General features: G+C 42.2%; 2 protein-coding genes across 2 annotated transcripts; both read left to right on the top strand.

Moving 5' to 3' along the window:
* Positions 1 to 1,077: 1,077 nt before the first annotated feature.
* Positions 1,078 to 19,749, top strand: LOC306981526 (organic cation/carnitine transporter 2-like; the record flags this gene model as incomplete). The annotated part of the gene is made up of 11 exons (XM_079581134.1): positions 1,078 to 1,287; positions 2,406 to 2,591; positions 4,404 to 4,507; positions 5,583 to 5,737; positions 8,208 to 8,379; positions 11,291 to 11,417; positions 13,088 to 13,194; positions 13,391 to 13,605; positions 15,057 to 15,239; positions 16,965 to 17,100; positions 19,644 to 19,749. 11 exons carry the CDS (start codon positions 1,078 to 1,080, stop codon positions 19,747 to 19,749), a joined length of 1,701 nt encoding a protein of 566 aa, XP_079437260.1.
* Positions 19,750 to 24,131: 4,382 nt separating this feature from the next.
* LOC306981360 (ras-related protein Rab-3A) lies at positions 24,132 to 60,631 on the top strand. Its single transcript, XM_079580958.1, has 5 exons — positions 24,132 to 24,233; positions 41,833 to 42,057; positions 56,084 to 56,202; positions 57,439 to 57,563; positions 60,254 to 60,631. Exons 2-5 carry the CDS (start codon positions 41,833 to 41,835, stop codon positions 60,442 to 60,444), a joined length of 660 nt encoding a protein of 219 aa, XP_079437084.1. The 5' UTR covers positions 24,132 to 24,233; the 3' UTR covers positions 60,445 to 60,631.
* Positions 60,632 to 60,995: the final 364 nt, after the last annotated feature.

Below are 60,995 nucleotides of genomic sequence, written 5' to 3' on the forward strand. Positions count from 1 at the left end.
GCAATTGGGAAACAGCCAAAGTGTTAGGAAAAACTGCTTAGCAAGTCCCCCTGTGTATGGCAACACGACAGGGACAAACCTTCTTCCTGGTCAGGAGTACAGGCTTTTAAAATGAACCAAACATATGGACGAATAAATGTAGGAGAGTAGAAGTATATTTATCTTTCAAATGTAGTGGAGTAAAAAGTAAAAATTCAATGTAACCTTTGAAATGTGCATCATATAAATAGCAGAATTAGGCGGCCACTGTAATTATTCCTGAAAAAACCTTTCTCTTTTTTGCAGAAGCTGTGATATATAGTTACATGTCAAATCTATGTGTGTAGATCTTTTTAAAAAGGCTCATGGTCTGTCCGCAATTCGGGCGTTCTGCTCTCCCAAAATTTCATCCGATGGGCGGGGGAGCGACTGAATTTTGCGGTGCATGGAAAGCAATAGTCTTCAAGTTCCGATTCTGCATTAGCGTTTTCGTTCACTCTGCTTGCTTCATCTTCTGCTAAGAGAGGAATACTCTCTTAGACCCTTAGCATCTCTTACCTGTCTGAAGAAGACGCTGTGAAGTAAAGTGCCAAGCCAAAATAAAGGTTCGGACAAGGGTTAAAAATTAACGCAGTCAGTTGAAATTTTCATTGCATTGACGACCAATCTGTGAATCCACACTGTAAACACTTCAACACAAGGGAAATCGAACTTTTACGTTTTTACTTTACCCATTACCCGAACCCATTTGTTTCTTGCTTTCCAACTCCTGGCCCTAACCATCACCTGTTACATATTGTCCACGTCAAACACATGTGCCGGGACCGTCCCACAGCAGCGTAGACACTTTGTTCTTTGAATGTTGTTTGGCAGCAATGCACCGCGAGGCCGAAGGTTTGCATTTTGCTGATTGTCACACCCCTCCTCTGATGTGAGCGGTCGTTCGAAAGTCTCAAGACAAAAAAAAAGCTGTTAGATAACACAGGAATCAGCCAACAAGAGAGGAACAGATGAAGGAGGGTGAAGGAAGGAGGGGTCAGCCTTAGAAATAAACCGGCTCTGCCCCTGCTCCAGCTCGTGTTGGGAAGCGGCCAGAAGATGAACTATGAGGAAAGAGTTGCGTTTTTGGGAAACTGGGGACCGTTTCAGAGGCGGCTTTTCTTTGTGCTGTGCGCGAGCGCCTTCCCCTCCGGGTTCGCCGTTTTGTCGGTCATCTTTCTGCTGGCCACGCCGGATCATTACTGCTCCATCCCGCCCAACACCAACCTCAGCCTGGAGTGGGTTCAAGCCATCGTCAACCCAAGCCAGGTGAGTGGACAATACACACTAGCAATATCCTCCAGCAGCTGAACCAACAACAATAACAGCTTTGATAATTCAAGTTTGGTTATGCTTTACCAATGTATAGGTGAGAAAAAGAAGCTTAAACCTGTCTCTTTCTTATCTTATTGCAATGAATGGTTCTTTACCCTCAGGCATTCAAAGCGCTTTACATCAAGGAACCACTCACCCATTCACACACTCTAGCTTTAGTCGACTTATATTTACAATATTCATTATAATCATATTTAAAGGGGGGGGGGTATTATGCAAAATTGACTTTTTCAAGCTTTACATCATGTTATTCTGTCATTCCCTCATTAAAAACATGCCTGAAGTGTTGCCTTGGCACATTCACGTATTTCTGAGCAATCTGTAAAAACTCTGATGGCGGCCATTTTAGGGATAGGTTTGCCTGAGTCCTCCTAGGAACGCCCCCACCTCCTGGAGACGCCTCCGAGCTTTCGTCACCAGCCGAGTAACCAACCACTGCTCCTCAGCAGAACCCCCTCCCCACTGATGCCACAGACAGCGTGTGGAGGGGGCGTGTCAGAAAGGGTCAGAGGTTCTTAAAGAGACAGAGGCCTATTTCAAGACATTCACTACAGCCATTTTGAGAGAGACATTTAATACAAGGCAGTTATTCTAATTTACTGCATTTACAGACCAACAGAAGGTTCGTCATCATTGTAGTGTGATATAGACTGGTGCTATGGGACTGAAAAAAGCATAATACCCCCTCTTTAAGTAAAAAAAAGTCTGGTCACCCTACATTAGCATTGCTATCGTAGCTAGCTCTGCTATGTTTTTCTAGTTTTACGACGGCCTAAAGAGGGCAATGGTCAGAGGCTATTCCACAAATAAGCAAAGCCTGATTATTTGATGGTGCTGTCCAGCTGGTGAAAATAAGGAACTTCAGACACATTTTATTATAGCCATCTGCTATAGTTAAGTTTTTTCATTTCTGGATTTCTACATGGATTTCTCCGCTTCAGTCTGATTTGGGCCTGTAGTTGTCTCAGCTCATCCTAAAGCGCCGCCTCTCGTCACTTTTTAACTCTCCTGTGTGACTGACTAACCGAGGCTCTGACCACACGTGTCTGCAGCAGGAGCAGAGCAGCTGCAGCCGCTACGCTCTGGACCTGGCCCTGAACGCTTCCCTGCACGGCCTCAGACCAGGCCGGGACAACGCCTCCGGGTCAGAGGTCGCCCTGGAAAAGCTGCCTCTGGAGGAGTGTCGAGACGGGCTGAGCTTCAGTCAGCAGTACTTCACCTCCACAGTGGTGACGGAGGTAAGTCCCAGAGCGACGAAACATCCCTTTAAAGCATAAACCCACGACACTTCACAACCAACCAGGAGCAGTCCCACTTTTTCAATACAGTTAGAGTTACACAGAGACAGGGGCGGACCGGGGCTGAAAACCGGCCCTGGACTCGGGTCAGCCTGGCCCAAATTAGCGTAAATGTGACACTTCCACAAATACATATGTTAACCTCTTACCCTCCGCCTTAACTGAGAGCATTTTCTCCAGTTCGGCTTTACCCAAATCAAAAGGCTTCTTGACTGGAGAGCAACACTGTAACGCCTCATTTGAAAGCTAAATACTAGAAAAGTGATGGTAACTTTTTGTCACGTTGTCGCTGCGTTTTGTCATGTTTTTGTTGCTTTTTCATGACTTTTTTGTGGCTTTTCGGCGTGTTTTTGTCACTTTTTTGTCACTTTTTTGTCACTTTTTTGTTGCTTTTTCTTTGTGTTTTCGTCTCTTGTTTTTCGGGTGTTTTTTTTCATGTTATTGTTTTTTCATCGCTTTTTTCATTGCTTTGTCGTCACGTTTTCGTCACATTTTGTTGTGTTTTCGTCACTTTTTTGTTGTGTTTTCGTCTCTTGTTTTTCGGGGTTATTTTTCATGTTGTTTTTTCATCACTTTTTTCATTGCTTTGTCGTCACGTTTTCGTCACTTTTTCATTGTGTTTTCGTGTCTTGTTTTTCTTTTTTTTTTTTCATGTTATTGTTGTTTTTTCATCGCTTTTTTCATTGCTTTGTCGTCACGTTTTCGTCACATTTTGTTGTGTTTTTGTCACCTTTTTGTCACTTTTTCTTTGTGTTTTCGTCTCTTGTTTTTCTGTTTTTTTTCATGTTTTTGTTGCTTTTTCATGACTTTTTTTGTGGCTTTTTGGCGTGTTTTCGTCACTTTTTTGTCACTTTTTTGTCACCTTTTTGTCACTTTTTCGTTGTGTTTTCGTCTCTTGTTTTTCGGGGGGTTTTTTCATGTTATTGTTGTTTTTTCATCACTTTTTTCATTGCTTTGTCGTCACGTTTTCATCACATTTTGTTGTGTCTTTGTCACTTTTTGTCACTTTTTCTTTGTGTTTTCGTCTCTTGTTTTTCTGGGTTTTTTTCATGGTATTGTTGTTTTTTCATCACTTTTTTCAGTGCTTTGTCGTCACGTTTTCGTCACATTTTGTTGTGTTTTTGTCACTTTTTTGTCACTTTTTTGTCACTTTTTCGTTGTTTTTCGTCTCTTGTTTTTCGGGGGTTTTTTTTTCATGTTATTGTTGTTTTTTCATCACTTTTTTCATCGCTTTGTCGTCACGTTTTCGTCACATTTTGTTGTGTTTTCGTCACTTTTTCTGTCACTTTTTCGTTGTGTTTTCGTCTCTTGTTTTTCAGGGTTTTTTTTCATGTTATTGTTTTTTCATCACTTCTTTCATTGCTTTGTTGTCACGTTTTCATCACATTTTGCTGTGTTTTTGTCACTTTTTTGTCACTTTTTTGTTGCTTTTCCAGCGCATTTTTGTTTTTGGATCTTTTTCTTTTCAGCTTTTAGATTTGGGTAAAGCTCGGTTATGCCCGGGGGTAACAGTAAGGTATAAAGTGAGAGGCCAGACCGGTGGCCCGAGAGCCAGTGGCCCTTCTGTGCTCTTCCAGAATGGACATGTGGCCAGTCCGCCCCTGCACGGAGAGAAATGATCCCTGGTTGTACATCACATCACCATTACACATGTGTCCAGCTCTCACAGCGTTCAGTCTGGAGCTGAAGATTTCAAGTCCAGTCCACAGCCTGCGTTGCCAAACCGTCTGCTAAGCGTCTCTTCTGTTCCAGTTCTCTCTGGTGTGTGATGACCAGTGGAAGCAGCCTCTGTCGTCGGTTGTCTGTTTCTTGGGCGGACTGTGCGGGTGCTTTGTGTGTGGCCAGCTCTCTGACCGGTAATGAACTACAGTCATAATTCAAGGCTCACCAGAGTTTCTTTTTGAACTGTGACTTTGTGCCAGTGTTAATTTTAACAACATATTTTATTGTATTTTTAGTCTTAGTCTTTTGACTAAAATGTAATTTGATTTTAGTTGAGATTTAGTCAAAAAAAAACATTTCAATTTTAGTCTAGTTTTAGTCGACCAAAATTGCATGTCAATTTAGTCGACTAAATTTAAGACTAATTTAGTCGACTGTGCATTTATAATATTCATTATAATCATATTTAGTCGTGGTTCTCGACTTCATGGAGCTGCTCCACATGAATAAAGCACAAACCTGTTCATTTGGCAGAGAATTTAAATGATCTGAGGCTCTTTCCCCAAGTGTTAATTTTGTCGACTAAAATATTTAGTCTTAATTTTAGTCAAAGTGATGTTTTTGACGACTAAAATTGGACTAAAACTAAATTAAAAGTTGTTCATGAGACTAAAACTATGACTAAAATGTCCAGATATTTTAGTCGACTAAAATAAGACTAAATAAAAATGAAAAGGAGAGACTAAAATCATCCAAACTTCTATTGACCGTCTGAAAGAGCCTCAGATCATGTAAATTCTCTGTTAAAGGATCAGCTCTGAGCTTTGTTCATGTGGAGCAGCTCCATGAAGCAGAAGAACAAGATTAAATATGATTAGAATGAATATTATCAATGCAAAGTCGACTAAATTCGTCTTAAATTTAGTCGACTAAATTGACTTACAATTTTTTGTCGACTAAAACTAGACTAAAATCGAATTACATTTCCGTCAAAAGACTAAGACTAAAACTAAATTAAAATATGTTGTCAAAACTAACACTCTTTCAGACTGACAACAGAAGTTTGGATGATTTTAGTCTCTCCTTTTTTCATTTTTATTTAGTCTTATTTTAGTCGACTAAAATATCAGGACATTTTAGTCACAGTTTTAGTCTCATGAGGAACGTTTAATTTAGTTTTAGTCCAATTTTAGTCGTCAAAAACATCCCTTTGACTAAAATTAAGACTAAATATTTTAGTCGACAAAATGAACACTGCTTTGTGTGCAGGTTCGGACGGAAGCCCGTGCTGTTTGGGTCACTGACGCTGCTGGGCGTGTTCAGCAGCGGCATGGCCTTCGCTCCAACATGGCCCGTTTTCGCCGTCTTCTTTTTCATGGTCGGCGTGGGACAGGTCACCGCGTACATCGTCGCCTTTGTCCTTGGTAAAACCTTTTTCAATTACTGTTTGTGATCAAGATTTGCATGAAACAATTGGGATTTTATTCAGAGTGTAATGAAAGTTTGACCACGTATTGTGATCAATTCATAGGTGGGCATTGCAATGTTGGTTAGTCAAACCATAAGAAAGTCAGAGCAAATCAAACTTAAGGCAATGTAGACAAGCAGAACACAAACATACAGGAAATGGCAACTGTAGACGTCTATAGCCACTCTGAAATGTGATGGCAATGACCCACAGCAAGAATGTTTTACAATATATAGAGACAAAAAATGACAAATATTTGAATGGAACAAAATCAAAAAGGATGTGGTTTTATTTCAACCCCAGGCCAGTACCATGGGGTTGGACACTGTGGATGTAATGACACATTGCCACTAGATGTCACTGTAGTCATCGTTCCGTAGCCTTGGCAGAAATCTCTCAGCTTCTTTGGTGTTGCACATAGATATAATATAATAAAGATGAATTGGTCTCATTCAGCCCCATTCTTTGTACAGGTTCCCGAGTTGTGTGAAACTTAATGGCCGCACTACAAAAAGTGAATATCAAGCATTGGCTTAAATGACTTGAATTGAGGAAATGTATCTTGTTTTGAGCGGTTTTCACTCATTTAGACACTTTTCCTGATCGGAGTTTACTTTGCTTGTTTGAGGACATTTCAGACCAGTTCTAGGGTAAATCTCGCTTGAAATAAGAAAGTAAAATTGCCAATGAGATAAGACCAATTTTCTTTCCCCATTGGCAAAGAAAATGACCTGAAATAAGGACGAAATGTATCGAAACGAGTCAGAAACATCTCAGAACAAGGGAAATAATCTAGGACAAATGCCCAAGAACTTCTTAACTAGTCAAAACAGCTAAAATTTGGATTATTGTGCTCAAATTAAGATGTTTATACTGATCTAGTTAAGTACTTTTTGCAGTGCGCTGTATCTCCTCCTACAAAGCCTGTTCCTTAAAGGGACTATACTGAGTTTAAAAAGGTTAAAATTAAGTATTTTCCTCCCCCTACATGTTTCAGCCCAGACCTGTTCACCACAACTGCCTCTAAAATCCTGCACTGTCACTCAAAACGTTGTTGCTTCGGGTGTGAAGTGCCGTCATGCACAAGCTTAATATAGAAGCTGCAGGTACATGTATGACCTGAGGTGGCAGTAGTGAGTATAAAATGACCAACTTGCATCTAGTCTCTTTAAAAGGGCAATCAATGCACTGAAAATGCTTCCAATTTCTGGGCTGATAAACAAAAACCAGTGTGGTTAAAAATATTTCATCTACCCCTGCGTTGTCACGTGGGTCATAGCGATTTTTAGAAAAAGAAAAACTGTTTGGAGCCAGGCTTTTAAGCCTTCCCAGGGAGGTCTTACATCCCATTAGAATCAATGCTCCCAAGTGTCTCTTGGAGTCATCCCTGGCCACCAGGGGGTAGTATTACAGCAATGTCAGCTCCCTGCCATGAGGACCATAGAGAAGCACGTTCCTCGCCCATTGGTGTTGCATAAAGCCCCGCTTTGCCCATACACATGAGTGAGTGAAAATACTGCTATTTTATCACTCATCTTTCAAACTTCTGCCTCGCCCACCGACTTACTTCCTCTTCCTTTACCGTTTCACATTTACGTTACGTTGACAGTATTCTTTTTGTTCATGTACAGTATGTGTGGTGTACATCAGCGGTTTACTTGAGTCCAAAGTCTCTAGCAGGGGTGGACTGGGACTGAAAAACAGCCCTGGACTCTGACCAGCCTGGCCCAAATTAGCGTATTTGTGACACTTCCACAAATACATATTTTAACCTTTTACCCCCCGCCTTAACATTAACGAGTGCATTTTCCCCAGTTCGGCTTTTTATTATTATTTTTTTGACTGGTATCATCAGCAAAAAGAACTGGAAAGGTGGTCGTATCAACAGAAGCAAAATCATTAATATAAATAATAAATAATAACGGTCCCAAAATGGAACCTTGTGGCACACCATGCTCCACGGAATTCCTTTTAGATTCATGTTTTTTTATACTGGGCTTTACCCAAATCTAAAAGCTTCTCGACTGGAGATCAACAATGTAACGCCTCATTTGAAAGCTAAGACCTACAAAAGTGATGGAAACTTTTTGTCACGTCGCCACATTTTTGTCATATTTTTGTTGTTTTTTTAAATTATTTTTTCAATCATTTTTTGGTTTATTTTTCTCACGTTTTTGTTGACTTTTCATCCCCTTTTTCTCGCTATTTTGATGCTTTTGAGGCGGGACCGGTGGCCCTAGAGCCAGTGGCCCTTCTGTGCTCTTCCAGACTGGACATATGGCCAGTCCGCCCCTGGTCTCTAGGACAAATGAGACAAAGGAATTCCCTCATTATTTATTGCTCTGTGTTTATGAGCTGATCTTAGGCTTTTGACGGGACTGTGTGTGCACTGATGCGTCTGCTGAACGTGGCTCTCGTCTTAACAGGGTCTGAGTTGTTGACCGGCGGGACGCGGGTGCTCTTCTCCTGTCTCGGTCTACCTTTCTGCTACGTCTTCGGCTCAATGTGTTTCCCATACGCCGCTTATCTGCTGCCGCACTGGAGACATCTGACCCTGACCATTGCAGTCTCCAGTGTGGCCTGCCTGCCGCTGTGGTGGTAAGTTTGGAATGTTTGTGTGATGATTTATTAACCTCTCGACCCCCGCCTTACCCCAGTGCATCTTCTCCCATTCAGTTTCACCCAAATCTAAAAGTTTCTCGATTGGAGCTTGCAACTTATAGACCAGATTAACGCCTCATTTGAAAGCTAAGACCTACAAAACTCATCAAGGAGGATGTTTTTCCTCGCGTTGTTGCCGTTGTCTACTGGTAGTGATGGGCGAGTGAAGCCTTGTAACGCTTTAAGACTTTCCTGCAAAAAAGTGTCGTGTGCTTTAAAGTCTCTGAGCTGTTTCATTCTGTTTGAACACTGACCTCTTGTGGACAAACTTTATTATTGTGACTTCTCATAAACGAGACTGAAGCACCAACACAATCATGTGGAAGAGAAGTTTCAAACAGACGGGTGGCAGTTTTACTATTACAGCCTGATGTCGGTGTTTGATCAAATCAATCACAGACTGATAAATCAGAGTCATTTTCTTTGTAACGTGGGTCTGTGCTTCACGGAGCTCCAGTGGGCGGGGCCTCAGTCACCTGTGGCTCTGCTGCTCAAAGGCAGGAAATAAATGCTCGATCTTTTTACTTCATTCCGTCAGAGCTTTTGGCACTATTTGCTGTAGATGGCGCTCTTTACGTTGTCCTACGCCTTACAAAAGCAGGCGTGGAGTGATCAGCTCCACGCCTGCTTTTGTGTCTGTTCAAAAGCAGGACTTTGTAAAGAATAAGAAAACTTATGCCGTAAATTCTCTAATACTGGCCTGTATTCCATTAGCGGCCGGGTCTCTAACAGAGGCCGGGTTCGCGGCTGGCGGAGGCAAATTAAAGCCGGTCTCTAAAACAGGCCGGGGCTTTTATTAGAAACTATAGCGGTAGAAATATTCCCCACGTTAGGAATTTGTCTCATACTTGGGTAAATGAAAACTCACGTTCAGGAAGTAAACAAACGGGAACCCGGGCCGATGGGGACGCTGCGGAGGAGCTGATCCGAGCGTAAATTTGACACAGATTTAGCCACTTTTCAAACCTCCTGTGACTATATTTGGAAACAGGGCAAATAAAAAATGTTGTGTGATCCTCCAGGGTTTTAATAAAGTCACCATCGTGTCTTCAAAGCACGTCCAGCTGCTCCGTGTGCAGGTCAGTCCCACGCCTCAAAATAACTCCTCCGATCAGCGCGAGCGTCTCGTCTTCTCTCGGGTCAGTCTCATGATCGATCACAAACACAAACGCTCCGTCTAAACTCGCCTTTACACAAGATAACAACAAATAATCCGGTCCGCGGTAAAAACGAAACAGAAACCTGCAGTGACATTGATGTCAATGCTCCGCTAACAGCAACGAAACACTTCCTGTTGTCCCGACAAAATAAAAGGCGTCAATGTTCCAGCCGCTGGGAGAGGGTTTGCAATGTTAATAAATGAACCTAATATTTTAGGTGCAAATGGACACAAATCTTGTTTTTCTTCGTTTTCCTGGTCGTCCGTTTTGCTCAAATAGAAATAAAGGCCTGTCTCTAATTGTGGCCTGGTTCCAATAAAGGCCTGGTCCTAGATGCCCTTGAGTAAATAAAGGCCCGGGCCTATATTAGAGCATTTACGGTATCATATAAAATGTATTCTGGTTGGTTCACAGCCACTTTCTCTACATGAACGCGGTTAAATGGGAAGTGGGTGAGCTGCTCTGAGCCGATGACCCGCTTTGAGACACAACGCACAGAATGAAGCAGTCACGTGACCAGATGTTACTGAAAGTGTTTCGAGAGCGATGCCGAGTTTTTTGTCCATCACTATGTACTGGTGTTGCCCTGTAAGCCCACAGTTGGGGCGCGCGGGTCTGTGGATTGTGACAAACTTATGGACTTCTGTATTCTAAACTTGAAACTAAGAAAAAGAGAAACCTATAATCGGAAAAAATAAAACTTATTTAAAGTACGGAACCTGCCTCTGTCAATATTACACCAGCGGCTTACACTCGTTCAGGTCGGGGTTAAGAACTTACCAGGGGCGGACTGGGACTGAAAAACAGCCCTGGACTCTGACTAGCCTGGCCCAAATTAGAGTAATTGTGCACTTCCACAAATACATTATTTTAACTTTTTACCACCCGCCTTAACATGAACGAGTGCATTTTCCCCAGTTCGTCTTTTTATTATTATTTTTTTGACTGGTATCATCAGCAAAAAGAGCGGGAAAGGCGGTCGTAGAAACAGAAGCAAAATCATTAATATAAATAATAAATAATGATGGTCCCAAAATTGAACCTTGTGGCACACCATGCTCCACAGAATTCCTTTTAGATTCATGTTTTTTTATACTGGGCTTTACCCAAATCTAAAAGCTTCTCGATTGGAGAGCAACAATGTAACGCCTCATTTGAAAGCTAAGACCTACAAAAGTGATGGAAACTTTTCGTCGCGCCGCCACATTTTTGTTGTTTTTTAAATTATTTTTTCCATCATTTTTTGTTGTGTTTTGCTCACGTTTTGCAGGGGGTTTTTTCTCCGTGTTTTTCTCATGTTGTTGTTGACTTTTCATCCTCTTTTTCTCGCTATTTTGATGCTTTTCTTTTTAGCTTTTAGATTTGGGTAAAGCTCGGTTGAGGCGGGACCGGTGGCCCTCGAGCCAGTGGCCCTTCTGTGCTCTTCCAGAATGGACATATGGCCAGTCCGCCCCTGGAACTTCCGACTGAAAGCCTACAAAAACACCAACACTAGAGCCATCCCGATTTTCAGGCTTTGTAATCTGGTCACCCACATGTTCATCTAGCAGGAACCACAAAATCTTTGGAAGAAACATTTCAAACATGCCAATGAGCCAGTTGTTTGCCGATGTGGAGGAGACCTTTTTCCTCTGTTAGAACTAGATGAGATGAGAGTGAAGCTTAACAATGGATGTTTTGTGGCCTAGGGTGGTCCCGGAGTCCCCCCGGTGGTTGCTCTCACAGGGTTACACGCTGGAGGCTGAGAGGATCCTCCGGTCGGCCGCCTCAGAGAACCACGTGCAGGCTCCTGCCAACATCTTCTGCTCCGAGAAGGTCCTCCAGGGATTTTCATCAGTTACTGTGACTTTGGCAGTCAGATGAACACTTTTGGGTCCATTGATTTGCTTTTGTGATTTTGTGTGTGATAAATTGTTTCCGAAAAGTGGCTTCCTCCGTGAGCTTGTGTCCGAATGTCCACCTTATGCCCTATAGTACAGCGTGGTCACACCCTTTTGGCGAGTGCAAACGTGTTTTCCTGCTGCTCCTGCCGCGGTTTTCTTGCCACTGCTAGTGTCTTGTATGACTTTTATTTTGTCTTCTTTGGACCCCACTCACAGAGAGTAGCGAAAAACGAGGATTAAAGATTAAAGACTTTTCTTCCCGCTATCTAGAAGGACAACAAAAGTTGGAGGATATCTTGGCATGGTCTCAGCAAATCTTGGGGCAGATCTTGGGAGCAGAACAATGGATGGACTGAGACAGGAACAGCCTGCTCCAGGTGTCTGAACTAATGTTGAAGACCAGGGCAAAAGCATATTAATGTGGAAATTAAAAAAACTGGATGATTATTTCTCCTGGGATAACAGATGAAGCCGCTGGAGCCGTTATTCTTTCCTATGCCCAAGGCCGTGGGAACCCAGGGTGCTGAGGGCGCTGCAACTCACTGCAGGCAATATTAACCCCTTAACTCCCACCTGAACCAAGCACATTTTCTCCAGCTTTACCCCAGTCCAAAAGCTCCTGGAAAAAAGGTGTGAAAACAGCGACAAAACTGAGACGAAAACAAAGATGGAAATGTGAAAAAAGTGAGAAAACATTGACGAAAAAGTGACAAAAAACTTACAAAAAATGACATAAATGGACAAAAATTGGACATGAAAAAGTGAGAAAAATGTGGCGATAAATTGAGAAAAAATGGACAAAAAAGTGACAAATTTTTTTACAAAAATTTGACAAAAAAAGTGAGAAAAATTTGACGAAAAAGTGACGAAAAATTTACAAAAAATGACAATAATGGACAAAAATTTGACAAAAAAAAGTGAGAAAAATTTGACGATAAATTGAGAAAAAATGGACGAAAAAGTGACAAAAAAGTAAGAAAAATGTGACGAAAAAGTGACAAAAAATTTACAAAAAATGATAATAATGGACAAAAATTGGACAAAAAAGTGATACGAATTTGACAAAAAAAATTCGAATAATTGAACGAAAAAGTGACAAAAAGTCACGAAAATTTGACAAAAATGAGACGACTGCCCAACAAAAAAAGTGATGAAAAAGATCAATTTAGTTTTGTAGGTCTTAGCTTTCAAATGAGGTGTTACACTGGCCTACAGGATTTGGGTAAAGCTGAACTGGAGAAAATGCTCTCGGTTCAGGCGGGAGTTAAGAGGTTAATAAATGGGATTTGTGCACAAAAAAAGTATTTTGGGGGTACATTTTGTCCCTCAGCGCCCCCTAACTAAAACATCTTCCCACGGCTCTGCAGACGCCGTGACTAGACAAGACATAAACATTACTCCAGGTCTCTGTGGAGAGCCTCCGACTGCAGAACATGACATAGGGTGGACATTCGGACGCAGCGTGAGTTTGCTGTCATTTCACAAACGAGGCATTTGAGAAACAAATGCAAAGCCTGGTCTTGAACATGTGGCCACCCCAAGCGCCACCACACTCAAAACCCATTGTTACGTGTAATTAATTACGCCTCGTGTCTTCTGCAGCTGGAGAAGACCTTCGGAGACGTGGACAAGAGGGGCTCGCCGACCTTCTGGGACCTGCTGAAGACCAGGAACATCCGGCGCATCTCGGTCATGCTCTGGCTCAGCTGGTGAGGTTCCAGGTTCTCAGCCGTGACTCCGAGACTTCCCCCACCCCAGCCCGTCTTTCTAAAACAGAATGTCGCCCACAGATCTGCGACTCTGGCATGATCAAATGTGATGCCATGATTTTAGATTTACGTACTGTAGCTTTAACTGTATGATAGCGTGTTGTTTGTTGTGGAAATAATCTCTCGTCCACCGCAGGTTTTCGATTCACGTGTGCTACTTCGGCCTGTCGTTCAACATGTCGGGTCTGGTTGGAAGTCCGTTCATGAACTACTTCCTGGTGTCCGCCATCGAGCTCCCCGCCTACCTGTGCAGCTGGCTGGCCGCGGGGCGCTGTCCTCGCAGAGTGGCCTTTATGCTGTTCGGTTCCGGCGGCGCTGTAGCTCTACTGCTCATTCTCCTCACCACAGACGGTTAGTCCAGTCTCACCCTCGCTGTGGAAGGGTGGATGTGCTCCACACTGGCACCCAACACACAACCCCATATGGTGTACCCAATTTGGGTCAAACAGTTGCCTTTGTTTATTGCAATAAATGGGCAGAGATCAGAAAAGAACTTCTTGTTTCAGGCAAGACATTCATTTAAATATGATTTTGGAGGTAGAGGACACTGTAGCACCCGAAGGAAACCTAGCTGGTTACCTGGCCGGCCTTCCTTCCTTCCATTCATTTACAAATATTGACCTACCGTAAATGCTCTAATATAGGCCGGGGCCTTTATTTACTCAAGGGCATCTAGGACCAGGCCTTTATTGGAACCAGGCCACAATTAGAGACAGGCCTTTATTTCTATTTGAGCAAAATGGACGACCAGGAAAATGAAGAAAAACGAGATTTGTGTCCATTTGCACCTAAAATATTAGGTTCATTTATTAATGAACATTTCAAACCCTCTCCCAGCGGCTGGAACATTGACGCCTTTTATTTTGTTGAGACAACAGGAAGTGTTTCGTTGCTGTTAGCGGAGCTTTGACATCAATGTCACTGCAGGTTTCTGTTTCGTTTTTACCGCGGACCGGATTATTTGTTGTTATCTTGTGTAAAAGGCGAGTTTAGACGGAGTGTTTGTGTTTGTGATCGATCATGAGACTGACCCGAGAGAAGACGAGACGCTCGCGCTGATGGGAGGAGTTATTTTGAGGCGTGGGACTGACCTGCACACGGAGCAGCTGGACGTGCTTTGAAGACGCGATGGTGACTTTATTAAAACCCTGGAGGGTCACACGACATTTGTTTCCCTGTTTCCACAAATAGTCACAGGAGGTTTGAAAAGTGGCTAAATCTGTGTCAAAGTTACGCTCGGATCAGCTCCTCTGCAGCGTCCCCCCTCGGCCCGGGTTCCCGTTTGTTACTTCCTGCATGTGAGTTTTCATTTACACCAGTATGAGACAAATTCCTAACATGGGGAATATTTCCGGTAGAAGTTTCCGGCCTGTTTTAGAGACCGGCTTTAATTTGCCTCTGCCAGCCGCGAACCCGGCCTCTGTTAGAGACCCGGCCGCTAATGGAATACAGGCCAGTGTTAGAGAATTTACGGTATTTTAATTCCACTTGTCCTGAAGCCTCCTGAGCTCATGCTACAATCCAAATACGGTATGGAAAAGATCAGAGATTTTGTATATACTGCCATTCAGTGAAAGGGGGCGGGGGCACAGAATGCTGCTCCCGTGATCTATGGCCTCTGCCTGATCATTTTCCATCTCATCACAAAGCTTTGCTCAAAAGACGCCCATTGAGTCAGATTAGATTCCTCTTTAGAAATGTTAAATGCGTAGATTGGCTGTATTTGTGTGGCTTTACAACGTTTAAATGAGACTTGCATTCTCTCTGTGAATGTGGGCCGTAAACCCCTGCTCTCCCCGCAGCTCACCCGGTGGCGACGCTGTGCCTGGTGCTGCTGGGTAAATTCGGCGTCCTGGTTGGGATCAGCTGCATGTACGTCCACACCGGGGAGCTGTACCCCACCATCATCCGCAACACGGCCCTGTCGTCCTGCGCCATGTTCAGCCGCGTGGGCTCGTCCCTGTCCCCCTACCTCCACGGACTCGGTCAGTCACCGGGGATCACGCTGATGTTACTGTGGTCAGACAGAAGGACGGAGCTCAGACCTGTTCCTTTGGTGCATTGTCTAACATCTAAACCAGGGAGGTCCGATCCTTTTGTCTCCAAGGTCCAAAATGAAAATGTGCCTTTTAGTTTAAACAACAATTGCAGCAGTAAAGTGCAAAATATAAACAAGAACCATCACAAACTGCTTCTATTAGTGAGAGACATGAAGCTGGTCTTTGGACATTATCGGCCTGTTAATGTTAGGATGCAACACACACGATCAGCAGAATAAATAAGATCTGTAGCAAAGTGAACATTTTGATACATATATTTAAAAGCGTCTGGTTTACTTGCAAAATATATGGTGGACGCACTGCTAAGAGCGTCGAGAGATACCGCAGTGCATCCCCAGATTTAAAGCTTCTGATGCACGTCCAGCGCCTCCAACACGGCCAACGCTAGATTTGGGATTGTTGAATTTTTGGAGAAGTTCGCAAGCGTCGACCAATCAGAAGCTTTCCCCAACAGAGACGTAGGAGCGGAGCCATCGCAGATGCAAATGGAGGATTAGCTCCATCGTGTTGTGACCTTTTACAAAGACACACATCAGTGCTTTTTTGACCTAAACACCAGGAAACTGATTTCAGTGGTTGGATCTGCGCTGGGAATGTGTTTGGGCCATCAGAGAAAGCTAATGCTAAGAGCTGAAGCTCCGATCGATCATGTGAAAACGAGAAGTATGCATGATTAAGGTCAATAAAATCACTAAATACTAGCTGTCTCCCACTCATTCCCAATGGTAAATATGGATGCAGTACACTTTTGGCCACCAGCGTCAAATTGGGGGCACTGTTTCACTCTTTTCGCAAAATTAAGGAAACACTGTTGTGTTGTCTTGATATTTTTTTCCCATTTTTCCAACTTTTATTGCAACGGTTGTTGACATAAAAAAAAATGACTTATAAAAGAATTTATGCTGAACTGACACTTTCAAAATGATCCAATATCACATTGTCTTTACCTCTGAATGAGGTAAAGTCACTGCAGGTACTGTAGATACAGGTGGTGCTGTTTACATTTTGCACTATATTGCTACATTAATTGTAGATAATTATTGTAAATAATTTACTACTAAACTTGGCGACCCACAGGCACTTTTTCATTTTGGCCTCAGAGATAAAAAGTTTGAGCACCCCTGCTCTACATAAAGAAGCGTTTAACAATGATCACACACTGAGCCGGGCCTTTTGATATTGCAGTTTATTGCTCACATTTCATCTACAATGGGTCGTAGTCAGTTAGCATCCAGAGCAGGCTAACCAGCAATCACATCAATCCTTTGAAAACAAGTATTATGCACCCATAAAGCCGTTAACTCCAAAAAAGCAGCCTTTAAGATGATCACACACTGAGCCGGGCTTGACACATTTGTGGTTTATTGCAGACTTTTAATGAACAATGAGCTGTAGGCGATTGTAACACGCTAACCGGGTAACCTGGAATAACCATTGTGCATGGGCTGGATGATAGGCTTAAACACTGGGGACATCCTGGTGTAGACCTTGGGAGTATAGTTAAAGATCTATAGGACATGGCAAAAACTAAACATTTTGTATATCAATAGTCCAGCAAAATGTTTATCTTGATGAAAACAAATGATTTTAGTTGATGAAAAGTATGATAAACTAATGTTTCTGGTCTGTGCCTGCTGTGTCCCGGGGCAGCGGTGGTGGAGCCTTCACTGCCCTGGCTCCTGGTGGCCTCCCTGTCTTTGCTGAGTGTGCTGCTCAACTCCTTCCTCCCAGAGACCTTTCAGGAGCCAATGCCTGACACCATCGAGCAGATGGCCCAGCCGCAGAGGTGAGAGCAGCGCTGGGCACAAGAGTGGGCCACAGGAGTTTAGCTAGAGGGCCACACCAACGAGAGCTTGGACTTGATTCTGCTAAACTTTCTCCCATTACTAAATGCACTAACTTATATCATCGTCCCCCCGATCAAGGGGCCAATGTGATGTAAGTTGTGTTTCACTCACACAGATCTTTTAGAAACTAGAAGGTCTTTGCTTTCAAATGAGGCATCACACTGGCATATACAGTGGGTTGCAGAAGTATTGGCCCCCCTTTAACTTTTCGACATTTTGCCATACTATGGACCATGAACATAAATTTAATTGAATTTTTATGTGAAAGACACACACTAAGTGACACACAATCTTGAAGTTTTTTTTTTTAAACTGAAAAGTGTGCAAAAGTACCGCCCCCACTTTCCTTTTAGTGCAACCAGTTGCCTTCAGAAGTTGCCTGATGATTTCTGAATGATCACATGTTGACCCAATGACTAAATAAGTGTAAGTTTAAGTTTAATGGTTTTGTATAGCCCAATATCACAACAGGAGTCGCCTCACAGCTGCACCGAACATTAAGGCAATAAAACAGAGCAATAAATATGACAATATAAAGTTCAGGTGAATCCAGGCAAATATAATGTCCAATAAATAGACTCTCAAGCACGGCAAGAAAAAACTCAAAAACCCGGCAGGAGAAAAGAGAAACCTTGGGGAGAACAACAGAAGGAGAGATCCACTCCCATGGACGGACAGACTATTGAGACCCAGGGCCGAAGGATCCCTCAGCAGACGGGCCAAGATCGCAGACCGTCCAGTCCTCAGATTCCAGAATGCAGGTTCCTCCGTTCAGCCGGGTTCCTCCGTTCGATCTAGACAGGCACTCCCGAGGGGGGGGACAGGAGACACCATGTGAATACTGATGAACAGACTACAGATACATTAAATATTGTATGATAATAAGACAAAGTCTGCAGTAAGAAGACTAGAGTCTACCTGTGTGTAACGTAATGTCAGTTCAAATACAGCTGCTCTGTGATGGTCTCAGAGGTCTGTTAGAGACGATTGTGGAGCAGAAGCATCATGAAGTCCAAGAACACACCAGACAGGTCCGGGATAAAGTTATTGACAAGTATAAAGCTGGGTTAGGTTATGAAAAGATTCACAAAGCTTTGAACATCTCTCAAAGTTCAGTTAAATCCACCATCCAGGAATGGAAAGAGTCTGGCATCACTGCAAACCTGCCAAGACCCGGCCGTCCTCCTAAACTTACTGACCGAACAAGGACAGCACTGACCACAGCTGCTACCAAGAAGCCTATGATGACCCTGGATGAACTGCAGAGAGCAACAGCTTAGGGTGGGGAAACTGTCCACAGTAGTTGTTCTGTGGACAGGTTCCAGGAAAGGGGGGCGGTACTTTTGCACGTCCCACTTTCTAAACGCTTTGAACAGTAAATGTAAGCTGCGCCAAAAAGCGACAACGCCACCTAGTATTTTAAGAGGCTAGGAACTCTAAAACCAATTAAAACAAGGCAAGCAGTGTAATCAACCAAATACGGAGTTAAAAAGGTTTTTAAAAAATAATTTATTACAGAAACTAAAAACAACAGTGAATAATGATGCCAGAAAAATAAAAACGTTAAAAATCTAAAAGTTCATTAAAAAATAAAATAAAAGAAGGACCCAAGCGGTAGTGAGGGGTGGGGGCGGCCAGCAGAGTTTGGTTCCGTTCTCTCGTTCCTCGGCGTCCCTGTAAGTAAACAGGGCGACGGCAGTGATTTGTCCTTTTAGGGCAGACGGCTCTAGAGCCAACACAATCAATCCGGCCAGAGTACTAGAGAGATACTTACACGCGGGGGCAGAGTTACTCTGCCCGCCTGCCGTGATCAGCGTCGTACTCTGGCTTCACTGGATGGTGGTGCGTGACTGGTCCTCCCGCTGGCGGAGCCGCTGTGGAGGACAAAACTCAGGGGCAGTCACTTGGCCCACACAGCTAACCACTTCAGGCAGCAGCTAACTCCAAAATACGCCAGAGCACTAGGGAGCGTTACTTACGCGCAGGGGCAGAGAAACTCTGCCCGCCTGCCGTGTTGCACGTCGTACTCTGGCTTCACTGCTCTCGTTACCCGCTCCTCCCTTTCAAATGGCCCAGTGTCCAATAAAAGCTCATTGTCCGCCACCAGCCGCCACGCTCATTGGATAAAAACTAGGTTAAAACAGCCTGCCACAGGTGTGAGGGTCCAGGTGATTAAAAACAGGAAATAAAAAGCACAGCAACGCACCACGATAAAAACACTTCAAAATAAAAGCACACACAAACAATAAAATCAAATGTGCAAAATGCTGCGTGCAAATTTATCATCCTGTGACATTAACAAAGGGGCAGATTGTGCACAAGATTGTTCTTCTCTCTGCTCCTTTTCATTCAAACTGCACTGACTCAGCAGAGAGAAGTTATAACATGCATTCTGAATGATACAGGACTGGAGAGAGTTACAAATGTGCATCTGTGATCGGAGCGTTAGCAAAATGTCTAATGTCAACTTCTCTTCTTCTAGTATGATCTTCAAATACTGCTCTACATCCAGACAAAACACCAACAGCAAGGCCTTCACTGTCAGCTCTGACACGTCTGCAGTCATCCTCTGCACCACTCAGCTCTGACACGTCTCCAGTCATCCGGTTGTCGAAAAGCTCTCTGCTCTCCCATGCTCTTTCCGTAATTTCGATTGGGCCTCATTCATGAACATCATCATCTTAAATCGGTGACGTGACAAACACATTCTGTCTGGTTAGTCGCTGAATCCCAGAGAGAAATTCCAACTTCTGGCGAGTGGACTCTCCTTTAGGAAGTTTCCAGCCAAAAAATCTAGTTTTGTGAATGCCAAAGACCTTCCTAAGAAGAACAAATGTGTGCGTAAGATCGTGTGGTGAATGAGGCCCATTGTTACTAAGGGGACTTCTGCTCAAAGGAAGGCTCTCGATGAAGAGTCATTGTCTTTCCACTTCCTGTTTAAGCCTATATGGACAAGAAAATGATGCAAAGAACAGCAAGTTTAATCAGGATGTTGACTAAGAGGACACTCAACATGGTGGGACATGAAAGGAGCGGGTAAAGCAGTATTTACATTTACATCACCAGTGACGACGCACCAAGTCTCCGTTTGTGAATTGTCTGTATCTTCAAGTTGGAGCAAAGAGATGTCCTATTGACACCAGGGTTGCCAGGTCTCAGCAGACAAACCCGGCCGAAAATGTTGTATGGAAGAAAAGAAAGGGACCATAACCGGCAGACATATACGTACACACCTTGGCTGGAAAGGTACAATGTACTTTAAAGTCACTGTGAGCCGGGATGCCCCTTTTACTTTCTTTTATTTCATTGACAATGTGCCCATCTTAAACGAATAAAGATGTGAATCCAATAATCAGTTTGCTTCTCAGTTCATTTGAAGGCGAAAGTGCAACTGCTTTAAGCCTTTTTCCCATAGAGTTACCAATGAAGAAGAAAAACGATCTAAAAACTCATGTGTGAAGTGGTTTGATGACCCTTCTTCTCCAAACACATATTCAATAAAGGATTTTTAACAATAAGTGAGACCTTCTACTGTCTCTGTACTTGTTTCTCTCTCTCTTTCCCGCTGTCTCCCTCAGCCATGTTTTTTGTTTTCCGTCGAGCACCTTGATCGATGTTTTGGATCGATTCCTGGCCTCACTGACGCGCTCACCCTCCTTTGAATTCACGTTCACTCCGTTTCAAATGTCGCTTTTCATCATGTCACAAATGTGCCCGTGAAGTGTGAAGAACAACCATCTTCTATACTGCAACTTCAAAATCCTATCGCTAGCACTAAAGTAAAAGTCAAACATGCGGCGTAATAAAACTACTTCAGTTTGTCCAGTACATGAATAAAGGTGTTATTTTATGTCTACGTGGTTAATCAGTTCCAGTCCCTGAAAGAAAAGGACCTTGCTGACTCGTCTTCCAGCACATGGCGGCATGGCGGCATGGTGGCACAGCGGTTAGTCAATCCCTGTGTACAATTGTCATATTAAAGCAGTACTAAGTAGCCTGTTTACCTTAATAAATCATTTCCGTAGTCGCTCTGGGGATAATACAAGTGTTGATGGGATGATTGGGGGAGTCGGAGTCACCAAGACACACAAATAGAATCACGAAGAAGAAGCTAACAGGCTAACGGGCAAGGCTAACTGCGGGCTAGCACCACTTAAACAGTATTTACAGCCAAGTTTGAGTGAAAAAAAAAGATCTCCATTGTGTGATTGGATGCACAATATCCCTCTGTCCCTTTGTCTTTACTATCAGTGTAGTATTTACTCTCACAAACAATTAACTAGTATTAAAACGCAACATGCTACGACACCTGCAGTGGCGCTTATGTCCTCTAGGGGCATGAAAATCCACATTGTTTAATTTTGTGTAATTATACTTTGTAGTGGAACACTTCACGTAACCATATTTAAATAGGGAAAACGTGGAAGAGCTTGGTAGCTTCTATCTTGACCTGTTTTGGAGCTATAGAGGAGAGAGGGAGAGGCTAAATGCTAACGCCGTCTGCGCTGTGTTTACGTGACTGAAGGCACGGGGGAAGATCAGACAGGTCCTAAAGAACTCGTCAAAGCTAAGGTAAGAACATATCTCAGTATGTAAAAACGGTGGCCTATTCCTTTAACATTATTGAAGATCTGTGGAGAAACTTCACAGACACAGACAGCCTGGAAATCTGGAAAGACTTTTGTAAGGAAATGAAGATTGTTTTCAGATATCCCTTAAAAAAAAAACCTTCAAAAGATTGAAAGTACAAGACGGGACATGTGCAGATGTCGATGCCAAAATGTGAGGAAAAAATTCATTCAAATATATAAATCTATGACGAAATGGTAACTCAAGGCAACAATTCACCACCTTAATGCAAGATTAGATTACAATTGAATACGACGAGCCGCGGTGTAGTGAATGATCAGCAGCGGGATTGTTATTTTGGCCATTACTTTGAGAGTGTGGTTACCGCTGACCTCTGGATCAATAATTCATCTCTCCGGCTGCGCTCATGAATGTTTCACGCCAGGTCACAGCAGGGAGGACTGAGGCGGAACATGGCCCGGGCCCGGATTGGTTGCGCCATCTGTCAGTCTCGTGCATGGTGACCGGAGTCCCGCCCAGCTGTTGTCAGACAGTGCTCTCCTCCAAATGTCTGGACTTCACACAGAAGCAAATGTACAGCAGAATATAGAGCTATTTGAATCTATCCATCTACAGCGGGAACCATAGTTATGTTTACATAGACTTTATAAAAAAACACATTTGCATTTTTTTTTTCTTGTCAGACATGAAACCAGAATTATTATTTGCTAAATGCCAGAAGAATGAGAGATGGAATTTTCTACACAGTTAGATGACCTTTTACAAGACCAACAGTTTACATACATGTCATTAATGTTTGGTAGAATTGCCTTTAAACGGCTTATTTTGGGTCATATTGGATTTCCTTCCTCAAGCTTCTCACAATGGTTGGATGAGTTTTGGTCCATTCGTCCAAACAGAACTGGTGTAACTGAGACACATTTGTAGACCACCTTGGTCTCATCCAAATTTCTTTAGAGGTATAGAGTAATCTTAGTCTATCTATCTTATCTTGTCTGTCTGTCTGTCTGTCTGTCTGTCTGTCTGTCTGTCTGTCTGTCTGTCTGTCTGTCTGTCTGTCTGTCTGTCTGTCTGTCTGTCTGTCTGTCTGTCTGTCTGTCTGTCTTAGATCTTACATTAGGGGTTTATTTGTTAACGTTAAAGGTCCTATATCATGCAAAATCGACTTTTTGGAGCTTTTAGCCATGTTGTTATGCCATGAGTGGTTTGTGGCTTCATTCACGCAGCTCTCAGTAATCCTCCTGAATCCTGCTCTCTGAGGCTCCGCCCTCTCCTGGTGAACGACTGAGTGTTCAGTTGTGTCGTAACAGCGGAAAGGAAGTGCTCGACCTCTGTAATGCAATGTCTTACAGCCTGATTTTAATTTGTAAAACAGCTTTTTCATTATTTCTGTTGTAAGAGAGAAACAAAGAGAAAAAAAAAGTGAAGGAAAAAAAAAAAAAAAAGGATGTGCCCGAGGTGCTTCCAGGTCAGCTGAGGCCAAAACAAACACATCCCCTGAGCGTCTGAACAGATCAGTCATGTTTGCGCTGCAGCTGAAGATGGAGCTCGTTGCCTACTCTGGACACACCTGTTCTTTATTCTTAACTAACGATAATGTCACGGAGAAAAAGGAGCGCGTTTGGCTACGAGGACGGGAGTTTATTCAACCTTTTTCAAGGAGAGGCCACTCGTCATCAGAAGTGTTTTTTTTCTCCGGGATTCAGCGACTATCAGCCAAAATGGGTTTTTTCTGTGACTGTCACTGATGGATGTTTGGGGAACCTTCGCCAGAACCAAAGTGGATTAACTTTTATAACCAACGCAAGTCCCATAATGTAAACAGCGATGAACCAGAGTGGTGAGTCAAGCCAAACGCGGGTTAGCTTGTGTGTTAGCATATTAGCTTGTGTGTTAGCCATTTATGAAGCTGTGTTGCAGATGTCAACTCCGTATAACTGCATCGTGAAGTAACTTCACTTTTGCTGTTTATTTATATTATGATAAAGTTGTATGAGCGGAGAGAGGGGGCGGAGTTAACTGAATCAAAGCGTTGTGTCTTCCGGGTTTGAAAAATAATTCCAGAAAACACTTATATTTATCACAAAAATGAGTGCTCCATAGTGGTAGAGGTACAATATGTCATATAAATGCCTATACTTAACTTTGGAATGGCTAAAATAGCATGATATAGATCCTTTAACCCAAAAATAACATGTTGATTAAACATATCATTTTTTTTATTTCAGCGTTTGAAGTGATATTTTAATCATTATTTGCCAATGTATTTATTTACTCATTTATTGATTCGTTTAATAAAAAAATAAAAAAAATGCAAATAAATAAAAAATAAACGAACACTTCCGTCGGCGCTCTCTTCCGCCTTTACTGTGAAAGTGCGCGTACCGGAAGTGAGTGCGCATCCTCGCTCGCTGGCTTGCCTCAGTGGTGTTTCTGCGGTCGCTGGACGCGGTGGATATCGGGCAGAGAGAAATCTACAAAGGTACGATCTCCGCTTCTAGTCCGCCACTACACCCCTCACAAATTCCGCGTTTCGTGTCGCACCGTCCCCGCGGCTTCGTGTCCGACGTGAACCAGTCATTTCTACGCACATTTCCCCGCTCGGCGTAAAGGATGCTGCCCCTATCCTATTGAGATGCTCCGGCGGTGTCGATGCGTAAAACCCCGGAGTAGCCTATGTGAAAGCGCTCTATTTATGCTTGAGTGTGTGTTTTTTTTTTTTTTCGTATTTTACGCTCGTGTTTTGACGTGTTTAGAGACCCGTCGCTGTGGCTCACCCTGCAGCGTGATAGGCGTTTCACTCCAGCCTCGCGTTGACCGAGAAAATCAAGAAATTGTAATTAAAAAAAAAAAAACCTGACAAACTAGTAGTCATGACCACGGAATAGCACCGTCTCCTCCAGATAATATATAAAAATAAATTGCCCCAAAAGGTGAAATCTCTCCTTTCGCCCATTCAAACACTGTGCATTCCTCGGCTACTACTGCAGCAAAGGTCTGGTATATGGTGTGTGTCCATTAGGCAAAGTGTGGGGGCTATTTTTGGAAAGCTTGCATGAGCCAGTGATTAATACATGAGTATTCCAGGCTGAGCATTTTGGACCTAAATGTGTCCCTCGTATCATCATAATCAGAATATTATGGATTTCCGTCTTGCTCAGGGGGGAAAGCTGTGTTTCATTCATAAAAGAAATAAGGAGATGCTTAATTACAGCTAGGTTTATGTAATAAGTATGGTGCTACTACCACTGCCGGTAGCTTGGTCTGCTATTACAAGGCTACAACTTACACTACAATTACAACTACAGCAGGGATGGACGAATAAATAAATAAAATAGAGAGCTATTGTATTGAGGTATGCTATTTTTCATGTAAATCATTGTTTGTTTTTTTAGTATTGTTAATGCTATGTCATTCCACATACAGCTCAGCACCAAGTTGTGAAGCGACTATTCAAAACCAGCATTTGCGCTGCAATAGTCGAGGCCATTAGCAAAAAAAACAAAAATATATATATAACAATATGCACTGTAGCACAGGTTTGTATGAGGATGCAATTATACGATTCCCCCTGTACGCCCATCTGCCACTTTATACACCTTTACTTTATATACCCCTCCGTTGGCTTCTTTATTGAGTTATGGTTTCCAGATAATCTTGTATACAATGAGAAATGGGCCAATGTCTTGGATGTAACATTATTCATGCCCCCACATTATATTTGCCAATACAAGAAAAAGGTTTATTGTAACTCCATTCGGGACCTCGAGAACTTGCGACTTATATTCTGAGAGAAATGTATGCAAAGAAGTGCAATGGGGCGGCCATTGCTCCGCCGTTGCTGTAGTACCTCCAAATCGGCGCTAGTCCCCCATTGGAAAGCATTGTACTTTAGACACGTTAAAAAACAACTTTAAGGCCTGGTCACATTTTTTTTTAACTATCTAGAGCAGGGATCTCCAACAAGTAGCTCGGGAGCTACCAGTAGCTCGCCAGGCCTTTCTAGGTAGCTCGCCAAAGACTTTCTACATCTCTATACGCTTGATAACTCACATTTTAGATGTATTTTCTGTTTGTTCTGAACCTGCTGAACACAATCTGTAAACAGTTAGTTCAATATTGTAAAGTATAAGGACTAAACTCTTGTCACTTTCTTTTAAGGCGAGACACTGCAGGTGAATAGGGGAAAAAAATGTATATTTACAGATATCAATTTGAAACGTTTGCTGTAGATCACTGGCATAAATGTGAGAAAAATACATTGCAAGTTTTCTGTTATTTCATCTTTTCATATAAGAACAAGGTGTTTTATAATGCCCTAAAAATGCCCCAAATTTCCCATCTTTTCGCCGACGAAATCTGAATGATGGATAGAGCTACATTCAAATTTATGTTTTCATTTTATTGATGAATGAGCTGCCAAGACTTTCTCAGAGGGGATTTTGGATTTCTTGTTTAGTTTTAAAATAAAGCTGTTTTTTAGTGGAAAAATTTGTAAAAATTTAATTCTCGCCTTATTTTTTGGCATTCAAAACTCAATAAATGGGGCTTAGGGATTAGATAATAAAAAATCCCTCTGAAAAAATCTTCCAAATATTGTTCAGTCCAAGGCTGGAAAACTTGAAGTCTTTAGGTCCGACTGACGTGGACATAGTGTCGCCACAATGACAGAAAAATGTGTTTTGAGAAAAAGGCCCTTGAAATTGCATTCTCCCATATAAGTCTATGGGGGAACATTGAATCAGCACAATATTTAAACATGTTGTTGTGAAGATTAGGCATATTTTCTGTTTCCGGGTGAAAGCTTGTATGTTCAGAGACCAATTTGGCCCAAAACCTGAAAACTGAAAAAAATTGAGTTTTGCCTGCAGTGTCTCCCCTTAAAAACCTTTGCAAGTAATTCTTCTAGGTGAGCTCCACCTAGGTTGCATTTTACACAAGTGTTTTTGAAGTATAAGTTGCTCTCCGATGTTCATGTTGTGTAAAAGTGGCTCCCCGTCATCTAGAGCTAGATATTCCTCCTGTGATCACGCTGGGTTAGTTACAAGGACATTTACTTTTTCTTAAACTTTCTGTCGTGCAGGAGTTCTCCAATGTGGACAAAAATATTCTTCTTTGTTTTGATGTCGTTTGTCCTCTCGAGATCCCTGCGGTGTTTCAAGTCAGATACTTGGCAGTAAAAGGCAAAAGACATCAAATGAATTGTGTCAACGTAAATTGCCCTGGTGCCTGTTTAAACCCTGATTTGCCTTTTGGATATTTCTGATTGCAAACTGAGAGGGACAGTCTACAGTGCTCAGTGGTTCCTAATTCCCAACAATTGTTAAAACTTATACACAAGTCTATTTGGAAACGCATCTTTCCATCCACCCTTAGAAAATATCTGAGTCATCAGTAATATTCCAATGTTTGGATTAGCTTTGGAAGGAACAATCAACGGTAAGTCCAGATGAATGTCGTTGTCCAACATAGAGAAAGCTCAGACCAGAGCCGTGGGAAGATATTTTAGTTAGGGGGCGCTGAGGGACAAAATGTACCCCCAAAATACTTTTTCTGTGCATAAATCCTATTTATTAACCTCTTAACTCCCGCCTGAAACAAGAGCATTTTCTCCAGTTCAGCTTTACCCAAATCCTGTAGGCCAGTGTAACACCTCATTTGAAAGACCTACAAAACTAAATGGATCTTTTTTTCCTCACATCATATTTGTTTTTCATCACTTTTTTTGTTGGGCAGTCGTCTCATTTTTGTCAAATTTTCGTGACTTTTTTGTCACTTTTTCGTCAAATTATTAGCATTTTTTTGTCAAATTTGTATCACTTTTTCGTCAATTTTTTCTCAAATTTTTGTCACTTTTTCGTCCATTTTTTCTCAATTTATCGTCAAATTTTTGTCCATTTTTGTCTATTTTTTGTCACATTTTCATCAATTTTTTCTCAAATTTTTGTCACTTTTTCGTCCATTTTTTCTCAATTTATTGTCAAATTTTTCTCACTTTTTTGTCAAATTTCTGTCCATTTTTGTAAATTTTTTCTCACTTTTTCGTCCATTTTTTCTCAATTTTTTGTCACTTTTTCGTCCATTTTTGTCTCAATTTATCGTCCAATTTTTCTCACTTTTTTGTCCAATTTTTGTCAATTTTTGTCAATTTATTGTTAATTTTTTGTTACTTTTTCGTCCATTTTTTCTCAATTTTTTGGCACTTTTTCGTAAATTTTTTCTCAATTTATCGTCAAATTTTTCTCGCTTTTTTGTCAAATTTTTGTCCATTTTTGTCAATTTTTTTTCACTTTTTCGTCAATGTATTCTCACTTTTTTCACATCTCCATCATTGTTTTCTCCGTTATTACATTTCAGCCTCATGCAGCAACAAGAGGCAAAGAGGCATTTTAGGAGTTGTCAGACAAAACGTCAGAGGCAAGTTTTACGCCTTTATAAAAAACAAACCAAAAAAAACTTTTAAATGAGTAAATCGGGAACAGAATATTATAAGTCATACCTAAAGGAAGCCATGTTGCTTTCAATGTTTTCAACAGATCTAGAATAACAAATAGAACCAGCAGATTTCCATGCAGTTTCACTTTCCTTCTTACCGCGACATCACAAACGCACGTGGTTCTTTTGGGACTCTTCGACATTAATGCAGTTATCCCGGATCAGATTAGCTCTGTGCACATTAGATTACTGAACCTGCCGGTGACTTCATGTGTTCTGGGCTGGATTTAACACGGTTTCTTGGGCCTTTATCGGTGAGTGCCAACATTTGACACAAAACTGTCCTAAAACTCTTACCATGAACCTACCGTGAGCTTTTAGAACCGCGATAATCATTAAAGCAGTTATTTCCCTTATCGATATTGACGTTGCGATATTCAAGACTCTTATGGTAAATCAGTTCTTTCATATTGGAGTTTTGCAGCATCATGTGTGAGATGTATCCACCTCTCTCTCCACTCGGCGGTGGATTTGTCACTGGGTCTAACAAAAAACGAGGAGTGTTTCTATTTTTACCCTCCCTGCCTCCTCGGAGAGCAGCACGTGATCTGAGCAAGAGGGAAAAATGCCATCTCACCGCGAGACGTGAAAACAACTGCCTGTTCCATATTGTTCCCTGAGCTGGGATTGGTATCACGTACTTCTTTAGGCCTCTTTATTCTCAAATTCAATCTCCAGCTTCCTTTAGGAGATCATGATCATGGACGGAAACAGATATTCAAACTATGTTGACGATGTGGCTCAGATGGTAGAGCGGCTCAGCTCTTGACCAGAAGGTTAGCGGTTTGCAGTCCGACTGTTTTTGTGTCTTAGGTGGTGGGAAGGGCCAATGGCTTAGATTGGCTGCCTCACTTCAATCAATCTACCCCAGGGCTGCAGTGGCTACTTTAGCAGTTTACCTGGACCGAGTGTAGCCTTTATTGTATCGTGAGAATGGAAGCAGCCAGGCTAGAGGCGCTTTTTAGTTCAATTAAGGCAGGGGTGTCCAAACTTTTTTCCCCGGGGGCCATATACTGACATGTATAAGGCATGGAGGGCCACAGATCAGTGGTCAATGCATTCAAAAGTTCAACTGCGTGTATTTAAGAGAGGTTTAAACCATTCCACACACTTAGAACTATAATGCCAGCTCAGTCCCACATAAAATGTTCATTTTTGAGGTTTTAAAGCAGTACTAAGTAACGTGTTTACCTTAGTAAATCCTTCCCGTAGTCCCTGTGGGGGTAATACAAGTGTTTATGGGATGATTGGAGGGTCTTTCATCTCCCCCTGGTGTCTCTGGCCAGAAAACCATGTTTGCAACTTGACTGCCACCGGTCCGGAGAAAGCAATACACACTAATAGAATCACGAAGAAGAAGCTAATATGCTAACGGGCAAAGCTAACTGCGGGCTAACGTCACTTTAAACAGTATTTACAGCCAAGTTTGAGTGAAAAAAAATATTTCCATTGTATAATTGGATGCACAGTAATCCTCTCTCCCTTCGCCTTTCCTGTCAGCGTAGTATTTACTCTCCAAGACCATTAATAAGTTAAAAATTCGTAACTTGCTGCTACACCTGCAGTTGCGCTCATGGCCTCTAGGGGGAAGAGTTACTTAGTACTGCTTTAACTGCGTGGAATTATTCAAATTGGAGTAAAATGACCATCTCTGGCAATGTGTGGCAATAAAACAAGAAGGCTGTGGGCCACCAGAAATTGGTATGAGGGCCGCATTTGGCCCTCGGGCCGCACTTTGAACACCCCTGAATTAAGAGGAGACACTACAAGATAGATTTATCACGCAGTCGTCAATGTGGAGATTTTTGCTTAGTTTTCTTCCATAGACATCAGAGTTTTCATATACCAGACTCTCTATTGCCCAAGTTTGTTTGATGACGTTTTGTCAATGCGCTAACATGGCGGCGTTTCCCCACACATGATCGTTTATAACTGACGTTTGGAGTCCACGTGACGTGAAGTCACTTGGCAACAACACGCTATAATCCAAATATGGTCATATCTTAGTGGAAAGCACCAGCCGCCAAAGCCTGTGGGAATAAACACACAAATGTGCAGACGTTACACAGAGTCAGGGCCATCTTGGATTTGGAAGATTTTTGAAGGGATTTTTCAATTCCTGATTGATGTTTTTTACTCCCCCCCCCCCAAAAATGGCAACAAAAACAAAAGACAATCCTTTATTGATCTCACAATGGAGAAATTCATTTGTTACATTCGGCTCTTAAGATCTCTCTGGGTGTGCAAAATAGACAGGAAATATGCAAACAGTTCAATAGTAGAAAAGGAGTTACTGTATCTTATGTACAATAAGTAGGAGCAAAAACCTTAAAGGAATAGGCCACCGTTTTTACATACTAAGATATGTTCTTAGCTCACTTTAGTCTAGTTAATATATCCCCGTCTGGTCTTTGTCCGTGCGCTCTGCCAGGCAAACGGAGCACATACGCAGCCTCTCCCACATGTCACATAGCTCCGAAAAAGCTCACGATAGAAGCTACCAAGCTCTTCCACGTGTTCCCTATTTAAATAAAGTTACGTGAAGTGTTTTCATGCGAAGTATATTTACCCAGAAATGTAGCATGTCGATTTTATAAGCAAATAAAAAGGGAGACTATATTGTGAGGCGTAATGACACGAGGAGCACAGCGTCCGCGTAGTAACTCCTAAAGACTTCCCCCGCTCGCTTCCGTCAATAACCTTTAGGAGTTACTGCGCGGACGTTTTACTCCTCGTATCATTACGCCTCACAATATAGTCCCCCTTTTTATTTGCTTATAAAATCGACATGTTACATTTCTGTGTAAATATACTTCGCATGAAAACACTTCACGTAACTTTATTTAAATAGGGAACACGTGGAAGAGCTTGGTAGCTTCTATCGTGAGCTTTTTTGGAGCTATATGACATGTGGGAGAGGCTGCGTATGTGCTCCGTTTGCCTGGCAGAGCGCACGGACAAAGACCAGACGGGGATATATTAACACGTCTAAAGTGAGGTAAGAACATATCTTTGTATGTAAAAACGGTGGCCTATTCCTTTAAGGGGCAGGAATATAAACAAGGAGAAAAAAAAAGAAATAAAAAAAGAAATACATTAAGATTAGAATAGACTATGAAAAGTAGATATAGTATACGATACTATATAAGTAAGTGCTTTATTTGTCATTGTACAAGCGTAAAGCAAAATTGTGTTCAGGTGTTAGTCCTGAGCCCCTGCGACTGAGCCGTGCCAGCACTGTGGGCTGACCTGCATGTTTATGGAGATAGTAGAAATACTTATCACAATATTCAAAACAATTTCAGAATATTGCTATTCCCCCCTTACGACCAAACCGCCTTTGCTCTGCCTGGTTGGATGGGAGGCCGTTTGAGAACACAAGGAAGTCTGGGTGAAATGTAGTGAGTGAGGGGTTGGTGGGGCCGATGGTGCAGACTGACAGCCTCACTTCTGTCAGTCTACCTCAGGGCAGCTGTGACTGCAATTGTAGCTTAACATCAAGTATGGAGTGAATGAATAATGCAATGTAAAGCGTCTTTCAGTGTCCATCTAAAATGTATTTAAAACCATTTTGTGCAGCCCTATTTTGACACGTGCTGCCGAATGACTTTTCAACATTGCAATAATTCATTTCTTTCAAGTCTGTCCTTACGGTCTGTTCATAGTGTTTGTTGGTCCCATGAAATATACTGAACCCTGTGATATTTGAGGATGTGTAACCTTCTTTCAATGTGAGATCATCATTTATTCTCCCAAATGAAATAAACCGAGGACCTTCCCCTTTAAGACATCCATCTCCTGACAGAGACAGCTTTAAAGGGGCGATGGCTGATGTCATAGTCCCAGGAAACGACACTCCCCTTTAATTAAATATGTCTGCTCGTAGAGATATGTGGGCTTGTATTGTGTGACATTTGTGAAGGGAGAACAATGTGACCGCGCTGTCATTTCAGACGTCCTCCATTGTTTTGTTTTTCAGAAAATAACCGCAACTACAGCACACGAGGCCAGGCAGACCAAATCAATCCATCAAACATCAATATAATCATTCATTAATTACAGTAAAAGGCAAGAGTGCAGATAAAATATATATACATTAAAAAAAAACTGTTTTCTGCTGGATTTGAACATTGTCACATCCTCATGAAGACTGTTCTAGATTTTAGCCTTAGCCTCAGCATGTTTAGTCCTTACTCTGGGACCAGCAGGAGACCCCACTGGACTAATATGGTCGTATTTCCTGGTTCTGGATCACTGCTGCTGTCTACAGTGACCAGCCGGTACAGTCTCACCTGCTGGAGACGTCTCTGCTGATGCTATTGCTTGAGTTCAGTTCTGAGTCCATGATTTCTAACCGGACTGACATCGGGGAAAAAAAGTTTAGGTACTGGTATCTAAAAATTAAATGATCAAACGATCAAAAATAAATATCTTTCGATCCAAGTTTTGATGCTGTTGGTCCAGCGGTAGCATTAAGATAAGATGATAAGATAAGATGATACTTTATTGATCTCACAGATGGAGAAATTGCATTCGATGAGAGGAAAAGGAAAAGGAAGTGACTTGATTGTTTCAGCTCAAATAAGTGATATTTAAGGAACAACTCACATTATTGGGGCGACAGTGGCGCAGATGGTACAGCGGGTCGTCTCATGATTGGAAGGTCAGGGGTTCGAATCCCACCTCCTGAAAGTGCACATTGCCCCCAGTGTCTGCGTACATTGGTGTATGAATGGGTGAGTGGATCCTTGCTGTAAAGCGCTTTGAGTGCCTAATGTAGGTGGAAAGGCGCTACATAAGTTGAGACCATTTAACATTTTACCATTGTTCTGGGTCGTTTCGCCAAATCGGTGCCTTTCTGCGTCCAAGGAAATAAGGAGCCACGAAACGGCAATCACAACCAGTGGTTTAAAGACAACTCTATAGACAACATAAAACATAACTTATGTGATCATTTGAAAAACAATTTCAGCAATATTTAGTTAAAATGTGGTTCACGCTGCCTGTGATTTCTCATCTTTAACAAGGTCAAATGTGTCTTATTTCTGTGATATATATACCGACCTTTTACAGGTCAAAGAGAGACTATTGTACTCAAAAGGAGTAGGAGTTCAAAGAACTTATAAAAAACGACTCCTTATCTCTCATTCACAGCAACTTACAGACTGTGCTTGTGCATTAATATGAATCGTTTATGATCGTACAAAAATGTCATGAAGGATTTAGCAAAAGTAAATACACCACACGGTACTTAAGATTTATAACAGGGCACATCTGTTATTGATTTATGATATAATATACACATATATATGCACTTCCTTATCGCTCAGCCCTGATATACCAAATATAACCATGTGTACAATCATATAGAAATACAAACTGTCTGTCTATAGTCATATACTTCAGACTGACATTACATACACATTTATACAATATACATGCGTGTATAATCCATGAACAGGTAACATTGGAAGTATGTGTTTTTGTTTCATGGTCATGAAAAATTAGAATAAACTGACTTGTTTTAAGGTACAAACTGAACTACCAAAACTCTCTCACCTCACAGTCGAATGACATCATCAGAAGAACATTTCTCACGATCTAAACAAATCAGCGACTTTTGAATGTGTAAATCCAAGTATGTTTCTGTTCACACTTATTTAAGAAATATAGTTTCAGTGTGTCTAATTGTGGCCTTCCTGTTAGTATCAGTGCTGTTACCATTCTGAGGAGGAGAAATAGGATCAGTCCAAACAAAAAATGAAAAAGAGAGACTGAGTTGGCGCTGTACATTTGTTGTTCACTTTCTATGCCAATTTAAAAATAATTTCGGATTGGATTGCAATACTTTGTGCTTGAATACCAAGTATTGATGCTTTGTCAAGTATCACAATACTTTCAATACTTGTGTTTTATCCTGCACTCCAGTTTTCCGGTAACAGTACTTTGTAACGCAAACCAAATATTGTTAAAGACCAAGATACCCAGCCCTACTGATGACTTTTTCTTTGTTTCATAGACATGATCGAGGCCTTTGTTCCTCCTACATATTGGACTGCAGTTCTTGTCTAATCAAGTCACTTCAAACTTGGTTTCTATAAAATGTGTCTGACGCCTAGAGTTGTCCAAAGGTTAGTGCTAGATCGTCTGCTCCGGAGGGACAGTCTGCTGTGAAAACGTGAGATATCATGACACAAATTAAGGTTAGGGCCAGGGAAATGGTTAACCTCTTAACTCCCGCCTGAACCGAGAGGATCCTTTTCCTCACGTCATCAGATTTTTTTTCCAACATTTTTTTGTTGGGTGTTCAACTCATTTTTGTATCTTTTTTGTCATTTTTTTATCACATTTTTGTTTTGTTTTTCATCCATTTTTCCGTCCATTTTTAATCAATTTTTTGTCACATTTTTGTCACATTTTTTTTTATCATTTTTTTGTATTTTTTTTGTTACATTTTTGTTATTTTTTCGTCCATTTTTAATCAATTTTTTGTCACTTTTTTGTCACATTTTTTTAATCATTTTTTTGTATTTTTTTTTGTTACATTTTTGTCATTTTTTCGTCCAATTTTAATCAATTTTTTGTCACTTTTTTGTCACATTTTTTTTAATCATTTTTTTTGTTTTTTTTTGTTACATTTTTGTCATTTTTTCGTCCATTTTTAATCAATTTTTTGTCACTTTTTTGTCACATTTTTTTATCATTTTTTTGTATTTTTTTTTGTTACATTTTTTGTCATTTTTTCGTCCATTTTTAATCAATTTTTTGTCACTTTTTTGTCACATTTTTTATCATTTTTTTGTATTTTTTTGTTACATTTTTGTCATTTTTTCGTCCATTTTTAATCAATTTTTTGTCACATTTTTGTCACTTTTTTGTCACATTTTGTATCATTTTTTTGTATTTTTTTTGTGACATTTTTGTAATTTTTTCGTCAATTTTTTGTCAATGTTTTCTCACTTTTTTTGGTCACATTTCCATCATTGTTTTATTGCTATTTTCACTGCCAAAGACATTTCATTTGTCAGAGGCTAAAGTCGGCGGCCCTGCATCCTCATCATGAGAGTGCACTGCTCCATGTCCTCCTCCTACAGCAAACATTGGGTTGAGTTTGACTTGGCCCAGCGTCGAGTACCGGAATCTCCCGTGCCCTGACTCACTGGGTCAACATTACAGTTGCACAACAGCACACAGGGCTGTTAGCTGTGGCACGGGAGAGGAGCCCTGTAGGAATAATGTGCTCTGACTTCCATCGACTCACATAATGATCATATACTGTCCAATAAAGACGAGACTGCAGGCTGTGCGCTCACAGACGCTGCCTGTTCTTGACGGAAGTTCATTTACAGTTCAGTCGGTTGAAATAATGGATTTGTAGAATGAGCAGATGTGAGAACTGGCCCACGTCGCCCCACAAATGGCCCACAATAGAACCAGTGCTGTCCAGAGTAGCATAGAGGTGTTTGTTCCCCCACTGGCTTTCCTGAGATGTGGTTCCCAGGTCTTGAATATAGGCCGACCATTAGTCCTGACTATGGATGCAACGATACCACTTTTTCTAAAATGGATACGAGTACTTTGATTTGAGTACTTGCCGATATCGAATACTGATACGAGTACAAGGCATTTTCCTCAAACATACGTCTTGAAACAGTCCTTTTCATAACAGATTGGTTACATTTAGGTTACACTTTTAAGAGAAGTTGGATCAGAATTTTGCTTCTGCTCTTCTATTTTTCATTTAATTTGATTTGTATTTTATTTTGGCAAATAATTTAATTAACATTGTTTTCTCAGACTTAATGTTGGGATTTGTTTCTTGGGGTCTCACTTTTTTTTTATTATAAGGTGTTAAATGGAGATGGGTAAGTCCATCATAAACAGAACTGTCCTTGTCCATATGGTGCTCAATGCATGTGCAGTATTCATTTATTTTTATTAATAATAGTATTGGGACGGTAACTACTACTACTAATGGGCCTCTTGCATTAGCCGTACTATGTGTGGACTTTGTATGGCAACTTAGCCAGTAACCTACAGCATTTTGATGATTTGTACTGCAGCTAAATTCCGCACAATAATATAAACATGTATCTCTTTATTTTGCATTTTCGAAGTACTTTTAAGTCACTGGATTAGTTTTACAGATGGATTAAAGGAACAGGCCACTGTTTTTCCATACTGAGATATGTTCTTACTAGGGCTGAACGATTAATCGCATTTGCAATTTTATCGCGATATTACACAACGCGATTTCGAAATCGCAGAGGCACGCAATGTCTACTGAAGGTGCGCGGTAGATCGTGGATGTGCTGTGAAAATATCAGCGTTTATAAAGCAGCCACCGCGAAGGACTATTGCTGTTTCCTCCGTTAGCATTGCATTAGCTGCAGCGCTACATGCTCTGATGCTCTGATCACAGAAACTTTCCTCTGGAGTCACACGTCTCGGCTCCACACAGATGAAGCTGAGCCTGAGCTGCTTGTGAGAGTCCTTTGTGACTCACTTTTGGAGGCTTATGTTTGGGAACGTTCTGGACAAAGATAAGAACTTATCTCACAACCACTGACTAAAACACAAAAGCAAATATTAAGAAATTATTTAGACCATTTACAAAAAAATAATTCAATACAAGCTTATTGGAAATTAGAAGAAGAAGAAGAATGAATGTCTATTCGGTTACAAAAATATAAAACAAAAAGTACAGTATGTACTGCAAATTCGTCACAGACAAGGCGGGTAACCGAAAAGGTGTAGGCTGAAGCCGTGGCTTATTTTTCCTACCCTGTTTACAAAACAACAAAACAACATCTACCCATCAAAGACGTTACAAAAAAAACCAAATGTATACAATATATTATATATATATACATTCACACATATACTTAAATTATGTAGACTATGTGGACTATTTGGAATTATATTCCATGTGATTATGAAGGACTTAAGAGTAAGTAATACTTTATTAAATCAGTTGTAAATATTTAATTGTATAGCAACAAAAAGTTATTAGCGGAAAATCGCAATAAAATCGAAATCGCAATATTGATTGAAAAAAATTGCAATATTGATTGGAAAAAGACCCAGCACTGTAAAATCCAGCACAGACAGATTTAGGGGAGTGTAGTCTGTAACAAAGTCAGCTCTATGTGGAATATTGTATTTTTTCTCCAGCTTGTTGCTCTTTGCTCTCCTCAGCTGAGTAGGCGCTGCACGATCAAGTGGTGTCGGTTTCAGGTATCGAGCCCACATTAAGTGTAAGAGTACAAGCATGTGGTATCGAGCCGATACCCGACACTGGTATTGGTGCATCCTTAGAAATAACCAGTTCTGGAAATGTATATTTGTAGAAATGCATTCACCAATATGAAAGAGCCAGTATTGATATCGACAAAAATGACCCCAAATGTATAGTATCTATTAAAGAATGCATGCTTTTTTCCCCCTCTCTGGACACTTGGACACCACTACAAAATGGCGTGACCACGATAGACCACGGAATAGAGCAAGAGAGATTCAAACACATCTCATGAGTTTGTCTGAAATGATTCCTAAAACAAGAAACCATCCGTAAAGCAGTTCTGAACTAAATGCGGCAAGATGTGAACTTTGCAGCTTTGGGGATCAGCAGTTTGGATTGAGTCCTACGAACACTTTACCGTAAGATCTTCCTCATCATCACTAAGGAGGCCCAATTAAAAGCCTTTCCTCTGTCCCGCTGTAGCCTGGTGTTGGGCTGCTGACTCCACTGTAGCGCTCTGTCGATAAGCACTCGGGAAAACCGCTGACTGGACACTTTATAAGAAGCGTAGCGCGAGCGGATACATATTTAATAAGTTCTAGAATGCCGCGGGAACCAGACACTGGACACCGCTGTGAGCAAGAGACACACTTCCTCTTTCTGGGCGCAAAGAAGTCCCATTACCGCTATATAGACGTACAGGCAAACGGGTGAGAGAGAGAGTGTATTTATATGAATGCCTCGAGAGACGGGCTGAATGAACCGGCTGACAGTTACAGACAGGTGAGCAAAGGGATGGTTCAAATCCCAACAAATTCTGGAGAAAAACATGACACCATCTGTAAAAAAGCTGAAGTGAAAAGCTTCTACAAATGAGCAACGGTCCCACAGATGCACTGATCCAGCTTTTTTTGCTTCTGATACCGATACTGGGGGTTTGAGTGTCTGCTGAAGTGACGATATCCAATATTAACCGATGCCAAGATCAATATCAATTATATTTATTCATTGACTCATTGACTCATTGACATTACACAAGGATCACTAGACTTTTCTGCTAATTATCCTTGGGGATATGACCATGGCTATTAGGTTGCATTAACTCAGTGTAATAAAGAAAGTATTTCCCATCCAAACAATGTGAATAGAGCTTTAAGGCCTCATCGCGTGTGTACTGTTGTTTAGAACAGTCATTCGTACGTCTGTCGGTCAGCTGACGACGCCGAGACACAAAGAGAAGCATGTTTTGAAGACCGCAACTAATCAACGACACAAAAAGTGAGAAGCGATGCCTGGAATTGTGTCAGGGGTCATTTAGAGGCAGGGGTTACCTCAGAGTCTGCTGACAGGAGCACACACGGGATGGACTGCAGAGCATAAACAATCCCATAGAGTTCCACTGAGGACCATGAACCAAACTAAAAGTCAGGATGTTCCAGACCATGGAACTGAAGGATTCATCAAACAGAGGAAGTATCACAACTTTTAGCTGCTTTTCTAGACAGTCAAGAGTCTTCCAATCCTACTTTTTTTGCCTTACAAAACTACCGAAAGATTCCATCCTTCAAAGATGTTTCGGTCTGGAGACTGTGAAGGCCACGGCAAAACCTTCAGCCTGCACCGCTTGAGGTTGTCCATGGTGGCTTTCACGTTTTAAAAACACAACTTTCACCTCATGGAAGGCCCAGGACACGCTGGTGGGACTATGTCTCCGAGCTGGCCTGGTGTCACCTCGGGGTCCCCCCAGAACAGCTGGAGGAGGTGTGCGTGGATCGGGAAGTCTGGGCATCTCTGCTGAGACTGATGCCTCCAGGACCCATTTTTTTTTCTTTTTTTTTTTTTTTTTTTTTTTATATCTTTATTTGAATTGGGACAGTGCACATTAATCAACATGTGTTTCTTCAACATGTAAATGTGCCGGAGTTAGCCATGTAGGCTAATTTTCATCCGTAGTCCCATGGCAGGTTGATGTCATGACAGGACAAACACAGGCACAAACATACAGCAAAAACACCATCACAGAGACATAAAAAGACAGTGAACGATGAATGACAACATTAGATATGTAAAAAATAGGTAAATTCACAGATAAAAGATCAGAAAGGGACAAAACACAAAACACCACAATCTTCCACACAGCAAGACATGTATCAGTGGTTGGTGACTCTAGACCATGTTGTGTTCACATGTCTGACTGTCCAAGAGCCACTTCTTCACAGAGTTTTTAAAAGTGTGGAGTGAGGTCAGGTTCCTCAGTTCTGTTGGGATCAGGTTCCAGGAGTGAGCTGCACGTACTGAGAAGGCAGATTGTCCATCCATCCATCCATCCATCCATCCATCCATCCATCCATTTTCTTCTGCTTTATCCAGGGCCGGGTCGTGGGGGCAGCAGTCTCAGGACCCGGCCCCGGATAAAGCGAAAGAACATGGATGGATGGATGGATTTCACCAGCTAATCAAAGTGAAAATGGACATTTTGAAGTGCAGAACCTGGAGAATAGTAGCTTTAACCTCTGCAAATTTATTTTTGATCGTGGCTCAAGATGTCATGGCTAGCAACAGTATGCTAATGCTAGCGGCAACTAATCAAGGCTGAGACGGAAGTTATGATTGAATAAATAAATAAAATAGCCACAGCTGGAGCGTGTTTGTATTTGAATTTACTAAGAGCTGTTAAAGAATAACTGATATTATATTTGTAAATCACAAGTTACAATGATCTGATCACTTTAGCGTATCATATGTCAAGCCTTTGTTTTTTATAATTTTGATGATAATGACTTACAGTCCGCTAAACCTGTCTTAGTCGCATTGTTGAAATGATCAGTGATTAAAAAAGTAAACAGTCGGAGTGTAGCGTCCCCTTCACGGCCACAGTGTGATACAGTAGGTAAGGATGGTGCTCCTCCATTATTGATCCGTCCTCTCCGCCCGTGTAAAGTGATCTGCTGCTCATGAGGGGAGGGGCCCAGCGTTGTTTAGGTGGTCTCTTCTTTTCTTCACCTGTATCCAGCTCCACTCGAGCGGACAGGACACGCCGGACTCATTACACCGAGGTCCTCCGGGTTAGCGGGAAACAGGTCCCAATCAGGGCCAGACCAATGCTAACGTGATGGTTAGCTACATGAAGCATAAACAACAAACTAAATAAGTGTCTGGTGTGTTAACGTCACATAAACAGTTCAGATAACTATAACTAAATCCATTGAAATCTTCATCCTCTGTGTCACTTCCAACAATCGCCTTGGGAACTGCCTGTTCACGGAGGCGTAACTGCACCGTCGACAAGCCTCTCCCGGCAGCACGTTTTTCAAGCTCTCATTTGTGAACTCGTTCCTCTAGCTGTGGCTCGAGCTTTTAGCCCGTGATTTGCTTTGTTTTGTTTTCTTTGTGGTAAGAGTAACCGCTGCTTCTCGCTCACTCCGAACTTTCTTTCTTAGCAATTACATATAGCAAAAAAAAAATCACATACAGTATAAGTCGTTCCGGAGTATAAGACGCACCCCCTGCCATATTATGAAAAAAAGTGTTACTTATAGTCCGGAAAATATGGTGTTTAGTTGTAGTCTCAGTCTTTTTAGTGGACTAAAATTGCATTAAAAGTCTAGAGGAGGCCCAGATAGAAGGTTTATGCCCAACTGCAGCCTCTGGAGGGTCCTACACCTTGATGTTCGGGAGACTCCAGAGGCACCAGCAGCATCAGATACCGGTTTGCTGATTTGTAGCATCTGTTCTCTTAATCTGATGTATTTGTCTGGCAGAAACCGTCCTCATTGTGCCTTTATCTTTCGTTATCTGCACAACGAAAGATTAGTTTAGTCACATTTGCATTTATAGTATTTATTATAATCATATTTAATCAAGGTCCTCTGCTTCATATTTGTTCTCCACATGGACAAAGTTCAGAACTGCTCCTTTGCCAGTGAATTTAAACACGGGAAGTTTTGGATAATTTTAGTCTCTTCTTTTACTTAATTTTTGATTTATATTTCAATTTTTTTCATATATTAGTTGATGAAAATGTTTGTCATAGTTTGAGTCTCCCAAACAACTTTGAATTTAGTTTTAGTCTAATTATAATCAGCAAAAAAAAAGTTATGTTCGGAAGTACAGTAGAGCATCAGCTGAGTTTAGACAATCCGTTGTGTGTCTTTTTGGTTTACACATTTACACAATTTAATGGAATGAAAAATGTGACCAATAAGACAAATTAAAAATTAGAGCAATATTTAAATCCGTTCCAGAATAATCACATTCTTTTTCCTCATTCATCGCCTCTCACCTGAAAATCCCTCCTGGTCCAAGCTTGTATATTTATGAACCTGTCCCTCTGTGTCGTCCTCAGATGGCGTCCGCTAACTCCACGTACGGGCAGAAGGAGGCCTCCGATCAGAACTTCGACTACATGTTTAAGATCCTGATCATCGGGAACAGCAGCGTGGGCAAGACGTCCTTCCTGTTCCGGTACGCGGACGATTCCTTCACCCCGGCCTTCGTCTCCACCGTGGGCATCGACTTCAAGGTCAAGACCATCTACCGCAACGACAAGAGGATCAAGCTGCAGATCTGGGTGAGGATCGGAAATCTTCTCTTCTTTGTTGTGTGCGTCATGAACAGTTCCTTGTCGTTCTGCAGGCTGTATTTCTTGCTCCATTATGGGGGGTGAAGCCGCTCAAACCTCAGAGCACTTTAGACCTGGGGTAAGGCGCGGTTCGCGTGTTAGAACAGATTGTTTTTTTGGTGTATCTGAATGATGTCACCACTAGGGATGGGTTCAGTCAGAAACTCCACATATTATTCAGAGGTCATTTCACACTTTCAGGGATCCTAAAGGGGCCGACCAGCTCTCTTCCCGTGATTCCGGCCCAAAACATGACTCCGCCCCCTCCTTACTGACGTCACAGCCTTGTTGGGACATGGTGGCCATTCACCAACCATCCACTACTCCATCCATCTGACCATCCAGGGTTACACGGCCTCATCAGTGAACAAGACTGTTTGAAAATGAGTCTTCATGTATTTCTGAGTCACTGCAGCCGTTTCTGCTTCAGCTTCAATTAAGGCGAGACACTGCAGGTGAATAGGGGGGGGGGGGGGGGAATGTAGAGATATCAATTTGAAACGTTTGCTGAACATTACAGATATAAATATGAGAAAAAAATGTTTTCACATAAAAATAAGGCTTTTGAGCATTAAAATGGCCAAAATTGCCTATATTTGCCTATAACAAAATCAAAATAATGAATTGAGCCAGTTTAAAATTTTATGGTTTTATTTTATTGACATATTAGTAACTAAGATTTTTCAGAGGGGATTTTGGATATTTTGTTTAGTTTTTCAATAAACTAATCATCAGTGAAAAAATCTGTAAAAACTCAAATTCCGCCTGTTTTTTGGGTTTCAAAGTTGAATAAATCAGGCTAGGAATTAGATATTAAAAAATCCTTCTGAAAAAACCTTCAAAATATGGTTGTGTCTCAGCCTGTAAAGTTTGGAGTCTGTGGGAGCTTCTATAAGGGCTCAGGCTCTGCCCGAGTGCGGCTTCTCTCATTCAGAGAAAACCAGCCCTGAAGTTTTGTAGCGAGTGCTCATGCTCGGCCCGTTCTTCCACTTTTCCGCATCAGCGTCTCGTAGGAGGAAAAACACCATATTTGGGTGAAAGCGTCATCACGGGGCCCCTTAGCAGGACACGTGGATGTCAAATCTGTCAATATTTATGAATGAAAATCCGCGGGAAAGACGGCCTTTCTACGCGGCGCAGCAGCTACTTCCGGGTTCCTCCACCTCGTAGACAAAACATCATAAAATAAACATCATGCGGATGAGTTTTGTCATTTTTATATCTGACATGAAAACTAAGATGTAAAGGGAGGAAAATAGATACAAATCTCCACTTCGACCACTGCGTGAAAAATCAATACTTTCACCTGCCGTGTCTCGCCTTAAAAGTCTGGGGGAGGCCGGATAGACGGTTTATGCACAACTGCAGCCTCTGGAGGGTCCTACACCTTGAGGTTCGGGAGACTCCAGAGGCACCAGCAGCTTCAGATACCTGTTTTTCTGATTTGTAGCAGCTGTTCTCTTAATCTGATGTATTTGTCTGGCAAGAAACCGTCCCTATTGTGCCTTTATCTGCACAAACCAGTATGTGCCCTGAATCAGCCACAAATCTCTTATCAGTACGATGATTGCACTTGATCCTTCGGGAAATATCGAAGGTTTCATACCGAGTCCAAGGCATTCAACTATTTCACGCTTTTCATCAGCAGAGAGACCCTTTTTCTTTCCCATGTTGCTTGACAACGATGATCTGCTTAATAATGTGGAACGTCCTTTTTCAGCAGTTTTTCCCTGAACTGGACTTACCTGACAAAGTAATCATCACAGGCGTCTGAGATTGATAAGTGATTCTCAAAGAGTCCCGAGACACAACACCATCCATGAGTTTCATTGAAAAATGGCACTGAAATACAATTTGCATAATAATTTGGAACACGGTGTAGAGTTAGATTAGGTTGAACTGTCATAGAAGTAGTCTTGTTACTGTTACTTACTTATTACTGTCTTATTAGCCTGCGACTTTTCACAACCATAGAACTCCAGCCAACACCTTCCCACACAAAACAAAGTGACTGTTTTTACACCGACAAATCATCCTCTCACCTCCATCCACACAGCACAGAGTGTCAACTTTAGCAAGCTTTATTATTTTATGGAAGACTGCGCCATGAATCACAATCAAACCTGTCCACTTCTGCTTTATCACACGTGGTTTCTGAATTTGTCGCCACTTTTCGGCACCAGCACTGACAGAGATATGAACCACAAACCGAGTCGAAACATGCACAAGTATTAATACCACCATAGCATTCCTCACCTCCAAAATATGTGCTCGGTCAGTGTAGGACCACAAAAATAAAACAATTGAAAAGTATTTATACTAACAGACGGGCCCTTTATTTTTTCAGCTGCTTGCTATTTTTATTTTTATTTTGTGTTTTCTGGGGCTATTTTTTATTGTAGCGCGCCGTCGTTGCTGAGATGGGACCAATGGCCGCTGGTTGCGCTGCTTCATGACCATGACGCTAGGGGCCAACATTGCTGCAGTACCTCCATATAGGGGCGGCAGAACAAGCTAGCGTACCATTGCACTTTAGATACGTTAAAAACAACTTTAAAGGAACAGGCAACCGTTTTTCCATACTGAGATATGTTCTTACCTTAGCTTTGACGAGTTCTTTAGGACCTGTCTGATCTTCCCCCGTGCCTTCAGTCACGTAAACACAGCGCAGACGGTGTTAGCATTTAGCCTCTCCCTCTCTCCTCTATAGCTCCAAAACAGGTCAAGATAGAAGCTACCAAGCTCTTCCACGTTTTCCCTATTTAAATTTGGTTACGTGAAGTGTTCCACTACAAAGTATAATTACACAACATTAAACAATGTGGATTTTCTAAGCGGATAAAAGGGGGAACTATATTGTAAGGCGTAATAATACCAGGAGTAGTTCAAAATCCGCGCAGTAATCTTCACTTTACTCTGCGGATGCCAAACTACTCCTGGATATGTTTCAAATGCCCACTAAGTCTGGATTTGAAAACATGAATTGCAAATCTATTCATAACATACTAATACTGGACATGACTCATCAGATGTTGTGTGACGGACCCTGATGGAAGGCGTTGGTCTCGGTGCTTCCATGTTTACATAGTGGGTCTTGTGTGTATTGTATGATGATAAGCCGCTGCGTGGCCCGCGGTGCACTGCATTATGTAACACGACCTTAGACTGGAGCGGAAGAGAGCGAGAGAGGAGAGAGGGGGAGAGAGAGAGGGAGAGAGAGAGAGAGAGAGGAGTGAGGGGGAGAGAGAGAGAGAGAGAGAGGAGTGAGGGGGAGAGAGAGAGAGAGAGGGAGAGAGAGGGAGAGAGAGGAGTGAGGGGGAGAGAGAGAGGAGTGAGGGAGAGAGGGAGAGAGAGAGAGGAGTGAGGGGGGAGAGAGAAGAGAGAGAGGAGTGAGGGGGAGAGAGAGAGGAGTGAGGGGGAGAGAGAGGAGTGAGGGGAGAGAGAGAGAGGAGTGAGGGGGAGAGAGAGAGGAGTGAGGGGGAGAGAGAGGAGTGAGGGGGAGAGAGAGAGGAGTGAGGGGGAGAGAGAGAGGAGTGAGGGGGAGAGAGAGGAGTGAGGGGGAGAGAGAGAGGAGTGAGGGGGAGAGAGAGAGGAGTGAGGGGAGAGAGAGAGAGGAGTGAGGGGGAGAGAGAGGAGTGAGGGGGAGAGAGAGGAGTGAGGGGGAGAGAGAGAGGAGTGAGGGGGAGAGAGAGAGGAGTGAGGGGGAGAGAGAGAGGAGTGAGGGGGAGAGAGAGAGGAGTGAGGGGGAGAGAGAGGAGTGAGGGGGAGAGAGAGAGGAGTGAGGGGGAGAGAGAGAGGAGTGAGGGGAGAGAGAGAGAGGAGTGAGGGGGAGAGAGAGAGGAGTGAGGGGGGGAGAGAGAGGAGTGAGGGGGGAGAGAGAGGGAGAGAGAGAAGTAAGGGGGAGAGAGAGGAGTGAGGGGGAGAGAGAGAGGGAGAGAGAGAAGTAAGGGGGAGAGAGAGGAGTGAGGGGGAGAGAGAGAGGGAGAGAGAGGAGTGAGGGGGGAGAGAGAGAGGGAGAGAGAGAAGTAAGGGGGAGAGAGAGGAGTGAGGGGGAGAGAGAGGAGTGAGGGGAAGAGAGAGAGGGAGAGAGAGAGAAGTAAGGGGGAGAGAGAGGAGTGAGGGGGAGGGAGAGGGAGGAGTGAGGGGGGAGAGAAAGAGAAGTGAGGGGGAGAGGGAGAGAAAGAGAGAGAAGTAAGGGGGAGAGAGAGAGAGAGAGAGAGAGAGAGAGAGAAGTAAGAGGGAGAGAGAGAAAGAGAGAGAGAAGTAAGGGGGAGAGAGAGAGAGAAGTAAGAGAGAGAGAGAGAGAGAGAGAAGTAAGGGGGAGAGAGAGAGAGAAGTAAGAGAGAGAGAGAGAGAAGTAAGGGGGAGAGAGAGAGAGAGAAGTAAGGGGGAGAGAGAGAGAGAAGTAAGAGAGAGAGAGAGAGAGAGAGAGAAGTAAGGGGGAGAGAGAGAGAGAGAGAGAAGTAAGGGGGAGAGAGAGAGAAGTAAGAGGGAGAGAGAGAGAGGAGTGAGGGGGGGAGAGAGGAGTGAGGGGGGAGAGAGAGAGAGGGAGAGAGAGAAGTAAGGGGGAGAGAGGAGTGAGGGGGAGAGAGAGGGAGAGAGAGGAGTGAGGGGAGAGAGAGGAGTGAGGGGGAGAGAGAGGGAGAGAGAGGAGTGAGGGGAGAGAGAGGAGTGAGGGGGAGAGAGAGGGAGAGAGAGGAGTGAGGGGGGAGAGAGGAGTGAGGGGGAGAGAGAGGGAGAGAGAGGAGTGAGGGGAGAGAGAGGAGTGAGGGGGGAGAGAGAGAGAGGGAGAGAGAGAAGTAAGGGGGAGAGAGGAGTGAGGGGGAGAGAGAGGGAGAGAGAGGAGTGAGGGGGGAGAGAGGAGTGAGGGGGAGAGAGAGGGAGAGAGAGGAGTGAGGGGAGAGAGAGGAGTGAGGGGGGAGAGAGAAAGGTTGGGGGAGTGCACGTGCTGCTCCAGCTGTGCACGAGGAGGAGACTGGAGGAGAAACCATGACTACACTGTCTTCACTGTGATAAACTATGAAGCTACATTTGAACCTCTCAACCCTGGCTTTAATCAGTTCAGTTTTACTCAAGGCCATTTAACGCCTCATTTGAAAGCTAAGACCTACAAAACCGTCACGTTGCGTCACGTCGTGTTTCTTTTCATCGCTTTTATGTCTTTCCAATGCAAACGGGAAGTCTCTATCAGCTTCGGTCCCGGAGATATTGGCTTTTATCTGCACAAAATCAGCCGATAGCCGTTATTGTAAAATCCCCAAATGTCGGTCCGATATATCAGCCGGCCGATATATCGATCCTCTAATAAAAAGTTTACCATTTTGTCCAATTCTCTTTCCCGTGTGAATAAAGTATATGTAATGATGCCGAGCATTAGTGACGAGAGGCCTCCCCTCCCCCTGTACTACACTACACATGTCCCACGAGCTGATGACACTCACACACACCCCTCCCCCACGCTGCTCTGAGCCCGCGTGGAGCAAAAGGAATCACAATTTTTCACCGAGTAAACGATGCAAACGAGCTCTGACAGAACGTGTGCGGGCGAATGTCTGGTCTGAAATGCAAGCGCAGCATTTCGACACGCCGGGGCGGCAATCACGAACAGAGGAAACGAGAACCTGCACTCAAATAACGCCAAATGAATGTTCTTGCAAAACGAGGTGACGCAACATCAGTTTTGCCAAAAGCCACGGTGTGTTACAAAATCACACACAACATCATTCAAAACTTTAACCTCTTAAAGGAAACAAAGATCTTGTTTAACCTCTAAACCCCCACGTTAACCAAGCACATTGTCTCCAGTTCAACTTTAACCACATTTAAAAGCTTCTCGATGGGACCTTACAGCGTATAGGCCAGAGTATCTTTTTTTTTTTTTTTTGTTGGCTGTTTTGCTGAGTTTTTTCCAAGAGGCTTTAGATTTGCACTGGAAAAAACAAAAATGACTTAAAAGTGCTTGAAATAAGACTTTTAATGCTGCTTTTGTCACGGTTTTGACTCGTCTTGAAACAAGATTGCCAATGGAACTAGACCGATTTTTCTTGTCTTTGATCATTTTGTCTCATTTCGGGTTTTTTTTTTGTCTTATTTTAAACGTTCAAGTTAATTTGTATTATTTGGAGCAAATTTATGCTTGTTCCATTGGCAATCTTATTTCAAGACGAGTCGAAACCTAGTCAAAATCAGCATCGAAAGTCTTATTTCAAGTACAAATCAAGCTATTTTTCTAAGATAAGATGGCATTTTTTTCCAGTGGGTTCAAGTCGAGCTGGAGAAAACGTGCTCGGTTAAAGGAACAGGCCACCGTTTTTCCATACTGAGATATGTTCTTACCTTAGCTTTGACGAGTTCTTTAGGACCTGTCTGATCTTCAGTCACGTAAACACAGCGCAGACGGCGTTAGCATTTAGCCTCTCCCCCTCTCCTCTATAGCTCCAAAACAGGTCAAGATAGAAGCTACCAAGCTCTTCCACGTTTTCCCTATTTAAATATGGTTACGTGAAGTGTTCCACTACAAAGTATAATTACACAAAATTAAACAATGTGGATTTTCTAAGCGGATAAAAGGGGGAACTATATTGTAAGGCGTAATAATACCAGGAGTAATTTGGCATCCGCGCAGTAAAGTGAAGATTGCTGCGCGGATTTCGAACTTCTCCTGGTATTATTAGTTTAAAAATGTTAAAATGAACTATTTTCCTCCCCCTACATGTTCCAGTAATGTCCTATGGTGTAGAATGAGCTCAGACCTGTTCACCACAGGTCTGCTTAATATAGAGACTGCAGTTACGCGTAAAACCTGAGGTGGCAGTAGTGAGTGTAAAATGGCCAATTTGCATCTAGTTTAAGTGTATGCGCAAATTGGAAAATAGTAATAAAAATATATTAGGGCTGAAACAACTAATCGATTAATCGACAACTAATCGATTACTAAAATAGTTGTCAACTATTTCAGTAATCGATTAATCGTTTTCTAGTAAACACAGACTAAAATAGAGCAAAAATGACATGACAATTATGTATTTTGGATGAAAACCTACTTTATTTTTAAAGTGAGGGTCTGCAGTGTTTTGTACATTGTAAATTTCATAAGTATCTGTCTTTGCCTCGTCCAATCAGAAAGCAGAATTAGCACAAAGAACCTCCTACAAATGTTTACTTTAAGTTTACTCCATCAACATGTCCTCAAGCGGCGCCACTTTAGCTTTATGTGGTCCAAAAATGGAAAAAATATAATTTCCATGCACCTTTCACAGCCAAGCGATTAATCGATTAATCGTGAAAATAATCGGTAGACAAATAGATTATCAAAATAGTCGTTAGCTGCAGCCCTAAAATATATATATATAGGCCAAAGATTAGTGCCTACGTATACAGTAGCCTCTATCTAACTGTTTTTTTCCTTTTAAAGTACCGACAAAAGTACCATTAAAGTACCGGATCGATAAGGAGTGTCGATAAGAGTAGTAGTGTCGCTAAATCCTTAACGATACCCATCCCTTGTCACTGGAAGTTTGGATGATTTCAGTGTCAGATTTTAGTCCAGGGGTTCTCAACCTGGGGGTCGGGACTCACTAGGGGGTCGCGAGACAAATTTGGGGGGTCGCCAGAGCATATAGATAAAATATATATTTTAATATTATTATTATGGTGTTTTTTAAGAGTTATATAGGTTAACCTCTTAACTCCCGCCTGAACCAAGAGGATCTTTTTCCTCACGTCATCAGATTTTTTTTCCATCATTTTTTTGTTGGGTATTCAACTCATTTTTGTAACTTTTTCATCATTTTTTCGTCATTTTTTGTCACATTTTTGTCAATTTTTTGTAATTTTTTTGTCACATTTTTATCACATTTTTGTAATTTTTGTGTCACATTTTGTCACATTTTTGTGTCACATTTTGTCACATTTTTGTAATTTTTTGGTCAAATTTTTATCACATTTTTGTCACATTTTGTCACATTTTTGTCATTTTTTGGTCAAATTTTTATCACATTTTGTCACATTTTTGTCATTTTTTGGTCATTTCTTGTGACATTTTTGCCATTTTTTCATACATTTTTCGTCATTTTTTTGTCAATGTTTTCTCACTTTTTTGTCACATTTCCATCATTGTTTTCGTCTCAGTTCTGTCGCTATTTTCACAGCTTTTTTCCAGAAGCTTTTGGACTGGGGTAAAGCCAAACTGGAGAAAATGTGCTCGGTTCAGGCGGGAGTTAAGGGGTTAAAATGTCCCAGTTTTTCCCATGGTCTGACCCGGGTGGGGGTCACGGTCCTAATTAACTGTTACAATGGGGGTCGCGGCTCTAAAAGGTTGAGAACCACTGTTTTAGTCGATGAAAAATATCTAGACATTTTAGTCACAGCTCTTTCATTTAGTTTTAGTCTCATTTTAGTCAGCTTATGTAAATGTCACTGACGCATACGTAGAACTCTGCTGTTGACGTTATGTAAAAGTAACACATTTGAGGAAAAGAAAGGTTGCTGAAGTGCTTAACCTGGATTGTCTCCACTGGAGGCAGGCCGGCTCAGTGCTGCCCACACAGGGCTCGGGGTCAGCGCTTTGGTCGACGGCGGCCTGTGGAGCTTTGGCGTCGAGAGGAGATCAGAGAGAAAAAAAAGAAGAGAGAGGACGGGGTAAAAATAGACGTTACCCAATCCACTTGTGATCGGGAAATGTCATGCGCTATCGACTGTGTGCATACATTGTCTTTGGAAATCGGAATGTGGAAGAAGAACTCGGCGTCTCTGCTTCAGCAAAGACAGAAATCGGGCAAAGCTTAACATTTGAAAGAGGGTCTTTCTAAGGCCGATGGCGATATTCTGGGCCCATATTTTTGACCGATTCTTCCAAATGTCTGGTTTATATTTCTGTAAAAACATAAACACTTGACCACTACTTTATCACTGCAAAAAGTAATCAACTAGATCAGTATAAACATCTCACTTTGAGCATAATAATCCAAATTTTAGTTGTTTTGACTCGGTAAGTTGCTCTTGGGCATTTTTCCTAGATTATTTCACTTGTTCTGAGATGTTTCTGACTCGTTTCGATACATTTCGTTCTTATTTCAGGTCATTTTCTTTGCCAATGGGGTAAGAAAAACGGTCTTAGCTCATTGGCAATTTTACTTTCTTATTTCAAGCGAGATTTACCCTAGAACTGGTCTGAAATGTCCTCAAACAAGCAAAGTAAACTTGGTCCGATCAGGAAAAATGTCTAAATTAGCGAAAAACGCTCAAAACAAGATACATTTCCTCAATTCAAGTCATTTAAGACAATGCTTGACAGGTGATACAATAGTTTCTGTCCCAGCTTTGATCAGTTGCCGTTAGCGCTAGCATACAGTTGCTAGCCGCGGCGATCCAAAATACAGTCGTGGAGGTTCAAGCAATACTAAGTGACTTGTTTACCTTGATGAATCCTTTCGTAGTCCCTCTAGGGGTGATGCAAGTGTTCATGGGTGATTGGGGGGGGTCTTTCTTCTCCCCCTGGTGTCTCTGCCCAGAAAACCACAATTGCAACTCGACTGCCACCGGACCGGAGCCACCAATACACCCTAATAGGCTGTATCCGAATGTCCACACTGTAGTATAGTCTAGAATGTTACGCAGTGGGCCTTTAAATGGGCAAAAAGGTGTGAAGCACTTGAGGACCAAGCCATGAGGACCAAAGAGAAGCGCATTCCTAACCCCTTGGTCTCACCTTAAAGCAGCAGCCTGTAACTTGGATCAGCAGCTTTCATAATACTTCTATACGAGTACTTTAGCTTTACTTTCTACCAATGGTTGATCTCCTCCCTGTCCTCACTTCCTGATCTCCGAGTTCTGATCCGGGCTTGCGACAACGTGAACCGGGTCGGAGCAGCAGGGGGTGTCGCGTTTCCGAAACACTCGAGACGATTGCGCCGCCGTGTCCGCCGGGTCGGAGCGAGGTAACCTTAACTCCCGCGCCCGCGAAGGTGAGGGAACGGGAGAAGGCTTTGTTTTACGCAGAGAGCGGCGGCGGACAATGGGCGCGGCGCCTCCTGGACACGGGGCAATTTAGGAGAACCCGATTACAGCTCAGCACCAGGCAGGGGAGTGCGGATTTAGGTTCAGGATGTGAATGATGGTTTATGCCAGGGGTCAATATTTTCTCTGCCAAGGTCGCCAAAGTGAGCCACCTTTATTTGTGCTTAAAAGCCTTAAAGAGGGGGTATTATGCTTTTTTCAGCCACATAGCACCAGTCTATAGCACACTACAATGATGACGAAACCTTCTGTTGGTCTGTCAATGCAGTAAATTAGAATAACTGCCTTATATAAAATTGCTCTTTCAAAATGGCGTTAGCAAATGACTTGAAATAGGCCTCTGTCTCTTTAAGAACCTCTGACCCTTTCCGACACGCCCCCTCCACACGCTGTCTGTGGCATCACAACAACACTGCGCTCGTTGTCTCAACTGTATTGAAACTACGATCGGTGCATTTTAATTTTTATTGTTGGAAAGGAGCTACTGTTTATCACTTTGTGAACAATGGCCACACAGGATATTATTTGGAAACGAACCTTCCACACCGGACGCTTGGAAGGGGCTCTTGCCTGAAAAATAACTGCTGTTTGGAGGCTCTCTCTTTGCATCTGCCATGCCCTATGGATCTCTAACTATACCCCCATGGACGACACCAGGATCTGCAGGAGCCCATACGATTCAAAGACGGACATTATCTGTGCAGGTGGACAATGGTTTTTCGAGGTCACCCGTTAGCTTGTTATAATCGACTACAGCTCATTGTTGATGAAAAGTCTGTAATAAACCACAAATGTGTAAAGCCAGGCTCATTGTGTGATCATCGTAAAGGCTGCTTCGAGTAGTTGCCGGCTTTATTGACGTTATTTGTGCATAATATGCTGCCTGTTTTCAATGAATGTTGTGAAGGTGAAGGTTGTTAGCTTGTCGCGGCTAATAGTGCCTTAGCTCCGGGAGAAACCACTCGGCTACGACTCACTGTAGATGAAATGTGAGCAATAAACTACGAAATCAACAAGCCAGGCTCCGTGTGTCATCATCATAAAGGCTGCTTCAAGCAGTTGCCTGTTTTAGTGACGTTTTCAATGCATAATATGCTGCTTGTATTCAGTGAATTTTCCCGTTAGCTTATCGCGGCTAGCTTGTTAGCTCCGGGAGAAAACCACTCGGCTACGACTCACTGTAGATTAAATGTGAGCAATAAACTACGAAATCAACAAGCCCGGCTCAGTGTGTCATCATCATAAAGGCTGCTTCAAGCAGTTGCCTGTTTTAGTAACGTTTTCAATGCATAATTTGCTTGTATTCAGTGAATTTTCCCGTTAGCTTGTCGCGGCTAGCTTGTTAGCTCCGGGAGAAAACCACTCGGCTATGACCCATTGTAGATGAAATGTGAGCAATAAACTTCCAAATCAACAAGCCAGGCTCCGTGTGTGATCATTGTTAAACGGTTCTTTATGTGTGTGGTGGTTTTATTGACTTTATTTGTGCATATTTCTCGTTTCCACGTGATGACTCGAGGTTTAGCTTAGCATTAGCTTTCTCCGGAGGCTCTGTGCATCATCAAGGCCCAGCGCAGAACCAGACACTGAAATAAGTGTTCTTGTCACCGGTTTTAATCCTGGGTGTTTCGGTAACAGAAACACTGATGTGTGTCTTTGTAAAAGTCTGCTGTGGCTCCGGTTCACAACACATGAAGCTAATCCTCCATGATGACTCTGTTTACATCTTAGGGCTAGACACTGCGGGGAGGGGGTTCTGCTGAGGAGCAGTGGTTGGTTACTCGGCTGGTGACGAAAGGTCGGAGGCGTATCCTGGAGGTCGAGGGCGTTTCCTGAAGGAATCAGGCGTTTTATCCATAAAATGGCCGCCATCAGAGTTTCTACAGATTACTCGAAAATACGTGAATGTGCCAAGGCAACACTTCAGGCATGGTTTTAATGAGGGAATGACTTAATAACATGATGTAAAGCTTGAAAAAGTCGATTTTGCATAATAGGCCCCCTTTAACCAAGTGCATTTTCTCCAGTTCAGCTTGACCCAAATCTAAAAGAGTACAGCCTATATGCCAGTGTAACGCCTCATTTCAAAGCTAAGACTTACAAAACTCATCTAAACTGTTCTTTTTCCTCGTGCTGTCATCACTTTTTTGACATTTTTGAGTGATTTCAACCAGGATGGACCCCGACAGTAGACATGGATATGGATTAAAGTTAGTGTGGATGGGTAGGTTTACGTTAGGGATGTCTTTACCAGTGGTGTGGGACAGAAGAGGCGGTGAAGGGGTGGAGGTGGGTCTTAGCACAGCTGGGAAGCGGACGAGCCGTGAATGCTGGAGGCTTAAACACAGGACCGAGGGCGATGATTGGCTGTGACAAAGGTGTGGCTCTGCGCTGATAGGCTTAGGTGGAGGTGTGATCTTTGCAGACGCGAAATTAGTCTTCCATGTTGAATTCATGCCTAGGCTTCATTGGGCTAATTCTAAACTGAAATATGAAGTAAAAGTTATTTTGGAAATAACTATATCATAGTGAATGTGCTCTGTTCATCATAGGACTGGTTTTTACTCTTGATTTTATTTTTTTTATTCAAATATTATGCACTTTTTGCTTATGTTAGAATGCACTCTGATGACTAAATGATTCCAGTTGCAAATGCAATTGACATTTTTACTATTTAAAGCTGCCTCATGTGATGTCTTTTTGAATTTTTGAATTGAGTAGGTGGAGTAGTGAACCCTGCTCTGCTCCACCAATAAATAAATAAATACACATAATTGAGACTTACATTTATTTGATAAGCTGCAACTTTCATGAAAGTCAATTTTTTTTTGGCATTTAGAACATAATATTTCCATTTAGAAGTAAGTTTACAGCGCAGAACTTTTTTTTCTCTGAACCCTTGGAAGTATCATCCTCCGGTGCTGCTTTGCTTTGTGATCATAAGGAGGAAAAAGACCTGACAGCTCCTGTAGATATTTGATTAATAAACAAACGGACATTTCATGAGGATTTCATCTGCATCAGAGCAGGTCACATGTTCATCAGCTCCCCATCTTTTTGTAAACTTCTATCATAATGCTAAACTGTTAGCCGCTAACTGTTGCTACGCCTGCTGCTTCCAACATTTGCGCTCTCTTGTTCACGTGTTTGTGTTTACATGGTGTGGGGGTGAGGCGTGTGTGTTGGGGGTGTGCTGTGAGGTGAGGGAGGTGGGGCGCTGGTCTTCTCCTGCTGTTTGTGAGTGTGGCGCACATGGTGGCGCATCTAGCGTTGCTTGATGGAAATGCAGCTGTGCCGGACCGGCAAAACGGGATCACTTAGAGTAGCTTTAAATGAATAGGCCACCGTTTTTACATACTGAGATATGTTCTTACCTTAGCTTTGACGAGTTCTTTAGGACCTGTCTGATCTTCACCCGTGCCTTCAGTCACGTAAACACAGCGCAGACGGCATTAGCATTTAGCCTCTCCCTCTCTCCTCTATAGCTCCAAAACAGGTCAAGATAGAAGCTACCAAGCTCTTCCACGTTTTCCCTATTTAAATATGGTTACGTGAAGTGTTCCACTACAAAGTATAATTACACAAAATTAAACAATGCTAACGCCGTCTGTGCTGTGTTTACGTGACTGAAGGCACGGGTGAAGATCAGACAGGTCCTAAAGAACTCGTCAAAGCTAAGGTAAGAACATATCTCAGCACGTAAAAACGGTGGCCTATTCATTTAAATGTTTACAGTTTTACTGCACTTTTGATTTTGGGAAAATAATATTATTCTGTTTGTTTTTGTTTTGATTTAAAGTTTTAGAATCCCTCATCTAATGTGTCAAAGCAAATGATTTTGGGACCCCCGGCCTTACTTCCGAGGGTCGCCCTGGGGTCTCAACAAGCTAAATGAATTCCTTGACATGGAGAGGAGCCCTGTCTGTAATGTGACCGCCTCTCCTGTTTGTCTCGGCAGGACACGGCGGGACAGGAGCGTTACCGGACCATCACCACGGCCTACTACAGAGGAGCCATGGGCTTCATCCTCATGTACGACATCACCAACGACGACTCGTTCAACGCTGTGCAGGACTGGTACGTCACCGCTGAGCACCTACACAGGCCCGCCGGTCAAGTACTGCATATACTGGGAATACATTGAACTCACTGATGCAGGAGTACTTCATTGGTAGAAATAAATCCAGGCTAAAGGTAAAGCAATGCACCGAGAGCCTATTTTAATCTCTTTTCTGTGCCCAATCAATATAGAAGATTAAAAATGATCATACAGTCCTGCCCTCCTCCCGGTGCTGGAAGTATTAGTAGTACATTTTTGTTTTGTCTTCAAAGTTTTTTGGTCATTTTTGTTGCTTTTTCATAGATTTTTTGTATGTGTTTTTGTCGATCTTTTGTCACTTTTTTTTTGCTCTTTTGTGGCTTTTTTGTTGCGTTTTCATCTCTTTTTCAGTCATGTTTCTTGCGCTTTTTGTAACATTTTTGTTTGCGTTTTTGTCACTATTTTAACCTTTTTTTTTTTTCAAGATGCTTTTAGATTCACGTAAAGCCGAACTGGAGAAAATGTGCCCGGTTCAGGTGGGGGTCAAGAGGTTAAAATTGTCTTTTAATGAGGTATCCACCGATCCGACACTGATATCGGATATCAGAGCCGATACTGAAAAAAATACGATATGTCCGATCACTGATTAAAGAAGATTAAAGAAATCACAGGGGAGAAGGGGAGATCGAAATTCAATTACGATTTCGATTACAAAATTAGCATAATCGCAAAAAATCGATTATGATTTTTTTTATTTTTTAAGGGGGAAAATTGTATTATAATTTTTCTTCATTTTTTTTTTTCACTTTATTTTATTTTTTTTCAAAAAAAATTTTTTTTTTTTTTGCAAAGCAGAACCGCTGGGATTATTTTTCCCTTCGCCTTTGTCTGACATCAAAACAAACGGCGCTGTGTGATGATGTCATCAGGCCGCGCTGCTCAGTTTGCTTGCGCAGGTGTGAGGGCTGGCCAGCAGGGGGCAGGTGTGAAACAGGGACCTCTCTTTAATCAAGGCGTACTTGAAATCATTTGTACTTTTATGACTGTCCAGAAAACATAAAATATCATCATAGTGTTTTGATTAATAAAGAAATAAAATAAAGATAGATAAACGAATTAAAGCTAGTAATTGCTTAGTAGCTTTTGGAAACAAAGTACCCAGAGATCTAAAAAGTTACAGGTACTGTGTGTTATCTGTTAGTACTAGTTTGGTAGTACTTACCTTGGCACTGCAGAATACTGAGTGGGCGGGGTTTGTGTTTGCTCTCCCCCAGGTCCACCCAGATAAAGACGTATTCGTGGGACAACGCGCAGGTGCTGCTGGTGGGGAACAAGTGCGACATGGATGACGAGCGCATGGTGAGCGCAGACAGGGGGCGCCAGCTGTCCGAACATCTGGGTGAGTCCCACATGAGAAAGTCACTGTTAGATAATACAATCCTTTTTACTGATTCAAATGAAAATGATGCTGTGCTTTGTTATAATGTAATGTCAAAACTGGTCTCAGATCAGAGACGTCCAGCTCTTCATTCTCTACAGTGAACGGAAACTTATTCTTGTTGTAGACGTGAGACGAGTTCTATGAATAATGAATAGAGTCCATACGAGGAAGTCAAACGGGCTCTGCGTCTGCGGGCAGATTGTCGTCAGTCAGGGAGAGGCTGAGACATGGTTCATTCAGGCAATCAACTCATTAATAATCATTAATTCATCATCATCATCATCATCATCATCATGAATGAAATTATCATTTTTAGATGTTTATACAGTGCTTGGTCCTTGCCACATCTTGTTTCTTCCGCATAAAGAATTCATTATTATCATTAATGAGTTCATTGCATGAATTAATCGTGTTAATTAATGAGTATTTCAAGACGACTCATGACCTCACATGTCCCTTTTTGTAAAGCATTATCTTATTGATTATTGTAATGTGTGTGTGTGTGTGTTTTTAATATGATATTGTCAGGTTTGTAGAGATTCTTTGCATTTTTTTCCTCTCAATAATACCAACTGTATTTATAAAGCACTTTAAAACTTCACAGCTTGGCCAAAGTGTTGTACACCAGTGTTAATTTCGTCGACTAAAATATTTAGTCTTAATTATAGTCAAAGTGATATTTTTGACGACTAAAATTGGACTCAAACTAAATTAAAAGTTTTTCATGAGACTAAAACTGTGACTAAAATGTCCAGATATTTTAGTCGACTAAAATAAGACAAAATAAAAATGAAAAGGAGAGACTAAAATCATCCAAACTTCTATTGAGCGTCTGCAAGAGCCTCAGATTCTCATATTCAAATTCTCTGCCAAAGGATCAGCTCTGAGCTTTGTTCATGTGGAGCAGCAACATGAAGCAGAGGAACAAGATTATACATGATTATTATGAATATTATAAATATAAGTCGATTAAATTAGTCTTAAATTTAGTCGACTAAATTGACATGTAATTTTAGTCGACTAAAACAAGACTAAAATTGAAAAAAAACATTCGACTAACTCTCGACTAAAATGACATTACATTTTAGTCAAAAGACTAAGACTAAAACTAAATTAAAATATGTTGTCAAAATTAACACTGCTGTACACAAAAACACACATATAGGCAACAAAAAATATATATATACAAAAACAATAATACATCAAATCAAACATTTTCAAAGGCAAGTAAAAAAATATGTGTTTTAAGAAGTGACTTAAAAACAGGCAGAGACTGAGTCTGTCTAATCTCGATAGGCAAAGGCGTGGGGCAGCAACAGAAAAGCCACTGTCCCCTCGCTGTGTCTGAGGGGCCACAAGCTTCAGCTGAGCTGCTGACCTGAGGGCACCAGAGTCAGTCATGACTCAAACATTTAGAACTGCGGCACCAGGAAGGTCACAGCCTGCGCCTGTTCGTTCACATCCAGCTCCTATCACTCAGCAGAGCGTCAGACCCGCTCCGGTGACACCTTTCCAAACAGGGCTTTATCAGCACGTGGTTATTCAGGCCCCTCTCGCTGCAGATAAGAGCGCGGGAACTAGCAGCCAGCTGACACTGTCCCGTATCACACACACCTGAGCTCACAGTCTGACATGCTACTCTTTTACTTTCCCTTACATTTTCATTAATAGACAAGAACACTGATACATGTCACTGCGGGAATTCAGCTCTGCCCTCAGCAGAAACTTACATTCACATTCAGGTCATTGAGTCTCTTTTTAAAAAAGCCATAAAAATCAAGAAACCGTTCTCCTTTCACCACTGCACTGTTTTAGAGAAGCATCATTTACTCAATTTGGATCACTTCATTCATTTTAAATATGGTTGCCTTGTATATAAAGTATTGCATGGACTTGCTCCGCCTCCATTGCAGAATTTCATCAAGCCAAAGTCGGTGACTGTGAGGTTCCACACAGGAGAACCTCCTCTGGACAGACTGTGCTGTCTGTAAAAGGCACCTTTATCAGTCAGAGAGACTCCAACTCTGGCCACTTTTAAAGCACGTTTTAAACTGTGGCTAAAGGAAAACCAGGCCTGTGAACACGTTTAGTTGTTACTGCATTTATTGTTGTCACATTATGTTAATTGTAAATTGTGTATGTGCTGCCTGCCTCGGGACCACAGATGGAAACTAGCATCCCCGCTATAATCTGGCATATTTACAGAGCTCATGTGCAACTGTTCATCAATATGCATCGTCCCTATCAAATCAATAAATAAAATAAATACATTTCCATTAACAAGGAGAATCTGGAGCTGGAGCGCCCAAAAAACTTTAAGATATTAATACAAAAGACATGATAGGCTCTTTATGCTGTATACAATCATATCTAGATGAGTGCATTTCTGTTTTTTTTTTGTTATAAAAAGTTTTAACATGAGTAAATAAGGAGGACGATATAATAATGTTGGACATGGCCACTAGAGGGCGGCAGAGCTCTCAGTTATTGCAGTTTCAACCTGAAACATCTGACCATTCACCATCTTCTCCAAAGCTTTTGTGGTTTAGTAATGTACTGACTGACTGTCCTTGTCATTGTGACCGTGTCTTGATGTGACCTCTGCGTCCCGGCCCCGCCTCCTCGCTGACCGCCCTCTCTCTCCTCAGGCTTCGAGTTCTTCGAGGCCAGCGCCAAAGACAACATCAACGTGAAGCAGACGTTCGAGCGGCTGGTGGACATCATCTGCGACAAGATGTCGGAGAGCCTGGACGCCGGGGACCCCGCGGTGACCGGGGCCAAGCAGGGGCCCCAGCTGACGGAGCAGCCGGCCCCCCCGCGGCAGGACTGTGCATGTTAGCTCTCCGCCTGAGCGCGGGACACTGGCTGAAGCACGGGTCACTGTTTCAGACACTGTCCAGCCCTGTGTGCTCTGGTCCCCTCCTCTGTGTCTGTGTGTGGGTAAAGAAGGCCTCACAGTGCCATCCCAATCCTCCACGTTTACAACGCCGCATTCAGACCCCCTTCAGACCCTGCACTGATGAGATCTACAGTTAGAAGTGTGGTTTGTGTACTTTCGGCTTCATGTGTTCCATATTCAAAACAAAATCAAGATGGCGCCCGTAATTCAGTCTAAATTCAGTCGAAAATGCCCAGATAAACATTTCTTTGTGTGCTCCTGTGGCCACAGCTGCCCTGTGTCTGACAGAGATGTGGCCTCTTTGACCACCACTGTCACACCACACAATCACACAATCACACTGAAGCTATGTGGGTGAAGCAGTGTTAATTTTGACAACATATTTTATTTTAGTTTTAGTCTTTTGACTAAAATGTAATGTCATTTTAGTCAAGATTTAGTCCAAAAAATCTTTTCAATTTTAGTCTAGTTTTAGTCGACTAAAATTGCAT

Source organism: Gobius niger, assembly GCF_951799975.1.
Source record: "Gobius niger genome assembly, chromosome: 22".
Taxonomy (NCBI): Eukaryota; Metazoa; Chordata; class Actinopteri; order Gobiiformes; family Gobiidae; genus Gobius; species Gobius niger.

What these genes read in the sequence shown, in the direction of transcription:
- LOC306981360 (XM_079580958.1), top strand. Translation starts at nt 41,833, where the DNA reads ATGGCGTCCGCTAACTCCACGTACGGGCAGAAGGAGGCCTCCGATCAG. An exon ending in TTCAACGCTGTGCAGGACTG is followed by an intron (nt 56,203 to 57,438) that starts GTACGTCACCGC and finishes GCTCTCCCCCAG; the next exon opens with GTCCACCCAGATAAAGACGT. An exon ending in CCAGCTGTCCGAACATCTGG is followed by an intron (nt 57,564 to 60,253) that starts GTGAGTCCCACA and finishes CTCTCTCCTCAG; the next exon opens with GCTTCGAGTTCTTCGAGGCC.